The sequence below is a fragment of the Oncorhynchus tshawytscha genome, unplaced genomic scaffold (genome assembly GCF_018296145.1).
Source record: "Oncorhynchus tshawytscha isolate Ot180627B unplaced genomic scaffold, Otsh_v2.0 Un_contig_850_pilon_pilon, whole genome shotgun sequence".
NCBI classification, from domain to species: domain Eukaryota; kingdom Metazoa; phylum Chordata; class Actinopteri; order Salmoniformes; family Salmonidae; genus Oncorhynchus; species Oncorhynchus tshawytscha.
The window spans coordinates 1-60,742 of record NW_024608394.1 but is presented as its reverse complement, the minus strand read 5'-3'; the positions used below and the strand labels follow the sequence as shown (position 1 = coordinate 60,742).

The window sequence follows — 60,742 nt, the reverse complement described above, 5'->3', positions numbered from 1 at the left end:
TGAGTTTCTAGAAGGTTCTTCCTCCTGATTATATAGAATGGGACCAGTGAGTTTATAGAAGGTTCTACCTCCTGATTATATAGAATGGGACAAGTGAGTTTCTAGAAGGTTCTACCTCCTGATTATATAGAATGGGACCAGTGAGTTTCTAGATTATATAGAATGGGAAGGTTTCTAGAAGGTTCTACCTCCTGATTATATAGAATGGGACCAGTGAGTTTCTAGAAGGTTCTTCCTCCTGATTATATAGAATGGGACCAGTGAGTTTCTAGAAGGTTCTACCTCCTGATTATATAGAATGGGACAAGTGAGTTTCTAGAAGGTTCTACCTCCTGATTATATAGAATGGGACCAGTGAGTTTCTAGAAGGTTCTTCCTCCTGATTATATAGAATGGGACCAGTGAGTTTATAGAAGGTTCTACCTCCTGATTATATAGAATGGGACAAGTGAGTTTCTAGAAGGTTCTACCTCCTGATTATATAGAATGGGACCAGTGAGTTTATAGAAGGTGCTTCCTCCTGATTATATAGGATGGGACCAGAGAGTCTAAAAGGTTCTACGTCCTGATTATATAGGATGTGACCAGTGAGTCTAGAAGGTTCTACCTCCTGATTATATAGGATGGGACCAGAGAGTCTAAAAGGTTCTACGTCCTGATTATATAGGATGTGACCAGTGAGTCTAGAAGGTTCTACCTCCTGATTATATAGAATAAGACCAGTGAGTTTATAGAAGGTGCTTCCTCCTGATTATATAGAATGAGACCAGTGAGTCTAGAAGGTTCTACCTCCTGATTATATAGAATGAGACCAGTGAGTCTAGAAGGTTCTACCTCCTGATTATATAGAATGGGACCAGTGAGTCTAGAAGGTTCTACCTCCTGATTATATAGAATGGGACCAGTGAGTTTCTAGAAGGTTCTACCTCCTGATTATATAGAATAAGACCAGTGAGTCTAGAAGGTTCTACCTCCTGATTATATAGAATGGGACCAAGTGAGTTTCTAGAAGGTTCTTCCTCCTGATTATATAGAATGGGACCAGTCTAAAAAGGTTCTACCTCCTGTGAGTTTATAGAAGGTTCTACCTCCTGATTATATAGAATGGGACCAGTGAGTTTCTAGAAGGTTCTTCCTCCTGATTATATAGAATAAGACCAGTGAGTATATAGAAGGTTCTACCTCCTGATTATATAGAATGGGACCAGTGAGTTTCTAGAAGGTTCTACCTCCTGATTATATAGAATAAGACCAGTGAGTTTATAGAAGGTTCTTCCTCCTGATTATATAGAATGGGACCAGAGAGTCTAAAACCTCCTGGTTCTACGTCCTGATTATATAGGATGTGACCAGTGAGTCTAGAAGGTTCTACCTCCTGATTATATAGGATGGGACCAGAGAGTCTAAAAGGTTCTACCTCCTCCTGATTATATAGAATGTGACCAGTGAGTCTAGAAAGTTCTACCTCCTGATTATATAGAATAAGACCAGTGAGTTTATAGAAGGTGCTTCCTCCTGATTATATAGAATGGTGACCAGTGAGTTTCTAGAAGGTTCTACCTCCTGATTATATATAGAATAAGACCAGTGAGTCTAGAAGGTTCTACCTCCTGATTATATAGAATAAGACCAGTGAGTCTAGAAGGTTCTACCTCCTGATTATATAGAATAAGACCAGTGAGTCTAGAAGGTTCTACCTCCTGATTATATAGAATAAGACCAGTGAGTCTAGAAGGTTCTACCTCCTGATTATATAGAATAAGACCAGTGAGTCTAGAAGGTTCTACCTCCTGATTATATAGAATAAGACCAGTGAGTCTAGAAGGTTCTACCTCCTGATTATATAGAATAAGACCAGTGAGTCTAGAAGGTTCTACCTCCTGATTATATAGAATAAGACCAGTGAGTCTAGAAGGTTCTACCTCCTGATTATATAGAATAAGACCAGTGAGTCTAGAAGGTTCTACCTCCTGATTATATAGAATAAGACCAGTGAGTCTAGAAGGTTCTACCTCCTGATTATATAGAATAAGACCAGTGAGTCTAGAAGGTTCTACCTCCTGATTATATAGAATAACCTCCTGATATAGAATAAGACCAGTGAGTCTAGAAGGTTCTACCTCCTGATTATATAGAATGAGACCAGTGAGTCTAGAAGGTTCTACCTCCTGATTATATAGAATAAGACCAGTGAGTCTAGAAGGTTCTACCTCCTGATTATATAGAATGGAGACCAGTGAGTCTAGAAGGTTCTACCTCCTGATTATATAGAATGAGACCAGTGAGTCTAGAAGGTTCTACCTCCTGATTATATTTGATGTGACCAGTGAGTCTAGAAGGTTCTACCTCCTGATTATATAGAATGAGACCAGTGAGTCTAGAAGGTTCTACCTCCTGATTATATAGAATGAGACCAGTGAGTCTAGAAGGTTCTACCTCCTGATTATATAGAATAAGACCAGTGAGTCTAGAAGGTTCTACCTCCTGATTATATAGAATAAGACCAGTGAGTCTAGAAGGTTCTACCTCCTGATTATATAGAATAAGACCAGTGAGTCTAGAAGGTTCTACCTCCTGATTATATAGAATGAGACCAGTGAGTCTAGAAGGTTCTACCTCCTGATTATATAGAATAAGACCAGTGAGTCTAGAAGGTTCTACCTCCTGATTATATAGAATAAGACCAGTGAGTCTAGAAGGTTCTACCTCCTGATTATATAGAATAAGACCAGTGAGTCTAGAAGGTTCTACCTCCTGATTATATAGAATAAGACCAGTGAGTCTAGAAGGTTCTACCTCCTGATTATATAGAATAAGACCAGTGTAGTTTTCCTGATTATATAGAATAAGACCTGTAGTTGTTTCCTGCTGTGTAATTCGTGTATGGGATCCAGGAATCATGCCTAGACAATATTATCACTCTGTATTGCAGGTTTGATGTCGACAAGGAGCCTGATAAAAGACCATATTATCAATATTATCACTCTGTATTGCAGGTTTGATGTCGACAAGGAGTGTGATAAAATTGATGGAAATTTAACAAAAAAGGATCCCCCTGCAATTGTAAACTCTAGACATCCAAAAATCAGGAGCAAAATGGATACAACAGGTGAAAGATATATTTGTTTCTCATTCGACTGTGTCATTAGTGTCCCAGAGATGCTATTTAGTTTTAACAGTTACACAAAGTGTAAATAAATGAATTGTGTTGTTCGGTAGTTATATCGTGAATTCATGTACATTTTGAAGTAGGTCTTTATTTGACTATTCTTGCTCAGTCATCTTGATAGAATGTGTATGTTCTTGTAGCGTTGACTGAACAGGAGAAAGTCCTCGTTGCCAACCGTGAGAAGGATAAAGGCAACGAGGCCTTCAAGGCCAACGACTATGAGGAAGCTGTGGTGTATTATACAAGGTCAGACCCTATAACTTAACACTAATAGCTATCTCACTTTGAGGCTTTAGGGATGGTCATTACCGTCAAGCTAAGTTGATGCTAGTATCTTTTAGTGAATGCATATTCAATGGGTTTAATTCCTTTGTCTTGAGTTCAGCTTTAAACCATAGAGATACATTTATATTCATAGAGATACTAGTGGAGCTCTGTCATAATTCCTTATTCAATGTTTATATTACTCAAGCCCTTGGTGGGAAGGTCTCATCCAATAGCCAGTCTTCAGTACTGCTAAATGAGGTCCGTCTCTCTTCTCTCCATGTCTCGTTCTCACCAGGAGTCTGTCAGTGGTACCAACCGTAGCCGGCTACAACAACAGAGCCCAGTCAGAGATCAAACTGCAACACTGGCACAATGCCCTCAACGACTGTCAGAAGGTACTGGAAATGGAGCCAGACAATATGAAAGGTACTGACCCACTAGAGATAGAGCCAGACAATATGAAAGGTACTGACCCACTAGAGATAGAGCCAGACAATATGAAAGGTACTGTCCAGACAATATGAAAGGTACTGACCAGACAATATGAAAGGTACTGACCAGACAATATGAAAGGTACTGACCCACTAGAGATAGAGCCAGACAATATGAAAGGTACTGACCAGACAATATGAAAGGTACTGACCAGACAATATGAAAGGTACTGACCCACTAGAGATAGAGCCAGACAATATGAAAGGTACTGTCCCACTAGAGATAGAGCCAGACAATATGAAAGGTACTGTCCAGACAATATGAAAGGTACTGACCCACTAGAGATAGAGCCAGACAATATGAAAGGTACTGTCCAGACAATATGAAAGGTACTGTCCAGACAATATGAAAGGTACTGACCCACTAGAGATAGAGCCAGACAATATGAAAGGTACTGTCCCACTAGAGATAGAGCCAGACAATATGAAAGGTACTGACCCACTAGAGATAGAGCCAGACAATATGAAAGGTACTGTCCAGACAATATGAAAGGTACTGACCCACTAGAGATAGAGCCAGACAATATGAAAGGTACTGACCCACTAGAGATAGAGCCAGACAATATGAAAGGTACTGTCCAGACAATATGAAAGGTACTGTCCAGACAATATGAAAGGTACTGACCCACTAGAGATAGAGCCAGACAATATGAAAGGTACTGTCCCACTAGAGATAGAGCCAGACAATATGAAAGGTACTGTCCAGACAATATGAAAGGTACTGACCCACTAGAGATAGAGCCAGACAATATGAAAGGTACTGACCCACTAGATAGAGCCAGACAATATGAAAGGTACTGTCCCACTAGAGATAGAGACAGACAATATGAAAGGTACTGTCCAGACAATATGAAAGGTACTGACCCACTAGAGATAGAGCCAGACAATATGAAAAGTACTGACCCACTAGAGATAGAGCTAGACAATATGAAAGGTACTGTCCAGACAATATGAAAGGTACTGACCCACTAGAGATAGAGCCAGACAATATGAAAGGTACTGTCCCACTAGAGATAGAGCCAGTCAATATGAAAGGTACTGCCCCACTAGAGATAGAGCCAGACAATATGAAAGGTACTGCCCCACTAGAGATAGAGCCAGACAATATGAAAGGTACTGTCCAGACAATATGAAAGGTACTGACCCACTAGAGATAGAGCCAGACAATATGAAAGGTACTGTCCCACTAGAGATAGAGCCAGACAATATGAAAGGTACTGACCCACTAGAGATAGAGCCAGACAATATGAAAGGTATGACTGAAGCTCATGTCCCTGACTGACAGCGTTATGTTTTAAAGCTCATGTCCCTGACTGACAGTGTTGTGTTTTAAAGCTCATGTCCCTGACTGACAGTGTTGTGTTTTAAAGCTCATGTCCCTGACTGACAGCGTTGTGTTTTAAAGCTCATGTCCCTGACTGACAGCGTTGTGTTTTAAAGCCCATGTCATGTCCCTGACTGACAGTGTTGTGTTTTAAAGCTCATGTCCCTGACTGACAGCGTTGTGTTTTAAAGCCCATGTCATGTCCCTGACTGACAGTGTTGTGTTTTAAAGCTCATGTCCCTGACTGACAGCGTTGTGTTTTAAAGCCCATGTCATGTCCCTGACTGACAGTGTTGTGTTTTAAAGCTCATGTCCCTGACTGACAGCGTTGTGTTTTAAAGCCCATGTCATGTCCCTGACTGACAGCGTTGTGTTTTAAAGCTCATGTCCCTGACTGACAGCGTTGTGTTTTAAAGCTCATGTCCCTGACTGACAGCGTTGTGTTTTAAAGCTCATGTCCCTGACTGACAGCGTTGTGTTTTAAAGCTCATGTCCCTGACTGACAGCGTTGTGTTTTAAAGCTCTCCTCCGCAGGGCCACAGTGCTGAAACAACAGGGGAACTATCAGAGGGCGGCTGAAGACCTGAGGAACGTCCTGCAGACCGAACCACAGAACATCACTGCTACTGTTAGTGTCTCACACACACACCACACCAGACCACACACACACACAAACACACACACACACACACACCACACACACACATACACCACACACACACACGCGCACACACACACACGCACACACACATACACCACACACCACACACACACACCAGACCACACACCACACACACCACACCACACACACATACACACACACACCACACACACACACAACACAAGTTACTTTAACCATTCTGTTCCCTCCACAAAATGAATGACACCACCAGGACTCCTGTTTATTCAACAGACGTTACCGTAGTGACCATCAGACTGTACCGTAGTGACCATCAGACTGTACCGTAGTGACCATCAGACGGTACTGTAGTGACCGTCAGGACTCCTGTTTATTCAACAGACGTTACCGTAGTGACCGTCAGACGGTACCGTAGCGACCGTCAGACGGTACTGTAGCGACCGTCAGACGGTACTGTAGCGACCGTCAGACGGTACTGTAGCGACCGTCAGACGGTACCGTAGTGACCATCAGACTGTACCGTAGTGACCATCAGACTGTACCGTAGTGACCATCAGGACTCCTGTTTATTCAACAGACGTTACCGTAGTGACCATCAGACGTTACCGTAGTGACCGTCAGGACTCCTGTTTATCCAACAGACTGTACCGTAGTGACCGTAAGACGGTACAGTAGTGACCGTCAGACGGTACAGTAGTGACCGTCAGACGTTACCGTAGTGACAATCAGACGTTACCGTAGTGACAATCAGACTTTACCGTAGTGACCGTCAGACGTTACCGTAGTGACCGTCAGGACTCCTGTTTATTCAACAGACTGTACCGTAGTGACCGTAAGACGGTACAGTAGTGACCGTCAGACGTTACCGTAGTGACCGTCAGTACCGACCGTCAGACGTTGCCGTAGTGACCGTACCGCGACCATCAGACGTTACCGTAGTGACCGTCAGACGGTACCGTCAGCGACCATCAGACGTTACCGTAGTGACAATCAGACGTTACCGTAGCGACCGTCCAGACGGTACCGTAGCGACAATCAGACGTTACCGTAGCGACCATCAGACGTTACCGTAGTGACCGTCAGGCCTGGAATGAAGGATTTGGACTTAAGTCTTCAGTCGTGTCACATTTCAAAGGAACGTTACGTCCAGGAAGTCCTGAATCGACTGGTGCTCCTGTTGTATCAACCTGTCTTCATCTGCATAACATGTTGTTTGACTGTGTTTTCAATCTAATGGAACAATGGGATCAACTATTTCCCAAGTCTTCTTTTCTGCTTTTCCGTCACACATCCTGGCCCACAGAAACTTCTGGTTGAGGTGGATAAGAAACTAATCCAGTGTCAACCGGAGACGGCACGTAAAAGCAAGAAGATCCTGATTCAGGAAGTGGAGGAGGATGAGACACGGGAAGAGCAGAGAGGTGAGTGACCGATCACTTCACCTACTTAGTGAGATTGAACCATTATACCTCTCCGATGGAAGTGACTGACCTCCAGCCCAGTCCTGGAGACCACCAGTTAGAAGTGACTGACCTCCAGCCCAGTCCTGGAGACCACCAGTTAGAAGTGACTGACCTCCAGCCCAGTCCTGGAGACCACCAGTTAGAAGTGACTGACCTCCAGCCCAGTCCTGGAGACCACCAGTTAGAAGTGACTGACCTCCAGCCCAGTCCTGGAGACCACCAGTTAGAAGTGACTGACCTCCAGTCCAGTCCTGGAGACCACCAGTTAGAAGTGACTGACCTCCAGTCCAGTCCTGGAGACCACCAGTTAGAAGTGACTGACCTCCAGCCCAGTCCTGGAGACCACCAGTTAGAAGTGACTGACCTCCAGTCCAGTCCTGGAGACCACCAGTTAGAAGTGACTGACCTCCAGTCCAGTCCTGGAGACCACCAGTTAGAAGTGACTGACCTCCAGTCCAGTCCTGGAGACCACCAGTTAGAAGTGACTGACCTCCAGCCCAGTCCTGGAGACCACCAGTTAGAAGTGACTGACCTCCAGCCCAGTCCTGGAGACCACCAGTTAGAAGTGACTGACCTCCAGCCCAGTCCTGGAGATCACCAGTTGGTTTTTAATGATATGGTAGTTGACCTGGAGTAGCCTGCTTCACAGGCCCTGTACTGTGGTGTACAGTCTGTCAACAGTCAGTCAACATCAAACTGACTGTTCTATAAAACAACATTCAGATGGTTCACAATTCAACAGTCAGAAAAACAACTTCAACCCCTTTTTCTCATGTTTCTATAACAACAGAAACATGCAAATGAGAAAAACAACTCCACCCCAATTTTCTCATGTTTCTATAACAACAGAAACATGCAAATGAGAAAAACAACTCCACCCCAATTTTCTCATGTTTCTATAACAACAGAAACATGCAAATGAGAAAAACAACTCCACCCCTTTTCCTCATGTTTCTATAGCAACAGAAACATGCAAATGCAAGTCTAAGGCAATGAGTAGAGTTAGAGAGACATATTATTACCATGAGAAGGGGACATAGGTGTTGTAGTTTGTTCCTTAAACACCCAACAAGTGTTTAACCAGATCAGATGATGACTGATCCTAGACCTACTAAACAAAGAGGTTATTATATTACATTAAGGCTGGCTGGCTGGTCGGTTGCAAGGCTGGCTGACTGGCTGGCTGGCTGGCTGGTTGGTTGCCTGGCTGGCTGGCTGGCTGGCTGGCTGGTTGGTTGGTTGCCTGGCTGGCTGGCTGGTTGGTTGCCTGGCTGGCTGTCTGGCTGGTTGATTGGCTGGTGGTTGGCTGGTTGGTTGGTTGCCTGGCTGGCTGGCTGGTTGGTTGGTTGCCTGCCTGGTTGGTTGGTTGGTTGCCTGCCTGGCTGGTGGTTGGTTGCCTGGCTGGCTGGCTGGTTGGTTGGTTGGCTGGTTGGTTACCTGGTTGGTTGGCTGGCTGGCTGGTTCCCTAAGTGATCCAGAATCATTATCCTTAAGACCTAACAGACCTGACAGCCTGCTGCATTTTCCAAACACCACACCTGTCTGGGTTTACCCCAGAGAGCTACTGTGGGTCTGTGCTGTGGGTCTGTGCTGTGGGTCTGTGCTGTGTGTCTGTGCTGTGTGTCTGTGCTGTGTGTCTGTGCTATGGGTCAGTGTCTGGCTGTGTGTCTGTGCTGTGGGTCTGTGCTGTGGGTCTGTGCTGTGCGTCTGTGCTGTGGGTCTGTGCTGTGGGTCTGTGCTGTGGGTCAGTGTCTGGCTGTGTGTCTGTGCTGTGGGTCTGTGCTGTGGGTCAGTGCTGTGGGTCAGTGCTGTGGGTCTGTGCTGTGGGTCTGTGCTGTGGGTCAGTGTCTGGCTGTGTGTCTGTGCTGTGGGTCTGTGCTGTGTATCTGTGCTGTGAGTCAGTGCTGTGGGTCAGTGTCTGGCTGTGGGTCTGTGCTGTGGGTCTGTGCTGTGTGTCAGTGCTGTGTGTCTGTGCTGTGGGTCTGTGCTGTGGGTCTGTGCTGTGGGTCTGTGCTGTGGGTCAGTGGCTGGCTGTGTGTCTGTGCTGTGGGTCTGTGCTGTGTATCTGTGCTGTGAGTCAGTGCTGTGGGTCAGTGTCGGGCTGTGGGTCTGTGCTGTGGGTCTGTGCTGTGTGTCAGTGCTGTGTCTGTGCTGTGGGTCTGTGCTGTGTCTGTACTGTGTGTCTGTGCTGTGGGTCTGTGCTGTGTGTGTGCTGTGTGTCTGTGCTGTGGGTCAGTGTTTGGCTGTGTGTCTGTGCTGTGGGTCAGTGTTTGGCTGTGGGTCTGTGCTGTGGGTCAGTGTTGGGCTGTGTGTCTGTGCTCTGGGTCAGTGTTAGGTTGTGTGTCTGTGCTCTGGGTCAATGTGTGTCTGTGCTGTGTGTCTGTGCTGTGGGTTAGTGTTTGGCTGTGTGTCTGTGCTGTGGGTCAGTGTCTGGCTGTGTGTCAGTGTTTGGCTGTGTGTCTGTGCTGTGGGTCAGTGTTTGGCTGTGTGTCTGTGCTCTGGGTCAATGTTTGGCTGTGTGTCTGTGCTGTGGGTCAGTGTTGTGCTGTGTGTCTGTGCTCTGGGTCAATGTTTGGCTGTGTGTCTGTGCTGTGGGTCAGTTTCTGGCTGTGTGTCTGTGCTCTGGGTCAGTGTTTGGCTGTGTGTCTGTGCTGTGGGTCAATGTCTGTGCTGTGGGTCAGTGTTTGGCTGTGTGTCTGTGCTGTGGGTCAGTGTCTGGCTGTGTGTCTGTGCTGTGGGTCAGTGTCTGGCTGTGTGTCTGTGCTGTGGGTCAGTGTCTGGCTGTGTGTCTGTGCTGTGGGTCAGTGTTAGGCTGTGTGTCTGTGCTGTGGGTCAGTGTCTGGCTGTGTGTCTGTGCTGTGGGTCAGTGTCTGGCTGTGTGTCTGTGCTCTGGGTCAGTGTCTGGCTGTGTGTCTGTGCTGTGGGTCAGTGTCTGGCTGTGTGTCTGTGCTGTGGGTCAGTGTCTGGCTGTGTGTCTGTGCTGTGGGTCAGTGTTAGGCTGTGTGTCTGTGCTGTGGGTCAGTGTCTTGCTGTGTGTCTGTGCTGTGGGTCAGTGTCTGGCTGTGTGTCTGTGCTGTGGGTCAGTGTTAGGCTGTGTGTCTGTGCTGTGGGTCAGTGTCTTGCTGTGTGTCTGTGCTGTGGGTCAGTGTCTGGCTGTGTGTCTGTGCTGTGGGTCAGTGTTAGGCTGTGTGTCTGTGCTGTGGGTCAGTGTCTTGCTGTGTGTCTGTGCTGTGGGTCAGTGTTAGGCTGTGTGTCTGTGCTGTGGGTCAGTGTCTGGCTGTGTGTCTGTGCTGTGGGTCAGTGTTAGGCTGTGTGTCTGTGCTGTGGGTCAGTGTCTGGCTGTGTGTCTGTGCTGTGGGTCAGTGTCTGGCTGTGTGTCTGTGCTGTGGGTCAGTGCCTGGCTGTGTGTCTGTGCTGTGGGTCAGTGTTAGGCTGTGTGTCTGTGCTGTGGGTCAGTGTCTGGCTGTGTGTCTGTGCTGTGGGTCAGTGTTAGGCTGTGTGTCTGTGCTGTGGGTCAGTGTCTTGCTGTGTGTCTGTGCTGTGGGTCAGTGTTAGGCTGTGTGTCTGTGCTGTGGGTCAGTGTCTGGCTGTGTGTCTGTGCTGTGGGTCAGTGTTAGGCTGTGTGTCTGTGCTGTGGGTCAGTGTCTTGCTGTGTGTCTGTGCTGTGGGTCAGTGTTAGGCTGTGTGTCTGTGCTGTGGGTCAGTGTCTGGCTGTGGGTCAGTGTCTGGCTGTGTGTCTGTGCTGTGGGTCAGTGTTAGGCTGTGTGTCTGTGCTGTGGGTCAGTGTCTGGCTGTGTGTCTGTGCTGTGGGTCAGTGTCTGGCTGTGTGTCTGTGCTGTGGGTCAGTGTCTGGCTGTGTGTCTGTGCTGTGGGTCAGTGTTAGGCTGTGTGTCTGTGCTGTGGGTCAGTGTCTGGCTGTGTGTCTGTGCTGTGGGTCAGTGTTAGGCTGTGTGTCTGTGCTGTGGGTCAGTGTCTGGCTGTGTGTCTGTGCTGTGGGTCAGTGTCTGGCTGTGTGTCTGTGCTGTGGGTCAGTGTTAGGCTGTGTGTCTGTGCTGTGGGTCAGTGTTAGGCTGTGTGTCTGTGCTGTGGGTCAGTGTCTGGCTGTGTGTCTGTGCTGGGTCAGTGTCTGGCTGTGTGTCTGTGCTGTGGGTCAGTGTCTGGCTGTGTGTCTGTGCTGTGGGTCAGTGTTGGCTGTGTGTCTGTGCTGTGGGTCAGTGTCTGGCTGTGTGTCTGTGCTGTGGGTCAGTGTTAGGCTGTGTGTCTGTGCTGTGGGTCAGTGTTAGGCTGTGTGTCTGTGCTATGGGTCAGTGTCTGGCTGTGTGTCTGTGCTCTGGGTCAGTGTCTGGCTGTGTGTCTGTGCTGTGGGTCAGTGTCTGGCTGTGTGTCTGTGCTGTGGGTCAGTGTCTTGCTGTGTGTCTGTGCTGTGGGTCAGTGTCTGGCTGTGTGTCTGTGCTGTGGGTCAGTGTCTGGCTGTCTGTCTGTGCTGTGGGTCAGTGTTAGGCTGTGTGTCTGTGCTGTGGGTCAGTGTCTGGCTGTGTGTCTGTGCTCTGGGTCAGTGTCTGGCTGTGTGTCTGTGCTGTGGGTCAGTGTTAGGCTGTGTGTCTGTGCTGTGGGTCAGTGTCTGGCTGTGTGTCTGTGCTGTGGGTCAGTGTCTGGCTGTGTGTCTGTGCTGTGGGTCAGTGTCTGGCTGTGTGTCTGTGCTGTGGGTCAGTGTTAGGCTGTGTGTCTGTGCTGTGGGTCAGTGTTAGGCTGTGTGTCTGTGCTGTGGGTCAGTGTTAGGCTGTGTGTCTGTGCTGTGGGTCAGTGTCTGGCTGTGTGTCTGTGCTCTGGGTCAGTGTCTGGCTGTGTGTCAGTGCTATGGGTCAGTGTCTGGCTGTGTGTCTGTGCTGTGGGTCAGTGTCTGGCTGTGTGTCTGTGCTGTGGGTCAGTGTTAGGCTGTGTGTCTGTGCTGTGGGTCAGTGTCTGGCTGTGTGTCTGTGCTATGGGTCAGTGTCTGGCTGTGTGTCTGTGCTATGGGTCAGTGTCTGGCTGTGTGTCTGTGCTCTGGGTCAGTGTCTGGCTGTGTGTCTGTGCTGTGGGTCAGTGTCTGGCTGTGTGTCTGTGCTGTGGGTCAGTGTTAGGCTGTGTGTCTGTGCTGTGGGTCAGTGTCTGGCTGTGTGTCTGTGCTCTGGGTCAGTGTCTGGCTGTGTGTCTGTGCTGTGGGTCAGTGTTAGGCTGTGTGTCTGTGCTATGGGTCAGTGTCTGGCTGTGTGTCTGTGCTGTGGGTCAGTGTCTGGCTGTGTGTCTGTGCTGTGGGTCAGTGTCTGGCTGTGTGTCTGTGCTGTGGGTCAGTGTCTGGCTGTGTGTCTGTGCTATGGGTCAGTGTCTGGCTGTGTGTCTGTGCTGTGGGTCAGTGTCTGGCTGTGTGTCTGTGCTGTGGGTCAGTGTCTGGCTGTGTGTCTGTGCTGTGGTAGCTAACTCAACCCCCCCACTGTAAATCCCTGACTGGGGATTTGTTCTCTAATCCAACAGTCAAATCCCTCATGCTAATGGCTGCGTTGATCAGGATGCTATAAAGCCTCAATGAGCTGCTCTCTGCCATTCCCCCCTCTGTCTCAGTAATATAACATCCTACTGACTATCTGCCATTCCCCCCTCTGTCTCAGTAATATAACATCCTACTGACTATCTGCCATTCCCCCCTAGCCCCTGTCTCAGTAATATGACATCATACTGACTCTCTGCCATTCCCCCTCTGTCCCAGTAATATAACATCCTACTGACTATCTGCCATTCCCCCTAGCCCCTGTCTCAGTAATATGACATCATACTGACTATCTGCCATTTCCCCCTAGCCCCTGTCTCAGTAATATGACATCCTACTGACTATCTGCCATTCCCCCTCTGTCTCAGTAATATAACATCCGACTGACTATCTGCCATTCTCCCTCTGTCTCAGTAATATAACATCCTACTGACTATCTGCCATTCCCCCCCTAGCCCCTGTCTCAGTAATATGACATCCTACTGACTATCTGCCATTCCCCCTCTGTCTCAGTAATATAACATCCTACTGACTATCTGCCATTCCCCCTAGCCCCTGTCTCAGTAATATGACATCCTACTGACTATCTGCCATTCCCCCTCTGTCTCAGTAATATAACATCCTACTGACTATCTGCCATTCCCCCTCTGTCTCAGTAATATAACATCCTACTGACTATCTGCCATTCCCCCTAGCCCCTGTCTCAGTAATATGACATCATACTGACTATCTGCCATTTCCCCCTAGCCCTCTCAGTAATATGACATCATACTGACTATCTGCCATTTCCCCCTAGCCCCTGTCTCAGTAATATAACATCCTACTGACTATCTGCCATTCCCCCTCTGTCTCAGTAATATAACATCCTACTGACTATCTGCCATTCCCCCTCTGTCTCAGTAATATAACATCCTACTGACTATCTGCCATTCCCCCTAGCCCCTGTCTCAGTAATATGACATCATACTGACTATCTGCCATTTCCCCCTAGCCCCTGTCTCAGTAATATGACATCCTACTGACTATCTGCCATTCCCCCTCTGTCCCAGTAATATAACATCCTACTGACTATCTGCCATTCCCCCTAGCCCCTGTCTCAGTAATATGACCTCCTACTGACTATCTGCCATTCCCCCTCTGTCTCAGTAATATAACATCCGACTGACTATCTGCCATTCTCCCCTCTGTCTCAGTAATATAACATCCTACTGACTATCTGCCATTCCCCCTAGCCCCTGTCTCAGTAATATGACCTCCTACTGACTATCTGCCATTCTCCCCTCTGTCTCAGTAATATAACATCCTACTGACTATCTGCCATTCCCCCTAGCCCCTGTCTCAGTAATATGACCTCCTACTGACTATCTGCCATTCCCCCTCTGTCTCAGTAATATAACATCCGACTGACTATCTGCCATTCTCCCCTCTGTCTCAGTAATATAACATCCTACTGACTATCTGCCATTCCCCCTAGCCCCTGTCTCAGTAATATGACCTCCTACTGACTATCTGCCATTCTCCCTCTGTCTCAGTAATATAACATCCTACTGACTATCTGTCATTCCCCCTAGCCCGTCTCAGTAATATGACCTCCTACTGACTATCTGCCATTCCCCCTCTGTCTCAGTAATATAACATCCTACTGACTATCTGCCATTCCCCCCTCTGTCTCAGTAATATAACATCCTACTGACTATCTGCCATTCCCCCCTAGCCCCTGTCTCAGTAATATGACATCCTTCAGACCAGATAGTGTGTGTGTGTGTGTGTGTGTGTGTGTGTGGGGTTGTTCTCCACCCCTCCCCCTCTCTCTCTGCATCACCAACGGCTTGCTGGGCTGCCTGGTAGAGAGAGAGAGACTTCCTGAAACTCTATCAACCCCTCCCCCCACTGTGATGTAACCACTGACTGCTTCCTGTGGGTGTGTTCTGTGCTCGGCAGCTTGTCCGGTTGAGCCTAGCGAGGCAGTGGGAGGGGAGAGTGCTGCTCCTGCCGAGAGGGGAGACATGGGAAATGCTCAGAAGAAGCCCCACGGCAGAGGAGGGGAAGGGGGCCCCAGCCCGCATACAGACCACAATTCACACGGAAGCCACTGGAAAAACCGGGGAGGAATTGCAGAGAAGTACAAGGTGAACCAACAGGATTCGACGTCGGACAAGGGTCTGTGGAACGGAGCTCAGGGCTCTGGCAGGAGGGACTCTAAGGGAGCCAGGCCGGTCGGGGGAGACGGAAGCAACCTCGACGCCCCTTGTGGGGCCCTGCCCCCGCCGCTGGCCCGGCTCAAGAACGAGGGAAACCTGTTCTTTAAGAATGGACAGTTTGCTGATGCGCTGGACAAATATTCACAGGCCATCACGGGCTTCACAGACTCAGGTAGGTTTTCAGTATTGTGGTGTTGTGTCTGCGTGACAGAGCTTTTACTCATAACTCTCGTTCATCTAGAGTTGAGATTTATAATAACTTAGTGTGACGGGCTATTCAAATGACATGTTCGTTTTGTGTTGTTCCGGCATTTTCCACGGACATTCCCCCCAAAAACAACCGTATGTAGGTAATCTAGCAACTAATGCCACTGCTTTCGTGTTTCCATAAGGTTAAATCAGTGTGTTGTTCTGCCGCTATTGACAGCTGGTGCTTTCTGTGATTGGCCACAGCAAACCAAAGGTCAGCACATACCGCAGTAATAAAACTAACCTCTGTAGCAGCAATGTTATTCTCTTCACTGAATCACATCACATGACAGTGTAACGTGTCATTATAGCAGCATTTAGCCAGTCAGTGTGATGTGATTTGATTTCATAACGTGTCATTACAGCAGCATTTAGCTAGTCGGTGTGATGTGATTTCATAACGTCATTACAGCAGCATTTAGCCAGTCGGTGGGATGTGATGTCATTACAGCAGCATTTAGCCAGTCGGTGGGATGTGATGTCATTACAGCAGCATTTAGCCAGTCGGTGGGATGTGATGTCATTACAGCAGCATTTAGCCAGTCGGTGGGATGTGATGTCATTACAGCAGCATTTAGCCAGTCGGTGGGATGTGATGTCATTACAGCAGCATTTAGCCAGTCGGTGGGATGTGATGTCATTACAGCAGCATTTAGCCAGTCGGTGGGATGTGATGTCATTACAGCAGCATTTAGCCAGTCGGTGGGATGTGATGTCATTACAGCATCATTTAGCCAGTCGGTGGGATGTGATGTCATTACAGCAGCATTTAGCCAGTCGGTGGGATGTGATGTCATTACAGCAGCATTTAGCCAGTCGGTGGGATGTGATGTCATTACAGCAGCATTTAGCCAGTCGGTGGGATGTGATTACAGCAGCATTTAGCCAGTCGGTGGGATGTGATTACAGCAGCATTTAGCCAGTCGGTGGGATGTGATGTGATTACAGCAGCATTTAGCCAGTCGGTGGGATGTCATTTCAGTTCAGATGTACACTCCCGTTCAAAAGTTTGGGGTCACTTAGAAATGTCTTTGTTTAAAAAAAAAAAGCCAGACAGACGCCTCACAAGTCCTCAACTGGCAGCTTCATTAAATAGTACCCACAAAACACCAGTCTCAACGTCAACAGCGAAGAGGCGACTCCAAGATGCTGGCCTTCAGCTACATTAGTCATTTACAACATTAACAATGTCTACACTGTATTTCTGATCAAGTTGATGATATTTTAATGGACAAAAAAAGTGTTTTTCTTTAAAAAACAAACAAGCGACCCCAGATAAACTTTTGAACGGCAGTGTATCCTGATTCATCACAACATCCAGGTGTAGAGTAGCAGAGTGACTCATCACACTAGTGGTTGGTTGGTTACTAGCAGTGTATCCTGATTCATCACAACATCCAGGTGTAGAGTAGCAGAGTGACTCATCACACTAGTGGTTGGTTGGTTACTAGCAGTGTATCCTGATTCATCACAACATCCAGGTGTAGAGTAGCGGAGTGACTCATCACACTAGTGGTTGGTTGGTTACTAGCAGTGTATCCTGATTCATCACAACATCCAGGTGTAGAGTAGCAGAGTGACTCATCACACTAGTGGTTGGTTGGTTACTGGCAGTGTGGTGAGTCTGTTTTAGCTGTCTGGAGTTCAGCCATACCCTTGCCAGGCAGGAAGGCAGACAGGCTCAGTTCCTCTCAGGTCACGTGACTTCTGACCGTTCACTGTGAAATTGAACCAGGTGCTGGGTGGCGGCGACTGGCTGACTGACGGGCTGGCTGGCTGGCGGGCGGACTGGCTGACTGACTGGCTGGCTGGCCGACGGACTGATTGACTGACTGGCTGGCGGACGGACTGGCTGGCTGAATGACTGACTGGCTGGCTGGCTGGCTGGCTGACTGGCTGACTGGCTGACGAGACTGACTGGCTGCAGTAGTAAATCTCCTCTGACTGACTAAAGAAACTGCTGTGAGAACCGTGGCACTTTATCTCTCCTCTCCTTTTCATCACTTCCCTCTCCTTTTCATCAGTCTCTCCTCTCTCCTTCCCATTACTCTCTCCTCTCCATCACTCTCTCCTCTCTCCTCTCCTTCTCCTTCCCAGTACTCTCTCCTCTCCATCACTCTGTCCTCCTCCTCTCCATCAGTCTCTCCTTCCCCAGTACTCTCTCCTCTCCTTGATGATCCCATTACTCTCTCCTCTCCATCAGTCTCTCCTTCCCAGTACTCTCCTCTCTCCTCTCCTCCTTCCCATTACTCTCCCTCTCCTCCTTCCCATTACTCTCTCCTCTCCATCACTCTCTCCTTCCCAGTACTCTCTCCTCTCTGTAGAAGTTCCCATTACTCTCTCCTCTTCATCACTCTCTCCTCTCTTCTCCTTCCCATTACTCTCTCCTCTCCTTTTCATCACTCTCCTCCTCTCTTCTCCTACCATTACTTCTCCTCTCCATCACTCTCTCCTTCCCAGTACTCTCTCCTCTCTTCTCCTTCCCATTACTCTCTCCTCTTCATCACTCTCCCTCTCTTCTCCTTCCCATTACTCTCTCCTCTCCTTTTCATCACTCTCTCCTCTCTTCTCCTACCAGTACTCTCTCCTCTCCATCAGTCTCTCCTTCCCATCACTCAATCACATGTATTTATAAAGCCCTTCTTACATCAGCCGATGTCACAAAGTGCTGTACAGAAACCCAGCCTAAAACCCCAAACAGCAAGCAATGCAGGTGTAGAAGCACGGTGTCTAGGAAAAACTCCCTAGAAAGGCCAAAACCTAGGAAGAAACCTAGAGAGGAACCAGGCTTTGACACCTCGGGAATAAATGTCAGTTGACTTCATAGCCGAGCATTCAGAGTTAGAGACAGCAGGTGCGGGAGAGAGAGAGAGAGAGACAGAGACAAAAACAGCAGGTTTACCAAGGTAACACGTCCGGTGAACAGGTCAGGGTTCCATAACCGCAGGCAGAACAGTTGAAACTGGAGCAGCAGCACGACCAGGTGGACTGGGGACAGCAAGGAGTCATCAGGCCAGGTAGTGCTGAGGCATGGTCCTAGGGCTCAGGTCCTCTGAGAGAAGAGAGAGAAAGAGAGAATTAGAGAGAGCACACTTAAATTCACACAGGACACCGGATAAGACAGGAGAATTACTCCAGATATAACAAACTGACCCTAGCCCCCCGACACATAAACTACTGCAGCATAAATACTGGAGGCTGAGGCAGGAGGGGTCAGGAGACACTGTGGCCCGATCCGATGATACCTCCCTCAGGTCCAAACAGGCAGGATATAACCCCACCCACTCTGGAAAAGTACAGCCCCCTCCACCACTAGAGGGATATCTTCAACCACCAACTTACCATCCTGAGACAAGGCCTTTTATAGCCCAAAAATCTCCGCCACGGCAACAACCCAGGGGGGGGGCTGGGGGCGCCAGACAGGAAGATCACGTCACTGACTCAACCCACTCCAAGTGACACACCCCTCCTAGGGACGGCATGGAAGAGCACCAGTAAGCCAGTGACTCAGCCCCTGTAATAGGGTGAGAGGCAGAGAATCCCAGTGGAGAGAGGGGAACCGGCCAGGCAGACACAGCAAGGGCGGTTCGTTGCTCCAGAGCCTTTCCGTTCACCTTCCCACTCCTGGGCCCGACTACACTCAATCATATGACCCACTGAAGGGAAGAGTCTTCAGTAAAGACTTAAAGGTTGAGACCGAGTCTGCGTCTCTCACATGGGTAGGCAGACCATTCCATAAAAATGGAGCTCTATAGGAGAAAGCCCTGCCTCCAGCTGTTTGCTTAGAAATTCTAGGGACAATAAGGAGGCCTGCGTCTTGTGACCATAGCGTACCTGTACGTATGTACGGCAGGACCAAATCGGAAAGATAGGTAGGAGCAAGCCCATATAATGCTTTGTAGGTTAGCAGTAAAACCTTGAAATCAGCCCTTGCTTTAACAGGAAGCCAGTGTAGAGAGGCTAGCACTGGAGTAATATGATCACATTATTTACTCTCTCCTCTCCTTCCCATCAATCTCTCCTCTTCCCTCTCCTCTCCACTCTCTCTTCATCACTCTCTCCTCATCACACTCATCTCCTCATCACATTCCTCTCCTCATCACTCTCTCCTCATCACATTCTCCTTCCCTCATCACTCTCTTCATCACTCTCTCTTCTCCTCATCACATTCTCCTCTCCTCACCACTCTCTCCTCTCCTCATCACATACTCTCTCCTCATCACTCTCTTTCATCAGTCTCTCCTCTCTTCTCATCACTCTCTCCTCTCTCCTCTTCCTCACATCACATCTCCTTCTCATCACATTCTCCTCTCTCCTCATATTCTCCTCTCTCCTCATCATTCTCTCTTCACTCTCTCCTCTCCTCATCACATTCTCCTCTCTCCCTCAGGAATCTCTCTCTCCTGGCTTTTCATCATCATTCCCCTCTCTCCAGTCATCACTCTCTAGCTTCATCATTCTTCCATCTCCTCAGGCAGAACTTCTCCTCTCCTCACTCAGCTCATCTCTCACTCTCAGGAATTCTCCTCAGGTCCTCATCACATTCTCCTCATCACTCTCTCTTCATCAGACTTCTCCTCATCACCCCCTCCCCCTCATCACATTCTCCTCATCACTCTCTTCATCAGGGGGTCAGGAGACTCTTCTCCTCATCACATTCTCAGGCTCTCCCCACCGACTCTCTCTCCCTCACCACATTCTCCTCATCACTCTCATCTTCAGACACTCTCTCCTCAAAAAATCTCTCTCCTCATCACATTCTCCTCTCCTCATTACATTCTCCTCTCCTCATTACATTCTCCTCTCTCTCATCATTCTCTCCTCTCATCACTCTCTCCTCTCCTCATCATTCTCCTCTCTCCTCATCATTCTCCCTCTCCTCATCACATTCTCCTTTCACACATTCTCCTCTCCTTCCCACTCACTCAATCTCCCACTCTCTCCTTCAGTAAAGACTTCTCCTCTCTCTCATCACATCTCAGACCTATCCTCAAAATCACTCTCTCCTCATCAAGCCCTCCTCCTCTGTTTGCATCACATTCTCCTCAATAACCTGCTCTTCATCACCATCGTCCTCATCACTCCCTCCAAATCTCCTCACCCATCTCTGCTCTCCTCATCACATTCTCCTCTCTCTTCATCATTCTCTCCTCTCCTCATCACTCTCTCCTCTCCTCATCACTCTCTCTTCATCATTCTCTCTCTCCTCATCATTCATCTCCTCTCCTCATCACATTCTCCTCTCCTCATTACATTCTCCTCTCTCTTCATCATTCTCTCTCTCCTCATCACTCTCTCCTCATCACTCTCTCTTCATCATTCTCCTCTCTCCTCATCACTCTATCCTCTCCTCATCACATTCTCCTCTCCTCATCACATTCTCTCTCTCTCCTCATCACTCTCATTCATCACTCTCTCTTCTCCTCATCACATTCTCCTCTCCTCATCACATTCTCCTCTCTCCTCATCATTCTCTCCTCTCCTCATCACTCTCCTCTCCTCATCACTCTCTCCTCTCCTCATCACATTATCCTCTCATCACATTCTCCTCATCATCTCTCTTCATCACTCCTCTCCTCATCACTCTCTCCTCTCTCCTCATCCTCTCTCCTCTCCTCATCATCTCTCTTCATCATTCTCTCCTCTCCTCATCATTCTCTCTCTCCTCATCACATTCTCCTCTCCTCATCACATTCTCCTCTCTCTTCATCATTCTCTCCTCTCCTCATCACTCTCTCCTCATCACTCTCTCTTCATCATTCTCTCTCTCTCCTCATCACTCTATCCTCTCCTCATCACATTCTCCTCTCCTCATCACATTCTCCTCTCTCTCTCATCACTTCTCGCTCTTCATCACTCTCTCTTCTCCTCATCACATTCTCCTCTCCTCATCACATTCTCCTCTCTCCTCATCATTCTCTCTCTCCTCATCACTCTCCTCTCCTCATCACTCTCCTCTCCTCATCACATTATCCTCTCATCACATTCTCCTCATCACTCTCTCTTCATCACTCTCTCCTCATCACTCTCTCCTTTAATCACATTCTCCTCTTTCCTCATCACTCTCTCTTCATCACTCTCTCTTCATCACTCTCTCTTCATCACTCTCTCCTCTCCTCATCACATTCTCCTCTCCTCATTACATTCTCCTCTCTCTTCATAATTCTCTCCTCTCCTCATCACTCTCTCCTCTCCACTCTCTCTTCATCATTCTCTCCTCATCATTCTCCTCATCACATTCTCCCCTCTCCTCATCAGTCTCTCCTCTCCTCATCAGTCTCTCCTCTCATCAGTCTCTCCTCTCCTCATCACTCTCTCCTCTCCTCATCACTCTCTCTTCTCCTCATCACTCTCTCCTCATCACTCTCCTCATCACTCTCTCCTCTCTCCTCTCATCACTCTCTCCTCTCCTCATCACTCACTCTCTCCTCTCCACATTCTCATCACTCTCTCCTCATCACTCTCTCCTCTCTCCATCACTCTCTCCTCTCTCCTCTCCACTCTCTCTCTTCTCTCCTCATCACTCTCTTCTCTCCTTATCACTCTCTCCTCTCCTCATCACTCTCTCCTCATCACATTCTCTCTCCTCTCCTCATCACTCTCTCCTCTCCTCATCACTCTCTCCTCTCCTCATCACTCTCTCCTCTTCTCTCTCCTCTCCTTCCCATCAATCTCTCCTCTTCTCTCCTCATCTGTCTAGGTTTCTTCCTAGGTTCTGGCCTTTCTAGGGAGTTTTCCTAGCCACCGTGCTTCTACACCTGCATTGCTTGCTGTTTGGGGTTTTAGGCTGGGTTTCTGTACAGCACTTTGTGACATGGGCTGATGTAAGAAGGGCTTTATAAATAAATCTCTCCTCTCCATCAATCTGTTCTCTCCTCGTTCCTCTCCACCACTAGTCTGTGAAAGTGACTGAACATCATGTGATACACTGAGGCCTTTCACAGTTACTGCTGTCATACACAGTATAATGTATAGTTACTGCTGTCATACACAGTATAATGTATAGTTACTGCTGTCATACACAGTATAATGTATAGTTACTGCTGTCATACACAGTATAATGCATAGTTACTGCTGTCATACACAGTATAATGCAGGGTTATTAATGCTGTCATACACAGTATAATGCAGGGTTATTAATGCTGTCATACACAGTATAATGCATAGTTACTGCTGTCATACACAGTATAATGCAGGGTTATTAATGCTGTCATACACAGTATAATGCAGGGTTATTAATGCTGTCATACACAGTATAATGCAGGGTTATTAATGCTGTTTGGTGTCATGATGTGACCTGTCTGTCTGTCTGTCTGTGTCTGTCTGTCTGTCTGTCTGTCTGTCTGTCTGTCTGTCTGTCTGTCTGTCTGTCTGTCTGTCTGTCTGTCTGTCTGTCTGTCTGTGTCTGTCTGTCTGTCTGTCTGTCTGTCTGTCTGTCTGTCTGTCTGTCTGTCTGTCTGTCTGTCTGTCTGTCTGTCTGTCTACCAAGCCCCTCCTATGTGATGTCTATCGGTCTGTCTGTCTACCAAGCCCCTCCTATGTGATGTCTACCGGTCTGTCTGTCTACCAAGCCCCTCCTATGTGATGTCTACCGGTCTGTCTGTCTACCAAGCCCCTCCTATGTGATGTCTGTCTGTGTCTGTCTGCCAGTGATGCTGACTAAATGAAAGAGTGATGATGTCACTTGGAGTCACATGCCTTTACCTCCTACCACACACAGGAAGTTCCTTCTAGGAGGAGGGCGGCCCTGGATAACGCTCTGTAGGGAGACATGTCCCAGTGAGACACTCTGTAGGGAGACATGTCACAGTGAGACGCTCTGTAGGGAGACATGTTACAGTGAGACACTCTGTAGGGAGACATGTCACAGTGAGACGCTCTGTAGGGAGACATGTCACAGTGAGACGCTCTGTAGGGAGACATGTCCCAGTGAGACACTCTGTAGGGAGACATGTCACAGTGAGACGCTCTGTAGGGAGACATGTTACAGTGAGACACTCTGTAGGGAGACATGTCACAGTGAGACACTCTGTAGGGAGACATGTCACAGTGAGACACTCTGTAGGGAGACATGTCACAGTGAGACGCTCTGTAGGGAGACATGTCACAGTGAGACGCTCTGTAGGGAGACATGTCACAGTGAGAAGCTCTGTAGGGAGACATGTGTCACAGTGAGACACTGTAGGGAGACATGTCACAGTGAGACGCTCTGTAGGGAGACATGTGTCACAGTGAGACACTGTAGGGAGACATGTGTCACAGTGAGACACTCTTTAGGGAGACATGTGTCACAGTGAGACACTCTGTGGGGAGAAATGTCCCAGAGCGAAACGCTGTGTCTTCGTTGAGAAATGTCTCCCAGGCAGTGAAACTGAAGCGTCTCCCGATGTGTCCAGACTGGCTTTTCCACCAGCCGTAGTAGCAGCAGGCCAGAGACTAGAGACCTGCCATAGTTATTAAGATAGTTGAACAGATAACAGGAAGTGGAATGTGGTAAGCATTTGGTCCAACCAGGTTAGGAATGTTCTGTATGTAAGGAAGTCAGCTGGGAATGAGTCAGATCTGGTGAGACCACAGTGTTTAAACATACAGAGGAGACTATGTCATTGTGACATTATAACAGTGTATTCCTAACATCTGATCCCAGTACAGGCCTCTGGAAGTCACATTATACCAGTGTATTCCTAACATCTGATCCCAGTACAGGCCTCGAAGTCACATTATAACAGTGTATTCCTAACGTCTGATCCCAGTACAGGCCTCTGGAAGTCACATTATAACAGTGTATTCCTAACATCTGATCCCAGTACAGGCCTCTGGAAGTCACATTAAAACAGTGTATTCCTAACGTCTGATCCCAGTACAGGCCTCTGGAAGTCACATTATAACAGTGTATTCCTAACGTCTGATCCCAGTACAGGCCTCTGAGTCAAACAGAACGACAACATACTGATCTCCTTATTTAACATCCTGGATGTGTTTCATTAGAATCCCCTCCCGTGTTTCAACATGCCCAGACCGTCTCACACCCAGAACCCAGGGGCACATTCAACTACTACTTTCATACTGTGGTACAATTCAAAACAAAAAGCCTTCCTCATTATCCTCACCTCAGACCTTTATCAATGATTCATACTAGCAGGTAACAGCACGCTCCGTATCGACAGCCCACTCAGACTGACCACTACAGCCCCATGATGGAGGTTACAACTTGACTGTCTGTGGAGTAATGTCTCTGTGTCTGGTTGATAGGATTGGACAGTCCTGAGGACCTGTGTAATAATGTCTGTCTCTGTGTCTGGTTGGTAGGATTGGACAGCCCTGAGGACCTGTGTAGTAATGTCTCTGTGTCTGGTTGATAGGATTGGACAGTCCTGAGGACCTGTGTGATAATGTCTCTGTGTCTGGTTGGTAGGATTGGACAGCCCTGAGGACCTGTGTAATAATGTCTCTGTGTCTGGTTGATAGGATTGGACAGTCCTGAGGACCTGTGTGATAATGTCTCTGTGTCTGGTTGATAGGATTGGACAGTCTGAGGACCTGTGTAGTAATGTCTCTGTGTCTGGTTGATAGGATTGGACAGTCCTGAGGACCTGTGTGATAATGTCTCTGTGTCTGGTTGATAGGATTGGACAGTCCTGAGGACCTGTGTAATAATGTCTCTGTGTCTGGTTGGTAGGATTGGACAGTCCTGAGGACCTGTGTAATAATGTCTCTGTGTCTGGTTGATGTCTCTGTGTCTGGTTGGTAGGATTGGACAGTCCTGAGGACCTGTGTAATAATGTCTCTGTGTCTGGTTGACAGGATTGGACAGTCCTGAGGACCTGTGTAATAATGTCTCTGTGTCTGGTTGACAGGATTGGACAGTCCTGAGGACCTGTGTAATAATGTCTCTGTGTCTGGTTGACAGGATTGGACAGTCCTGAGGACCTGTGTAATAATGTCTCTGTGTCTGGTTGACAGGATTGGACAGTCCTGAGGACCTGTGTAATAATGTCTCTGTGTCTGGTTGGTAGGATTGGACAGTCCTGAGGACCTGTGTAATAATGTCTCTGTGTCTGGTTGACAGGATTGGACAGTCCTGAGGACCTGTGTAATAATGTCTCTGTGTCTGGTTGGTAGGATTGGACAGTCCTGAGGACCTGTGTAATAATGTCTCTGTGTCTGGTTGACAGGATTGGACAGTCCTGAGGACCTGTGTAATAATGTCTCTGTGTCTGGTTGACAGGATTGGACAGTCCTGAGGACCTGTGTAATAATGTCTCTGTGTCTGGTTGGTAGGATTGGACAGCCCTGAGGACCTGTGTAATAATGTCTCTGTGTCTGGTTGACAGGATTGGACAGCCCTGAGGACCTGTGTAATAATGTCTCTGTGTCTGGTTGACAGGATTGGACAGTCCTGAGGACCTGTGTAATAATGTCTCTGTGTCTGGTTGACAGGATTGGACAGCCCTGAGGACCTGTGTAATAATGTCTCTGTGTCTGGTTGATAGGATTGGACAGTCCTGAGGACCTGTGTAATAATGTCTCTGTGTCTGGTTGACAGGATTGGACAGCCCTGAGGACCTGTGTAATAATGTCTCTGTGTCTGGTTGATAGGATTGGACAGCCCTGAGGACCTGTGTAATAATGTCTCTGTGTCTGGTTGATAGGATTGGACAGTCCTGAGGACCTGTGTAATAATGTCTCTGTGTCTGGTTGATAGGATTGGACAGTCCTGAGGACCTGTGTAATAATGTCTCTGTGTCTGGTTGGTAGGATTGGACAGCCCTGAGGACCTGTGTAATAATGTCTCTGTGTCTGGTTGACAGGATTGGACAGTCCTGAGGACCTGTGTAATAATGTCTCTGTGTCTGGTTGACAGGATTGGACAGTCCTGAGGACCTGTGTAATAATGTCTCTGTGTCTGGTTGACAGGATTGGACAGTCCTGAGGACCTGTGTAATAATGTCTCTGTGTCTGGTTGATAGGATTGGACAGTCCTGAGGACCTTTGTAATAATGTTTCTGTGTCTGGTTGATAGGATTGGACAGCCCTGAGGACCTGTGTAATAATGTCTCTGTGTCTGGTTGACAGGATTGGACAGTCCTGAGGACCTGTGTAATAATGTCTCTGTGTCTGGTTGACAGGATTGGACAGTCCTGAGGACCTGTGTGTGCTCTACTCTAACAGAGCAGCCTGCTACCTGAAAGATGGAAACAGCTCTGAGTGTATACAGGACTGCACCAGGTGAGACCCTCCCTCAACAACTATACATTATTATAGACATTATAGACATATACATTATCAGACATTATTATAGACATTATCATAGACATTATAGACATTATAGACATTATTATAGACATTATAGACATTATTATAGACGTTACAGACATTATTATAGACATTATAGACATTATTATAGACATTATAGACATTATTATAGACATTACAGACATTATTATAGACGTTACAGACATTATTATAGACGTTACAGACATTATTATAGACATTATAGACATTATTATAGACATTATAGACATTATCATAGACATCATAGACATCATAGACATCATAGACATCATAGACATCATAGACATCATAGACATCATAGACATCATAGACATCATAGACATCATAGACATCATAGACATCATAGACATCATAGACATCATAGACATCATAGACATTATAGACATTATAGACATTATAGACATTATTATAGACATTATAGACATTATCATAGACATTATTATAGACGTTACAGACATTATTATATATGTTTTTATAGACATTATTATCGACATGATTATAGACATGATTATATACATTATTATATACATTATTATAGACATAAACATTATCATAGACATTTTTTTTTAACCTTTATTTAACTAGGCAAGTCAGTTAAGAACAAATTCTTATTTTCAATGACGGCCTAGGAACAGTGGGTTAAACTGCCTGTTCAGGGGCAGAACGACAGATTTGTACCTTGTCAGCTCGGGGGTTTGAACTTGCAACCTTTCGGTTACTAGTCCAACGCTGTAACCACTAGGCTGCCCTACTGCAGACCACAGGGACCAGTCTATTCCTATATAGTGCCCTACTGCAGACCACAGGGACCAGTCTATTCCTATATAGTGCCCTACTGCAGACCACAGGGACCAGTCTATTCCCTATATAGTGCCCTACTGCAGACCACAGGGACCAGTCTATTCCTATATAGTGCCCTACTGCAGACCACAGGGACCAGTCTATTCCTATATAGTGCCCTACTGCAGACCACAGGGACCAGTCTATTCCTATATAGTGCCCTACTGCAGACCACAGGGACCAGTCTATTCCCTATATAGTGCCCTGGTCCTTAGTGAAAAGGAACAGAGAGAGTTACAGCAGAGGTTAAACGGTATACCCCCCATGTCACATCTGGATCCAGCCAATCTGTAGTGACAGCAGAGGTTAAACAGTATACCCCCCCCTGTCATATTTGGATCCAGCCAATCTGTAGTGACAGCAGAGGTTAAACAGTATACCCCCCTGTCATATTTGGATCCAGCCAATCTGTAGTGACAGCAGAGGTTAAACAGTATACCCGCCCCTGTCACATCTGGATCCAGCCAATCAGTAGTGACAGCAGAGGTTAAACGGTATACCCCCCCCCGTCACATCTGGATCCAGCCAATCAGTAGTGACAGCAGAGGTTAAACGGTATACCCCCCCCTGTCACATCTGGATCCAGCCAATCAGTAGTGACAGCAGAGGTTAAACTGTATACCCCCCCCTATCACATCTGGATCAAGCCAATCAGTAGTGACAGCAGAGGTTAAACTGTATACCCCCCTGTCACATCTGGATCCAGCCAATCAGTAGTGACAGCAGAGGTTAAACAGTTAAACTGGAGGAGACAACACCATAGAGGAGGCTTGGTTGGTCTGGTTGAAACCATAGAGGAGGCTTGGTTGGTCTGGTTGAAACCATAGAGGAGGCTTGGTTGGTCTGGTTGAAACCATAGAGGAGGCTTGGCTGGTCTGGTTGAAACCATAGAGGAGGCTTGGCTGGTCTGGTTGAAACCATAGTGGAGGCTTGGTTGGTCTGGTTGGTCTGGTTGAAACCATAGAGGAGGCTTGGCTGGTCTGGTTGGTCTGGTTGAAACCATAGTGGAGGCTTGGCTGGTCTGGTTGGTCTGGTTGAAACCATAGAGGAGGCTTGGCTGGTCTGGTTGTAACCATAGAGGAGGCTTGGCTGGTCTGGTTGAAACCATAGAGGAGGCTTGGCTGGTCTGGTTGAAACCATAGAGGAGGCTTGGCTGGTCTGGTTGGTCTGGTTGAAACCATAGTGGAGGCTTGGTTGGTCTGGTTGGTCTGGTTGAAACCATAGAGGAGGCTTGGCTGGTCTGGTTGGTCTGGTTGAAACCATAGTGGAGGCTTGGCTGGTCTGGTTGGTCTGGTTGAAACCATAGAGGAGGCTTGGCTGGTCTGGTTGTAACCATAGAGGAGGCTTGGCTGGTCTGGTTGAAACCATAGAGGAGGCTTGGCTGGTCTGGTTGAAACCATAGAGGAGGCTTGGCTGGTCTGGTTGAAACCATAGAGGACGCTTGGTTGGTCTGGTTGGTCTGGTTGAAACCATAGTGGAGGCTTGGTTGGTCTGGTTGAAACCATAGAGGACGCTTGGTTGGTCTGGTTGAAACCATAGAGGAGGCTTGGTTGGTCTGGTTGAAACCATAGAGGAGGCTTGGTTGGTCTGGTTGAAACCATAGTGGAGGCGTGGCTGGTCTGGTTGGTCTGGTTGAACCATAGAGGAGGCTTGGCTGGTCTGGTTGAAACCATAGAGGAGGCTTGGTTGGCCTGGTTGAACCATAGAGGAGGCTTGGCTGGTCTGGTTGAAACCATAGAGGAGGCTTGGCTGGTCTGGTTGAAACCATAGAGGAGGCTTGGCTGGTCTGGTTGAAACCATAGAGCAGGCTGGTCTGGTTGGTCTGGCTGAAACCATAGAGGAGGCTGGGCTGGTTGAGGTTCTGGTGCGTGGGTAAAATCACTGGGGAAGCCAAGCCAGAAAATATTCCACATTACAAGCTGTGCGCTGTGATACTTGCATTGTTTGCTCTATAACCTGTTAGTTCATAGGCCTTGACATCGTGATAAATAGGCCTAAGGCCTTGACATCGTGATAAATAGGCCTAAGGCCTTGACATCGTGATAAATAGGCCTAAGGCCTTGACATCGTGATAAATAGGCCTAAGGCCTTGACATCGTGATAAATAGGCCTAAGGCCTTGACATCGTGATAAATAGGCCTAAGGCCTTGACGTCGTGATAAATAGGCCTAAGGCCTTGACGTCGTGATAAATAGGCCTAAGGCCTTGACATCGTGATAAATAGGCCTAAGGCCTTGACGTCGTGATAAATAGGCCTAAGGCCTTGACATCGTGATAAATAGGCCTAAGGCCTTGACATCGTGATAAATAGGCCCAAGGCCTTGACATCGTGATAAATAGGCCTAAGGCCTTGACGTCGTGATAAATAGGCCTAAGGCCTTGACATCGTGATAAATAGGCCTAAGGCCTTGACATCGTGATAAATAGGCCTAAGGCCTTGACATCGTGATAAATAGGCCTAAGGCCTTGACATCGTGATAAATAGGCCTAGGGCCTTGACATCGTGATAAATAGGCCTAGGGCCTTGACATCGTGATAAATAGGCCTAAGGCCTTGACATCGTGATAAATAGGCCTAAGGCCTTGACATCGTGATAAATAGGCCTAAGGCCTTGACATCGTGATAAATAGGCCTAAGGCCTTGACATCGTGATAAATAGGCCTAAGGCCTTGACATTGTGATAAATAGGCCTAAGGCCTTGACATCGTGATAAATAGGCCTAAGGCCTTGACATCGTGATAAATAGGCCTAAGGCCTTGACATCATGATAAATAGGCCTAAGGCCTTGACATCATGATAAATAGGCCTAAGGCCTTGACATCGTGATAAATAGGCCTAAGGCCTTGACATCGTGATAAATAGGCCTAAGGCCTTGACATCATGATAAATAGGCCTAAGGCCTTGACATCATGATAAATAGGCCTAAGGCCTTGACATTGTGATAAATAGGCCTAAGGCCTGAGACAATAAGAATAAATTCAACCACACCTTTGTTTCATCACAAAACCTGAGTCTGATACAGTGACATCTGATTTGTGTGTGTGTTTGTTCGTGCAAGTAGAAAAGCCATGTTGACTCACCCTACTGGTAGAGAAACACCATCCTCCTCTCTTCATGTTGACTCACCCTACTGGTAGAGAAACACCAATGCATCCTCCCATTGTGATGTTGACTCACCCTACTGGTAGAGAAACACCAATGCATCCTCCTCTCTTCATGTTGACTCACCCTACTGGTAGAGAAACACCATCCTCCCATTGTCATGTTGACTCACCCTACTGGTAGAGAAACACCAATGCATCCTCCCATTGTCATGTTGACTCACCCTACTGGTAGAGAAACACCAATGCCATCCTCCTCTCTTCATGTTGACTCACCCTACTGGTAGAGAAACACCAATGCCATCCTCCTCTCTTCATGTTGACTCACCCTACTGGTAGAGAAACACCAATGCCATCCTCCCATTGTCATGTTGACTCACCCTACTGGTAGAGAAACACCACCCTCCTCTCTTCATGTTGACTCACCCTACTGGTAGAGAAACACCAATGCATCCTCCCATTGTCATGTTGACTCACCCTACTGGTAGAGAAACACCATCCTCCTCTCTTCATGTTGACTCACCCTACTGGTAGAGAAACACCATCCTCCCATTGTGATGTTGACTCACCCTACTGGTAGAGAAACACCAATGCATCCTCCCATTGTCATGTTGACTCACCCTACTGGTAGAGAAACACCAATGCATCCTCCTCTCTTCATGATGACTCACCCTACTGGTAGAGAAACACCAATGCATCCTCCCATTGTCATGTTGACTCACCCTACTGGTAGAGAAACACCAATGCATCCTCCCATTGTCATGTTGACTCACCCTACTGGTAGAGAAACACCAATGCATCCTCCTCTCTTCATGATGACTCACCCTACTGGTAGAGAAACACCAATGCATCCTCCCATTGTCATGTTGACTCACCCTACTGGTAGAGAAACACCAATGCATCCTCCTCTCTTCATGATGACTCACCCTACTGGTAGAGAAACACCAATGCATCCTCCTCTCTTCATGTTGACTCACCCTACTGGTAGAGAAACACCAATGCATCCTCCTCTCTTCATGTTGACTCACCCTACTGGTAGAGAAACACCAATGCATCCTCCTCTCTTCATGTTGACTCACCCTACTGGTATAGAAACACCAATGCATCCTCCTCTCTTCATGATGACTCACCCTACTGGTAGAGAAACACCAATGCATCCTCCTCTCTTCATGATGACTCACCCTACTGGTAGAGAAACACCAATGCCATCCTCCCATTGTCATGTTGACTCACCCTACTGGTAGAGAAACACCAATGCATCCTCCCATTGTCATGTTGACTCACCCTACTGGTAGAGAAACACCAATGCATCCTCCCATTGTCATGTTGACTCACCCTACTGGTAGAGAAACACCAATGCATCCTCCTCTCTTCATGATGACTCACCCTACTGGTAGAGAAACACCAATGCATCCTCCTCTCTTCATGTTGACTCACCCTACTGGTAGAGAAACACCAATGCATCCTCCTCTCTTCATGTTGACTCACCCTACTGGTAGAGAAACACCAATGCATCCTCCTCTCTTCATGTTGACTCACCCTACTGGTAGAGAAACACCAATGCCATCCTCCCATTGTCATGTTGACTCACCCTACTGGTAGAGAAACACCACCCTCCTCTCTTCATGTTGACTCACCCTACTGGTAGAGAAACACCAATGCCATCCTCCCATTGTGATGTTGACTCACCCTACTGGTAGAGAAACACCATCCTCCCATTGTCATGTTGACTCACCCTACTGGTAGAGAAACACCATCCTCCCATTGTGATGTTGACTCACCCTACTGGTAGAGAAACACCAATGCATCCTCCCATTGTCATGTTGACTCACCCTACTGGTAGAGAAACACCATCCTCCTCTCTTCATGTTGACTCACCCTACTGGTAGAGAAACACCATCCTCCCATTGTGATGTTGACTCACCCTACTGGTAGAGAAACACCATCCTCCCATTGTGATGTTGACTCACCCTACTGGTAGAGAAACACCATCCTCCCATTGTCATGTTGACTCACCCTACTGGTAGAGAAACACCATCCTCCCATTGTGATGTTGACTCACCCTACTGGTAGAGAAACACCATCCTCCCATTGTGATGTTGACTCACCCTACTGGTAGAGAAACACCATCCTCCCATTGTCATGTTGACTCACCCTACTGGTAGAGAAACACCATCCTCCCATTGTGATGTTGACTCACCCTACTGGTAGAGAAACACCATCCTCCCATTGTCATGTTGACTCACCCTACTGGTAGAGAAACACCAATGCATCCTCCCATTGTCATGTTGACTCACCCTACTGGTAGAGAAACACCAATGCCATCCTCCTCTCTTCATGTTGACTCACCCTACTGGTAGAGAAACACCATCCTCCCATTGTGATGTTGACTCACCCTACTGGTATAAACGTCTATGACTCTGTCATACAGTATTCACTTGTATTTTGTATTGTCCTAGGCTACCTGGATAAAATGATTACTCGCTAGCATAAGTTCCATTCATGGGCATCGTTAGCTAGTTAACATTAGCCTTCTACATCTAGCTACATATTGAACTCCTCATCCTCTCAGGCCAGGGGTAAAACAATGTATGAATTAATGGTTGGATCAGAATGCCCGTTATAATCATTGGCCAGTATGGAGAATTAAGTAAATCCACAAGTCCAAATCCCTGTCTTCATCCATGACTAATATAGGAAATGGACAATTTTAGCTAGCTAGCCACCAGAGGACAACAACACAACGATATGCAACAATTCAAGTTTTTTAAACAGTTTTAACCTTTATTTATTTGTCTCGTGGTTTCGATCCAGTAACCTTTCCCAAAGCTCTAACCACGAGGCTACCTGCCGCCCCAAATCGACAACGTATTTCTCTGTGATTGGTCTGAAGCCAAATCTAAACTGGCTTCTCTTGACTCTTTTTTTTGTTGGGCTGCGCCAGGACCAATCACAGTTGAGCTCACTCAGTTTAGCTCAACGCTGATTGGCTATTATTTTATATATATATATATATATATATATATATATATATATATATATATATATATATATATATATATATATATATATATATATATATATATATATATATATATTTTTTTTTTTTTTACAAGGGGGTGAAATGCTCGCTGGCTTCACTTGTATTCAATGCTGCGGGCGGCAGCAATGTCATACTCTTTATGACCAGACTGCATCAGATAGATGGGCTACACGTCCAGAGGGGCGCGGTTTCGCTCGGATGCTTTCTGTGGTGAGATACATTCAGCCTCTTGTGAATTGAAGGAACGTTATGTAAACACAGAGAGAAGAAAAATACTGTACTGTAGGTGTATACAGGGCCAGACCTGATCCTGTCCTCAGTCTCATGCTGCATGCGCTAGGTAGCTAGGTACTGTACTTATGGCTCTAATCTGATAGTGGTAGTGGGGTGGTAGATATCAAATCAAATCAAATTTTATTTGTCACATACACATGGTTAGCAGATGTTAATGCGAGTGTAGCGAAATGCTTGTGCTTCTAGTTCCGACAATGCAGTAATAACGAGCAAGTAATCTAACTAACAATTCCAAAAAAACTACTGTCTTATACACAGTGTAAGGGGATAAAGAATATGTACATAAGGATATATGAATGAGTGATGGTACAGAGCAGCATAGGCAAGATACAGTAGATGATATCGAGTACAGTATATACATATGAGATAAGTATGTAAACCAAGTGGCATAGTTAAAGTGGCTAGTGATACATGTATTACATAAGGATGCAGTCGATGATATAGAGTACAGTATCAACGTATGCATATGAGATGAACAATGTAGGGTAAGTAACATTATATAAGGTAGCATTGTTTAAAGTGGCTAGTGATATATTTACATCATTTCCCATCAATTCCCATTATTAAAGTGGCTGGAGTTGAGTCAGTGTCAGTGTCAGTGTGTTGGCAGCAGCCACTCAATGTTAGTGGTGGCTGTTTAACAGTCTGATGGCCTTGAGATAGAAGCTGTTTTTCAGTCTCTCGGTCCCAGCTTTGATGCACCTGTACTGACCTCGCCTTCTGGATGACAGCGGGGTGAACAGGCAGTGGCTCGGGTGGTTGATGTCCTTGATGATCTTTATGGCCTTCCTGTAGCATCGGGTGGTGTAGGTGTCCTGGAGGGCAGGTAGTTTGCCCCCGGTGATGCGTTGTGCAGACCTCACTACCCTCTGGAGAGCCTTACGGTTGAGGGCGGTGCAGTTGCCATACCAGGCGGTGATACAGATCCTGTCCTCAGTCTCATGCTGCATGCGCTAGGTAGCTAGGTACTATAGTGTAGGTGTATACAGGGCCAGACCTGATCCCTTCCTATCCTCAGTCTCATGCTGCATGCGCTAGGTAGCTAGGTACTATAGTGTAGGTGTATACAGGGCCAGACCTGATCCTGTCCTCAGTCTCATGCTGCATGCGCTAGGTAGCTAGGTACTATAGTGTAGGTGTATACAGGGCCAGACCTGATCCCTTCCTATCCTCAGTCTCATGCTGCATGCGCTAGGTAGCTAGGTACTGTACTGTAGGTGTATACAGGGCCAGACCTGATCCCTTCCTATCCTCAGTCTCATGCTATTTAAACCTGCAGGTCCTTGGAGCTGCAGCCCTTCTCCCTCAAGCCCCTCCTACGCAGAGCCATGGCTTATGAGACTATGGAGCGGTACCGACAGGCCTACGTGGATTACAAGACCGTGCTGCAGATAGATATCAGCGTGCAGGCTGCACATGACAGTGTTAACAGGTAAACTACTCCACCCTCACCTTTACCCTCATTAGACAGTGTTAACAGGTAAACTACTCCCCTCACCTTTACCCTCATTAGACAGTGTTAACAGGTAAACTACTCCACCCTCACCGTTACCCTCATTAGGGTTGCAAAGTTCCGTTAACTTCCCTGTTGGTGGATTCCTGGAATCAGGAGACTGTGAGCAGGCCATCTGGAATCAGAAGACCAATGAGACCATGAGCAGGCCATCTGGAATCAGGAGACCGTGAGCAGGCCATCTGAAATCAGGAGACTATGAGCAGGCCATCTGGAATCCACCGAGCAGGCCATCTGGAATCAGGAGACTATGAGCAGGCCATCTGGAATCAGGAGACCACCGAGCAGGCCATCTGGAATCAGGAGACCATGAGCAGGCCATCTGGAATCAGGAGACCACCGAGCAGGCCATCTGGAATCAGGAGACTGTGAGCAGGTCATCTGGAATCAAGAGACCATGAGCAGGCCTTCTGGAATCAGGAGACCATGAGCAGGCCATCTGGAATCAGGAGACCATGAGCAGGCCATCTGGAATCAGGAGACCGTGAGCAGGCCATCTGGAATCCACCGAGAAGGCCACCTGGAATCAGGAGACCATGAGCAGGCCATCTGGAATCAAGAGACTGTGAGCAGGCCATCTGGAATCAGGAGACCGTGAGCAGGCCATCTGGAATCAGGAGACCATGAGCAGGCCATATGGAATCAGGAGACCATGAGCAGGCCATCTGGAATCAGGAGACCATGAGCAGGCCTTCTGGAATCAGTAGACCATGAGCAGGCCATCTGGAATCAGGAGACCGTGAGCAGGCCTTCTGGAATCAGGAGACTGTCAGCAGGCCATCTGGAATCAGGAGACTGTGAGCAGGCCATCTGGAATCAGGGGACTGTGAGCAGGCCATCTGGAATCAGGAGACCGTGAGCATGCCATCTGGAATCAGGAGACCGTGAGCAGGCCATCTGGAATCAGGAGACCGTGAGCAGGCCATCTGGAATCAGGAGACCGTGAGCAGGCCATCTGGAATCCACCGAGAAGGACATCTGGAATCAGGAGACCATGAGCAGGCCATCTGGAATCAGGAGACCATGAGCAGGCCATCTGGAATCAGGAGACCATGAGCAGGCCATCTGGAATCAGGAGACCATGAGCAGGCCATCTGGAATCAGGAGACCGTGAGCAGGCCATCTGAAATCAGGAGACTATGAGCAGGCCATCTGGAATCCACCGAGCAGGCCATCTGGAATCAGGAGACCGTGAGCAGGCCATCTGGAATCAGGAGACCATGAGCAGGCCATCTGGAATCAGGAGACCGTGAGCAGGCCATCTGGAATCAGGAGACCGTGAGCAGGCCATATGGAATCAGGAGACCATGAGCAGGCCATCTGGAATCAGGAGACCATGAGCAGGCCTTCTGGAATCAGTAGACCATGAGCAGGCCATCTGGAATCAGGAGACCGTGAGCAGGCCTTCTGGAATCAGGAGACTGTCAGCAGGCCATCTGGAATCAGGAGACTGTGAGCAGGCCATCTGGAATAAGGGGACTGTGAGCAGGCCATCTGGAATCAGGAGACCGTGAGCATGCCATCTGGAATCAGGAGACCGTGAGCAGGCCATCTGGAATCAGGAGACCGTGAGCAGGCCATCTGGAATCAGGAGACCGTGAGCAGGCCATCTGGAATCAGGAGACCGTGAGCAGGCCATCTGGAATCCACCGAGAAGGCCATCTGGAATCAGGAGACCATGAGCAGGCCATCTGGAATCAGGAGACCATGAGCAGGCCATCTGGAATCAGGAGACCATGAGCAGGCCATCTGGAATCAGGAGACCATGAGCAGGCCATCTGGAATCAGGAGACCATGAGCAGGCCATCTGGAATCAGGAGACCGTGAGCAGGCCATCTGAAATCAGGAGACTATGAGCAGGCCATCTGGAATCCACCGAGCAGGCCATCTGGAATCAGGAGACCATGAGCAGGCCATCTGGAATCACGAGACCATGAGCAGGCCATCTGGAATCAGGAGACTATGAGCAGGCCATCTGGAATCAGGAGACCATGAGCAGGCCATCTGGAATCAGGAGACCATGAGCAGGCCATCTGGAATCAGGAGACTATGAGCAGGCCTTCTGGAATCAGGAGACCATGAGCAGGCCTTCTGGAATCAGGAGACCATGAGCAGGCCTTCTGGAATCAGGAGACCATGAGCAGGCCTTCTGGAATCAGGAGACCATGAGCAGGCCATCTGGAATCAGGAGACCGTGAGCAGGCCATCTGGAATCAGGAGACCATGAGCAGGCCTTCTGGAATCAGGAGACCACCGAGCAGGCCTTCTGTAATCAGGAGACCACCGAGCAGGCCATCTGGAATCAGGAGACTATGAGCAGGCCATCTGGAATCAGGAGACTATGAGCAGGCCATCTGGAATCAGGAGACTATGGGCAGGCCATCTGGAATCAGGAGACCGTGAGCAGGCCATCTGGAATCAGGAGACCATGAGCAGGCCATCTGGAATCAGGAGACCGTGGGCAGGCCATCTGGAATCAGGAGACCATGGGCAGGCCATCTGGAATCAGGAGACTATGAGCAGGCCATCTGGAATCAGGAGACCGTGAGCAGGCCATCTGAAATCAGGAGACTATGAGCAGGCCATCTGGAATCCACCGAGCAGGCCATCTGGAATCAGGAGACCATGAGCAGGCCATCTGGAATCAAGAGACTGTGAGCAGGCCATCTGGAATCAGGAGACCGTGAGCAGGCCATCTGGAATCAGGAGACCATGAGCAGGCCATCTGGAATCAGGAGACCGTGAGCAGGCCATCTGGAATCAGGAGACCATGAGCAGGCCATCTGGAATCAGGAGACCATGAGCAGGCCATCTGGAATCAGGAGACTGTGAGCAGGCCATCTGGAATCAGGAGACCGTGAGCAGGCCATCTGGAATCAGGAGACCATGAGCAGGCCATCTGGAATCAGGAGACCATGAGCAGGCCATCTGGAATCAGGAGACCGTGAGCCGGCCATCTGGAAACCACCGAGCAGGATATCTAGAAAACCTGGACATTTTGGGAAAGTTAACAGAATTGATCCACCCTACAGTCACAACCATGTGAAGTGATTGAGAGTTGTTTGAAAGGCCCAAGTCAGACCGCCTTAACTATAGACTCTTAATTATCCAGCTCGGACGTCAATCTGCTTCAAGCAAACGCTGTGGTGTGAATTACCTGCTGTCCCTCCCAGTCCTCTAGCTACTGCAGCTACACACTATTTATACACTGTCCCTGCACTTACATAATAGAGGATAGCTGGGAGGATAACTGTGTGTGTGTGTGTGTGTGTGTGTGTGTGTGTGTGTGTGTGTGTGTGTGTGTGTGTGTGTGTGTGTGTGTGTGTGTGTGTGTGTGTGTGTGTGGTTCCTCCAGGATCACGCGGTTACTGATAGAGCAGGACGGAGAACAGTGGAGAGAGAAACTACCTGAGATCCCTCTGGTCCCACTATCAGCTCAGCAGCACCGCAGGGAGGAACCACCCAGCGCTGAGGTCCTACAGGCCAGAGCAGAGAAGGCCAAGCAGCACGCAGGTAGGGCTCTCACTCAGCCGAGTCCACAGTTTTAGAACAAAAGGGTTCCAAGGGTTCTTTGGCTGTCCCCATAGGAGAAAACTTTTTTGGTTCCAGGTAGAACTCTGTTGGGTTCCATGTAGAACCCTTTTTGGTTCCAGGTAGAACTCTTTAGGGTTCCATGTAGAACTCTCTGGGGAAAGGGTTCTACCTGGAACCAAAAAGTGTTCGTCAAAGGGTTCTCCTATGGGGACCGCTGAAGAACTCTTTTAGGTTCTAGATAGCACCTATTTTTCTAAGCGTGTAGTCACCCAGAAGCTAATCAGTGTCCGCTGACCAGCCGTTTCCTCTGTCACAAGAGACTACATTCAGACTGACTCACAGCATGAGTCCAGAATGACCCCCTACTCCCTATGTTGTTCACTAATTCTGACCAGAGCCCATAGCACCCTATTCCCTACATAGTGCACTACCTTTGGCCAGAGCCCAGGGTTAAACGCAGTGCAATAGGGTGGCATTTTCTGTTCAGCAAGCATCATTCCTCATCCTCTTTCTGCTGTGAGCTGGAACCTTCAAAGGTCTTATAGACTACTGCAGCAGTAGAGACTGGAGACACTGTCTGCTAGAGGACTGAAGGGGGAGACACTGTCTGTTAGAGGACTGGAGGGGGACATACTGTCTGTTAGAGGACTGGAGGGGGACATACTGTCAGAGGACTGGAGGGGGACTAGTGGAACAGAGAGAGGAGACATACTGTCTGCTAGAGGACTGAAGGGGGACAACTGTTTGCTGCTGGAGCCCCTTCCCCCTAGCCTTATACCCTAGCCCCTCCTCCCTCGCCCCTCCCCCCTAACCCTATACCCTTACCCCTAGCCTTATACCCTAGCCCCTCCTCCCTCGCCCCTCCCCCTAACCCTATACCCTTCCCCTTACCCCTAGCCTTATACCCTAGCCCCTCCTCCCTCGCCCTATACCCTAGCCCCTCCTCCCTCGCCCTATACCCTAGCCCCTCCAACCTAGCCCCTCCCCTAACCCTATACCCTAGCCCTCTTTCCTTAGCCTTATACCCTAGCCCCTCCTCCCTCGCCCCTCCCCCTAACCCTATAACCTTCCCCTTCCCCCTAGCCTTATACCCTAGCCCCTCCTCCCTCGCCCTATACCCTAGCCCCTACAACCTAGCCCCTCCCCTAACCCTATACCCTAGCCCTCTTTCCCTAGCCCTATACCCTAGCCCCTCCCCCTAGCCCTATACCCTAGCCCCTCCCCCCCAGCCCTACTCTCCCTAGCTCTTCCCCCTAGCCTTATCCCCTCTCCCCTAGCCCTTCCCCCTAGCCTTATCCCTAGCTCTTCCCCTAGCCTTATCCCCTAGCCCCTCTTCCCTAGCCCTTCCCCCTAGCCCCTCTCCCCTAGCCCTACTCTCCTTAGCCCTTCCCCTCTAGCCATAGCCCCTCCCCTAGCCTTATCCCCTAGACCCTCTCCCTAGCCTTATCCCCTAGCCCCTCTCCCCTAGCCCCAGTCCCAGTCCTAGCCTCAGTCTTATCCTCAGCACCAGTCCTAGCCTCAGCCATATACCCTAGCCCCAGCCTCAGCCCTATACCCTAGCCCCAGCCCTATACCCTAGCCCCAGCCCTATACCCCAGCCTCAGCCCTATACCCAAACCCTAGCTCCAGTCTCAGCCCTATACCCAAGCCCTATACCCAAGCCCCAGCCTCAGCCCTATACCCTAGCCCCAGCCCTATACCCTAGCCCTATACCCTAGCCCCAGCCTCAGCCTTATACCCCAGCCCCAGCCCTATACCCTAGCCCCAACCCTAGCCCCAGCCCCAGCCCTATACCCAAACCCTAGCTCCAGCCCTATACCCAAGCCCTATACCCAAGCCCCAGCCTCAGCCCTATACCCTAGCCCCAGCCCTATACCCTAGCCCTATACCCAGCCCTATACCCAATCCCTAGCCCCAGCCCTATACCCAGCCTCAGCCCTAGCCCTGTACCCAAGCCCTAGCCCCAGCCTCAGCCCTATCCATACCCTAGCCTCAGCCCTATACCCTATCCCCAGTCCCAGCCCTAGCCTCAGCCCTATACCCTATAACCAAGCCCCAGCCCTATACCCTAGCCCCTTCCCCAGCTCTATACCCTAGCCCCAGCCTCAGCCCTATACCCTAGCCCCAGCCTCAGCCCTATACCCTAGCCTCAGCCCTATACCCTAGCCTCAGCCCTATACCCTATACCATAGCCTCAGCCCGGACTGGAGGGGGACATACTGTCAGAGGACTGGAGGGGGACTAGTGGAACAGAGAGAGGAGACATACTGTCTGCTAGAGGACTGAAGGGGGACAACTGTTTGCTGCTGGAGCCCCTTCCCCTAGCCTTATACCCTAGCCCCTCCTCCCTCGCCCCTCCCCCTAACCCTATACCCTTACCCCTAGCCTTATACCCTAGCCCCTCCTCCCTCGCCCCTCCCCCTAACCCTATACCCTTCCCCTTACCCCTAGCCTTATACCCTAGCCCCTCCTCCCTCGCCCTATACCCTAGCCCCTCCAACCTAGCCCCTCCCCTAACCCTATACCCTAGCCCTCTTTCCTTAGCCTTATACCCTAGCCCCTCCTCCCTCGCCCCTCCCCCTAACCCTATAACCTTCCCCTTCCCCCTAGCCTTATACCCTAGCCCCTCCTCCCTCGCCCTATACCCTAGCCCCTACAACCTAGCCCCTCCCCTAACCCTATACCCTAGCCCTCTTTCCCTAGCCTTATACCCTAGCCCTATACCCTAGCCCCTCCCCCTAGCCCTATACCCTAGCCCCTCCCCCAGCCCTACTCTCCCTAGCTCTTCCCCTAGCCTTATCCCCTCTCCCCTAGCCCTTCCCCTAGCCTTATCCCCTAGCTCTTCCCCCTAGCCTTATCCCCTAGCCCCTCTTCCCTAGCCCTTCCCCCTAGCCCCTCTCCCCTAGCCCTACTCTCCCTAGCCCTTCCCCTCTAGCCATAGCCCCTCCCCTAGCCTTATCCCCTAGACCCTCTCCCCTAGCCTTATCCCTAGCCCCTCTCCCCTAGCCCCAGTCCCAGTCCTAGCCTCAGTCTTATCCTCAGCACCAGTCCTAGCCTCAGCCATATACCCTAGCCCCAGCCTCAGCCCTATACCCTAGCCCCAGCCCTATACCCTAGCCTCAGCCCTATACCCTAGCCCCAGCCTCAGCCCTATACCCTAGCCCTATACCCTAGCCCCAGCCTCAGCCCCATACCCTAGCCCCAGCCTCAGCCCTATACCCTAGCCCCAGCCCTATATCCTAGCCTCAGCCCTATATCCTAGCCCCAGCCTCAGCCCTATGCCCTATCTATACTCTAGCCCCAGCCTCAGCCCCATACCCCCAGCCTCAGCCCTATACCCTAGCCCCAGCCCTATACCCTAGCCCCAGCCCTATACCCCAGCCTCAGCCCTATACCCTAGCCCCAGTCTCAGCCCTATACCCAAACCCTAGCTCCAGTCTCAGCCCTATACCCAAGCCCTATACCCAAGCCCCAGCCTCAGCCCTATACCCTAGCCCTATACCCTAGCCCTATACCCTAGCCCCAGCCTCAGCCTTATACCCCAGCCCCAGCCCTATACCCTAGCCCCAACCCTAGCCCCAGCCTCAGCCCTATACCCAAACCCTAGCTCCAGCCTCAGCCCTATACCCAAGCCCCAGCCTCAGCCCTATACCCTAGCCCCAGCCCTATACCCTAGCCCTATACCCAGCCCTATACCCAAGCCCTAGCCCCAGCCCTATACCCAGCCTCAGCCCTAGCCCTGTACCCAAGCCCTAGCCCCAGCCTCAGCCCTATCCATACCCTAGCCTCAGCCCTATACCCTATCCCCAGTCCCAGCCCTAGCCTCAGCCCTATACCCTATAACCAAGCCCTATACCCTAGCCCCTTCCCCAGCTCTATACCCTAGCCCCAGCCTCAGCCCTATACCCTAGCCCCAGCCTCAGCCCTATACCCTAGCCTCAGCCCTATACCCTAGCCTCAGCCCTATACCCTAGCCTCAGCCCTATACCCTATACCATAGCCTCAGCCCTATAACCTAGCCCTATACCCCAGCCCCAGTCCTATACCCTAGCCCCAGTCCTATACCCTAGCCCCAGTCAGTCCCAGTCACAGCCCCAGTCCTAGCCCCAGTCCTGTCCTAGCCCCAGTCCTAGCCCGTCTCAGCCCTATACCCTAGCCCCAGTCCTAGCCCCAGTCTCAGCCCTATACCCTAGCCCCAGTCCTAGCCCCAGTCTCAGCCCTATACCCTAGCCCCAGTCTCAGCCCTATACCCTAGCCCTAGCCCCAGTCTCAGCCCTATACCCTTGCCCCAGTTCTAGCCCCAGTTCTAGCCCCAGTTCTAGCCCCAGTCCTATACCCTAGCCCCAGTCCTATACCCTAGCCCCAGTCTCAGGGCCGTGCTGCAGCCAACCATAATTTATGTTTTAACTGTGATGAATGGAAGAAGGGAGCGGGCAGCTTTTTCCCAGAACACCCCAGTGGTCTAATTGATTAGCTGTCCGTTATCACATGAATGACTGCTGATTAGACCTGTTTTCACCCTGGATTTTAAAAGGACAAAATTACCACTCACTTATTTTTGTGAAATACGATTCTTACAACAACAAAAAAAAAAAAAACATTTTTGTCAAGTTACTCAGTATGATGTCACACATTTACTCACCAACAGCGTATCTTCCTTTGCCTGCAGCTCAAAAAACAGAAGTCTGTTTCAATTCGCTGAAACAAGAAGGAAATGAGTTTGTGAAGAAAGGTCTGTTCCAGGAGGCTCTGAGGACGTACAGCGAATGCCTTAAGCTGAAGCCAGAGGAATGTCCCATTTACACCAACCGGTAAGGACCTGACCGTGTCTCCTTCATCCTAACAGGTACAGTAATGTACAGTGCATTCGGAAAGTATTCAAACACCTTGACGGTTTCCACATTTTGTTACGTTACAGCATTATTCTGAAATGGATTAACTTGGCCCCCCCCCCCCTTCAATCTGCACACAATACCCCATAATGACATCACAATACCCCATAATGACAGCACAATACCCCATAATGACATCACAATACCCCATAATCACATCACAATACCCCATAATGACATCACAATACCCCATAATCACATCACAATACCCCATAATGACATCACAATACCCCATAATGACAAAGCAAAATAATAAGACAAAATAAAATATCACATTTACTTAAGTATTCAGACCCTTTACTCAGTACTTTGTTGAAGCACCTTTGGCAGTGATTACAGCCTCCAGTCTTCTTGGGTATGATGCTACAAGCTTGGCACGCATTTTTCACTGCAGATCCTCTCAAGTTCTGTCAGGTTGGATGGGGAGCGTCGCTGCACAGCTATTTTCAGGTCTCTCCAGAGATGTTAGATTGGGTTCAAGTCTGGGCTCTGATGCTGCCACCACCATGCTTCACCGTAGGGATGGTGCCAGGTTTCCTCCAGATGTGACACTTGGCATTCAGGCCAAAGAGTTCAATCTTGGTTTCATCAGCCCAGAGAATCTTGTTCCTCATGGTCTGAGAGTCCTTTAGGTGCCTTTTGGCAAACTCCAAGCAGGCTGTCATGTGCCTTTTACTGAGGAGTGGCTTCCTTCTGGTCACTCTACCGTAAAGACCTGATTGGCGGAGTGATGTAGAGATGGTTGTCCTTCTGGAAGATTCTCCCATCTCCACAGAAGAACTCTGGAGCTCTGTCAGAGCGACCATCGGGTTCTTGGTCACCTGACCAAGGCCCTTCTCCCTGATTGCTCAGTTTGGCCGTGCGGCCAGCTCTAGGAAGAGTCTTGGTGGTTCCAAACGTCTTCCATTTAAGAATAATGGAGGCCATTTTGTTCTTGGGGACCTTCAATGCTGCAGAAATGTTTTGGTACCCTTCCCCAGATCTGTGCCTCGACACAATCCTGTCTCGGAGCTCTACGGACAATTCCTTGGACCTCATGGCTTGGTTTTTACTCTTGACATGCACTGTCAACTGTGGGACCTTATATAGACAGGTGTGTGCCTTTCCAAATCATGTCCTATCAATTGAATTTACCACAGGTGGACTCCAATCAAGTTGTAGAAACATCTCAAGGATGATCAATGGAAACAGGATGCACCTGAGCTCAATTGAGTCTCATAGCAAAGGGTCTGAATACTGAAGTAAATAAGGTATTTCTGTTCATCTATGTTTCATAACCTGTTTTCGCTTTGTCATTAAGGGGTATTGTGATGTCATTATGGGGTGATGTGATTATGGGGTATTGTGATGTCATTATGGGGTATTGTGATGTCATTATGGGGTGATGTCATTATGGGGTGATGTCATTATGGGGTATTGTGATGTCATTATGGGGTATTGTGATGTCATTATGGGGTGATGTGATTATGGGGTATTGTGATGTGATTATGGGGTATTGTGATGTAATTATGGGGTATTGTGATGTCATTATGGGGTATTGTGATGTCATTATGGGGTGATGTCATTATGGGGTGATGTCATTATGGGGTGATGTCATTATGGGGTGATGTCATTATGGGGTGATGTCATTATGGGGTGATGTCATTATGGGGTATTGTGATGTCATTATGGGGTATTGTGATGTCATTATGGGGTGATGTCATTATGGGGTATTGTGATGTCATTATGGGGTATTGTCTGTAGATTGATGAGGAATTGTTTTTATTTGGTCAATTTTAGAATAAGGCTGCAATGTAACAACATGTGGGAAAAGGGGAACAGAACCCCGGTCTGTGTAACCAGTGGGAACAGAACCCCGGTCTGTGTAACCAGTGGGAACAGAACCCCGGTCTGTGTAACCAGTGGGAACAGAACCCCGGTCTGTGTAACCAGTGGAAACAGATCCCCGGTCTGTGTAACCAGTGGGAACAGAACCCCGGTCTGTGTAACCAGTGGGAACAGAACCCCGGTCTGTGTAACCAGTGGGAACAGAACCCCGGTCTGTGTAACCAGTGGGAACAGAACCCCGGTCTGTGTAACCAGTGGGAACAGAACCCCGGTCTGTGTAACCAGTGGGAACAGAACCCCGGCCTGTGTAACCAGTGGGAACAGAACCCCGGCCTGTGTAACCAGTGGGAACAGAACCCCGGCCTGTGTAACCAGTGGGAACAGAACCCCGGCCTGTGTAACCAGTGGGAACAGAACCCCGGCCTGTGTAACCAGTGGGAACAGAACCCCGGTCTGTGTAACCAGTGGGAACAGAACCCCGGTCTGTGTAACCAGTGGGAACAGAACCCTGGTCTGTGTAACCAGTGGGAACAGAACCCCGGTCTGTGTAACCAGTGGGAACAGAACCCTGGTCTGTGTAACCAGTGGGAACAGAACCCTGGTCTGTGTAACCAGTGGGAACAGAACCCCGGTCTGTGTAACCAGTGGGTACAGAACCCTGGTCTGTCTGCTCTAACCCCAGCCAGTCTGCTCTAACCCCAGCCAGCCTGCTCTAATCCCAGCCAGTCTGCTCTAATCCCAGCCAGTCTGCTCTAATCCCAGCCAGTCTGCTCTAATCCCAGCCAGTCTGCTCTAATCAAAGCCAGTCTGCTCTAACCCCAGTCAGTCTGCTCTAACCCCAGCCAGTCTGCTCTAATCCCAGCCAGTCTGCTCTAATCCCAGCCAGTCTGCTCTAATCAAAGCCAGTCTGCTCTAATCAAAGCCAGTCTGCTCTAATCAAAGCCAGTCTGCTCTAACTCCAGTTTGCTCTAATCCCAGCCAGTCGGCTCTAGCCCCAGTCAGTCGGCTCTAGCCCCAGCCATTCTGCTCTAACGCCAGTCTGCTCTAAACCCAGTCTGCTCTAACCCCAGTCGGCTCTTATCCCAGTCGGCTCTTATCCCAGTCTGCTCTAGCCCCAGCCAGTCGGCTCTAACCCCAGTCGGCTCTAGCCCCATCCAGTCTGCTCTAACCCCAGTCGGCTCTAGCCCCAGCCAGTCTGCTCTAACCCCAGTCGGCTCTAGCCCCAGCCAGTCTGCTCTAACCCCAGTCTGCTCTAACCCCAGTCGGCTCTAGCCCCAGCCAGTCGGCTCTAGCCCCAGCCGGCTCTAGCCCCAGCCAGTCGGCTCTAGCCCCAGCCAGTCTGCTCTAACCTCAGTCGGCTCTAGCCCCAGTCAGTCGGCTCTGGCCCCAGCCAGTCTGCTCTAACTCCAGTCTGCTATAATGCCAGTCTGCTCTAACCCCAGCCAGTCGGCTCTAAACCCAGTCTGCTCTAACCCCAGTCGGCTCTAGCCCCAGCCAGTTGGCTCTAACCCCAGTCGGCTCTAGCCCCATCCAGTCTGCTCTAACCCCAGTCGGCTCTAGCCCCATCCAGTCTGCTCTAACCCCAGTCGGCTTCTTCCCCAGCCAGTCTGCTCTAACCCCAGTCGGCTCTAACCCCAGCCAGTCGGCTCTAGCCCCAGCCAGTCGGCTCTAACCTCAGTCGGCTCTAACCCCAGTCAGTCTGCTCTAACCCCGCCAGTCTGCTCCAACCCCAGCCAGTCTGCTCCAACCCCAGCCAGTCGGCTCCAGCCCCAGCCAGTCGGCTCTAGCCCCAGCCAGTCGGCTCTAGCCCCAGCCAGTCGGCTCTAGCCCCAGCCAGTCGGCTCTAGCCCCAGCCAGTCGGCTCTAGCCCCAGCCAGTCGGCTCTAGCCCCAGTCAGTCTGCTCTAACCCCAGTCAGTCTGCTCTAACCCCAGTCAGTCTGCTCTAACCCCAGTCAGCCTGCTTTAACCCCAGCCAGCCTGCTCTAACCCCAGTCTGCTCTAACCCAGTCAGCCTGCTCTAACCCCAGTCAGCCTGCTCTAACCCCAGTCAGCCTGCTCTAACCCCAGTCAGCCTGCTCTAACCCCAGTCCAGTCTGCTCTAACCCCAGTCAGACTGCTCTAACCCCAGTCAGCCTGCTCTAACCCCAGTCAGTCTGCTCTAACCCCAGCCAGTCTGCTCTAACCCCAGCCAGCCTGCTCTAACCCCAGTCAGCCTGCTCTAACCCCAGCCAGCCTGCTCTAACCCCAGCCAGCCTGCTCTAACCCCAGCCAGCCTGCTCTAACCCCAGCCAGCCTGCTCTAACCCCAGCCAGCCTGCTCTAACCCCAGCCAGCCTGCTCTAACCCCAGCCAGCCTGCTCTAACCCCAGCCAGCCTGCTCTAACCCCAGTCAGCCTGCTCTAACCCCAGCCAGCCTGCTCTAACCCCAGTCAGCCTGCTCTAACCCCAGCCAGCCTGCTCTAACCCCAGCCAGCCTGCTCTAACCCCAGCCAGCCTGCTCTAACCCCAGCCAGCCTGCTCTAACCCCAGCCAGCCTGCTCTAACCCCAGCCAGCCTGCTCTAACCCCAGCCAGCCTGCTCTAACCCCAGCCAGCCTGCTCTAACCCCAGCCAGCCTGCTCTAACCCCAGCCAGCCTGCTCTAACCCCAGCCAGCCTGCTCTAACCCCAGCCAGCCTGCTCTAACCCCAGCCAGCCTGCTCTAACCCCAGCCAGCCTGCTCTAACCCCAGCCAGCCTGCTCTAACCCCAGCCAGCCTGCTCTAACCCCAGCCAGCCTGCTCTAACCCCAGCCAGCCTGCTCTAACCCCAGCCAGCCTGCTCTAACCCCAGCCAGCCTGCTCTAACCCCAGCCAGCCTGCTGCTAACCCCAGCCAGCCTGCTCTAACCCCAGCCAGCCTGCTCTAACCCCAGCCAGCCTGCTCTAACCCCAGCCAGCCTGCTCTAACCCCAGCCAGCCTGCTCTAACCCCAGCCAGCCTGCTCTAACCCCAGCCAGCCTGCTCTAACCCCAGCCAGCCTGCTCTAACCCCAGCCAGCCTGCTCTAACCCCAGCCAGCCTGCTCTAACCCCAGCCAGCCTGCTCTAACCCCAGCCAGCCTGCTCTAACCCCAGCCAGCCTGCTCTAACCCCAGCCAGCCTGCTCTAACCCCAGCCAGCCTGCTCTAACCCCAGCCAGCCTGCTCTAACCCCAGCCAGCCTGCTCTAACCCCAGCCAGCCTGCTCTAACCCCAGCCAGCCTGCTCTAACCCCAGCCAGCCTGCTCTAACCCCAGCCAGCCTGCTCTAACCCCAGCCAGCCTGCTCTAACCCCAGCCAGCCTGCTCTAACCCCAGCCAGCCTGCTCTAACCCCAGCCAGCCTGCTCTAACCCCAGCCAGCCTGCTCTAACCCCAGCAGCCTGCTCTAACCCCAGCCAGCCTGCTCTAACCCCAGCCAGCCTGCTCTAACCCCAGCCAGCCTGCTCTAACCCCAGCCAGCCTGCTCTAACCCCAGCCAGCCTGCTCTAACCCCAGCTCAGCCTGCCAGCCTAACCCCAGCCAGCCTGCTCTAACCCCAGCCAGCCTGCTCTAACCCCAGCCAGCCTGCTCTAACCCCAGCCAGCCTGCTCTAACCCCAGCCAGCCTGCTCTAACCCCAGCCAGCCTGCTCTAACCCCAGCCAGCCTGCTCTAACCCCAGCCAGCCTGCTCTAACCCCAGCCAGCCTGCTCTAACCCCAGCCAGCCTGCTCTAACCCCAGCCTGCTCTAACCCCAGCCAGCCTGCTCTAACCCCAGCCAGCCTGCTCTAACCCCAGCCTGCTCTAACCCCAGCCAGCCTGCTCTAACCCCAGCCAGCCTGCTCTAACCCCAGCCAGCCTGCTCTAACCCCAGCCAGCCTGCTCTAACCCCAGCCAGCCTGCTCTAACCCCAGTCCTGCTCTAACCCCAGCCCTGCTCTAACCCCAGCCAGCCTGCTCTAACCCCAGCCAGCCTGCTCTAACCCCAGCCAGCCTGCTCTAACCCCAAGCCCTAACCCCAGCCAGCCTGCTCTAACCCCAGCCAGCCTGCTCTAACCCCAGCCAGCCTGCTCTAACCCCAGCCAGCCTGCTCTAACCCCAGCCAGCCTGCTCTAACCCCAGCCAGCCTGCTCTAACCCCAGCCAGCCTGCTCTAACCCCAGCCAGCCTGCTCTAACCCCAGCCAGCCTGCTCTAACCCCAGCCAGCCTGCCTAACCCCAGCCAGCCTGCTCTAACCCCAGCCAGCCTGCTCTAACCCCAGCCAGCCTGCTCTAACCCCAGCCAGCAGCCAGCCTGCTCTAACCCCAGCCAGCCTGCTCTAACCCCAGCCAGCCTGCTCTAACCCCAGCCTGCTCTAACCCCAGCCAGCCTGCTCTAACCCCAGCCAGCCTGCTCTAACCCCAGCCAGCCTGCTCTAACCCCAGCCAGCCTGCTCTAACCCCAGCCAGCCTGCTCTAACCCCAGCCAGCCTGCTCTAACCCCAGCCAGCCTGCTCTACCCCAGCCAGCCTGCTCTAACCCCAGCCAGCCTGCTCTAACCCCAGCCAGCCTGCTCTAACCCCAGCCAGCCTGCTCTAACCCCAGCCAGCCTGCTCTAACCCCAGCCAGCCTGCTCTAACCCCAGCAGCCTGCTCTAACCCCAGCCAGCCTGCTCTAACCCCAGCCAGCCTGCCTGCTAACCCCAGCCAGCCTGCTCTAACCCCAGCCAGCCTGCTCTAACCCCAGCCAACCCCAGCCTGCTCTAACCCCAGCCAGCCTGCTCTAACCCCAGCCAGCCTGCTCTAACCCCAGCCAGCCTGCTCTAACCCCAGCCAGCCTGCTCTAACCCCAGCCAGCCTGCTCTAACCCCAGCCAGCCTGCTCTAACCCCAGCCAGCCTGCTCTAACCCCAGCCAGCCTGCTCTAACCCCAGCCAGCCTGCTCTAACCCCAGCCAGCCTGCTCTAACCCCAGCAGCCTGCTCTAACCCCAGCCAGCCCCAGCCAGCCTAACCCCAGCCAGCCTGCTCTAACCCCAGCCAGCCTGCTCTAACCCCAGCCAGCCTGCTCTAACCCCAGCCAGCCTGCTCTAACCCCAGCCAGCCTGCTCTAACCCCAGCCAGCCTAACCCCAGCCAGCCTGCTCTAACCCCAGCCAGCCTGCTCTAACCCCAGCCAGCCTGCTCTAACCCCAGCCAGCCTGCTCTAACCCCAGCCAGCCTGCTCTAACCCCAGCCAGCCTGCTCTAACCCCAGCCAGCCTGCTCTAACCCCAGCCAGCCTGCTCTAACCCCAGCCCCCAGCCTGCTCTAACCCCAGCCAGCCTGCTCTAACCCCAGCCAGCCAGCCTGCTCTAACCCCAGCCAGCCTGCTCCCCAGCAGCCTGCTAACCCCAGCCAGCCTGCTCTAACCCCAGCCAGCCTGCTCTAACCCCAGCCAGCCTGCTCTAACCCCAGCCAGCCTGCTCTAACCCCAGCCAGCCTGCTCTAACCCCAGCCAGCCTGCTCTAACCCCAGCCAGCCTGCTGCTAACCCCAGCCAGCCTGCTCTAACCCCAGCCAGCCTGCTCAACCCCAGCCAGCCTGCTCTAACCCCAGCCAGCCTGCTCTAACCCCAGCCAGCCTGCTCTAACCCCAGCCAGCCTGCTCTAACCCCAGCCAGCCTGCTCTAACCCCAGCCAGCCTGCTCTAACCCCAGCCAGCCTGCCAGCCTGCTAACCCCAGCCAGCCTGCTCTAACCCCAGCCAGCCTGCTCTAACCCCAGCCAGCCTGCTCTAACCCCAGCCAGCCTGCTCTAACCCCAGCCAGCCTGCTCTAACCCCAGCCAGCCTGCTCTAACCCCAGCCAGCCTGCTCTAACCCCAGCCAGCCTGCTCTAACCCCAGCCAGCCTGCTCTAACCCCAGCCAGCCTGCTCTAACCCCAGTCAGCCTGCTCAGCCTAACCCCAGCCAGCCTGCTCTAACCCCAGCCAGCCTGCTCTAACCCCAGCCAGCCTGCTCTAACCCCAGCCAGCCTGCTCTAACCCCAGCCAGCCTGCTCTAACCCCAGTCAGCCTGCTCTAACCCCAGCCAGCCTGCTCTAACCCCAGCCAGCCTGCTCTAACCCCAGCCAGCCTGCTCTAACCCCAGTCAGCCTGCTCTAACCCCAGCCAGCCTGCTCTAACCCCAGTCAGCCTGCTCTAACCCCAGCCAGCCTGCTCTAACCCCAGTCAGCCTGCTCTAACCCCAGTCAGCCTGCTGCTCTAACCCCAGCCAGCCTGCTCTAACCCCAGCCAGCCTGCCCCCAGCCAGCCTGCTCTAACCCCAGCCAGCCTGCTCTAACCCCAGCCAGCCTGCTCTAACCCCAGCCAGCCTGCTCTAACCCCAGCCAGCCTGCTCTAACCCCAGTCAGCCTGCTCTAACCCCAGCCAGCCTGCTCTAACCCCAGCCTGCTCCCCCAGCCAGCCTGCTCTAACCCCAGCCAGCCTGCTCTAACCCCAGCCAGCCTGCTCTAACCCCAGCCAGCCTGCTCTAACCCCAGCCAGCCTGCTCTAACCCCAGTCAGCCTGCTCTAACCCCAGTCAGCCTGCTCTAACCCCAGCCAGCCTGCTCTAACCCCAGCCAGCCTGCCAGCCTGCTCTAACCCCAGCCAGCCTGCTCTAACCCCAGCCAGCCTGCTCTAACCCCAGTCAGCCTGCTCTAACCCCAGTCAGCCTGCTCTAACCCCAGCCAGCCTGCTCTAACCCCAGCCAGCCTGCTCTAACCCCAGCCAGCCTGCTCTAACCCCAGCCAGCCTGCTCTAACCCCAGCCAGCCTGCCTAACCCCAGCCTGCTCTAACCCCAGCCAGCCTGCTCTAACCCCAGCCAGCCTGCTCTAACCCCAGCCAGCCTGCTCTAACCCCAGCCAGCCTGCTCTAACCCCAGCCAGCCTGCTCTAACCCCAGCCCTGCTCTAGCCTGCTCTAACCCCAGCCAGCCTGCTCTAACCCCAGCCAGCCTGCTCTAACCCCAGCCAGCCTGCTCTAACCCCAGCCAGCCTGCTCTAACCCCAGCCAGCCTGCTCTAACCCCAGCCAGCCTGCTCTAACCCCAGCCAGCCTGCTCTAACCCCAGCCAGCCTGCTCTAACCCCAGCCAGCCTGCTCTAACCCAGCAGCCAGCCTGCTCTAACCCCAGCCAGCCTGCTCTAACCCCAGCCAGCCTGCTCTAACCCCAGCCAGCCTGCTCTAACCCCAGCCAGCCTGCTCTAACCCCAGCCAGCCCCCAGCAGCCTGCTAACCCCAGCCAGCCTGCTCTAACCCCAGCCAGCCTGCTCTAACCCCAGCCAGCCTGCTCTAACCCCAGCCAGCCTGCTCTAACCCCAGCCAGCCTGCTCTAACCCCAGCCAGCCTGCTCTAACCCCAGCCAGCCTGCTCTAACCCCAGCCAGCCTGCTCTAACCCCAGCCAGCCTGCTCTAACCCCAGCCAGCCTGCTCTAACCCCAGCCAGCCTGCTCTAACCCCAGCCAGCCTGCTCTAACCCCAGCCTGCTCTAACCCCAGCCAGCCTGCTCTAACCCCAGCCAGCCTGCTCTAACCCCAGCCAGCCTGCTCTAACCCCAGCCAGCCTGCTCTAACCCCAGCCAGCCTGCTCTAACCCCAGCCAGCCTGCTCTAACCCCAGTCAGCCTGCTCTAACCCCAGTCAGCCTGCTCTAACCCCAGCCAGCCTGCTCTAACCCCAGCCAGCCTGCTCTAACCCCAGCCAGCCTGCTCTAACCCCACCAGCCTGCTCTAACCCCAGCCAGCCTGCTCTAACCCCAGCCAGCCTGCTCTAACCCCAGCCAGCCTGCTCTAACCCCAGCCAGCCTGCTCTAACCCCAGCCAGCCTGCTCTAACCCCAGCCAGCCTGCTCTAACCCCAGCCAGCCTGCTCTAACCCCAGCCAGCCTGCTCTAACCCCAGCCAGCCTGCTCTAACCCCAGCCAGCCTGCTCTAACCCCAGCCAGCCTGCTCTAACCCCAGCCAGCCTGCTCTAACCCCAGCCAGCCTGCTCTAACCCCAGCCAGCCTGCTCTAACCCCAGCCAGCCTGCTCTAACCCCAGCCAGCCTGCTCTAACCCCAGCCAGCCTGCTCTAACCCCAGCCAGCCTAACCCCAGCCAGCCTGCTCTAACCCCAGCCAGCCTGCTCTAACCCCAGCCAGCCTGCTCTAACCCCAGCCAGCCTGCTCTAACCCCAGCCAGCCTCAGCCTGCTCTAACCCCAGCCAGCCTGCTCTAACCCCAGCCAGCCTGCTCTAACCCCAGCCAGCCTGCTCTAACCCCAGCCAGCCTGCTCTAACCCCAGCCAGCCTGCTCTAACCCCAGCCCTGCTCTAACCCCAGCCAGCCTGCTCTAACCCCAGCCAGCCTGCTCTAACCCCAGCCAGCCTGCCTAACCCCAGCCAGCCTGCTAACCCCAGCCAGCCTGCTCTAACCCCAGCCAGCCTGCTCTAACCCCAGCCAGCCTGCTCTAACCCCAGTCAGCCTGCTCTAACCCCAGCAGCCTGCTCTAACCCCAGCCAGCCTGCTCTAACCCCAGCCAGCCTGCTCTAACCCCAGCCAGCCTGCTCTAACCCCAGCCAGCCTGCTCTAACCCCAGCCAGCCTGCTCTAACCCCAGCCAGCCTGCTCTAACCCCAGCCAGCCTGCTCTAACCCCAGCCAGCCTGCTCTAACCCCAGCCAGCCTGCTCTAACCCCAGCCAGCCTGCTCTAACCCCAGCCAGCCTGCTCTAACCCCAGCCAGCCTGCTCTAACCCCAGCCAGCCTGCTCTAACCCCAGCCAGCCTGCTCTAACCCCAGCCAGCCTGCTCTAACCCCAGCCAGCCTGCTCTAACCCCAGCCAGCCTGCTCTAACCCCAGCCAGCCTGCTCTAACCCCAGCCAGCCTGCTCTAACCCCAGCCAGCCTGCTCTAACCCCAGCCAGCCTGCTCTTAACCCCAACCCCAGCCAGCCTGCTCTAACCCCAGCCAGCCTGCTCTAACCCCAGCCAGCCTGCTCTAACCCCAGCCAGCCTGCTCTAACCCCAGCCAGCCTGCTCTAACCCCAGCCAGCCTGCTCTAACCCCAGCCAGCCTGCTCTAACCCCAGCCAGCCTGCTCTAACCCCAGCCAGCCTGCTCTAACCCCAGCCAGCCTGCTCTAACCCCAGCCAGCCTGCTCTAACCCCAGCCAGCCTGCTCTAACCCCAGCCAGCCTGCTCTAACCCCAGCCAGCCTGCTCTAACCCCAGCCAGCCTGCTCTAACCCCAGCCAGCCTGCTCCCCAGCCAGCCTGCTCTAACCCCAGCCAGCCTGCTCTAACCCCAGCCAGCCTGCTCTAACCCCAGCCAGCCTGCTCTAACCCCAGCCAGCCTGCTCTAACCCCAGCCAGCCTGCTCTAACCCCAGCCAGCCTGCTCTAACCCCAGCCAGCCTGCTCTAACCCCAGCCAGCCTGCTCTAACCCCAGCCAGCCTGCTCTAACCCCAGTCAGCCTGCTCTAACCCCAGCCAGCCTGCTCTAACCCCAGCCACCCCAGCCAGCCTGCTCTAACCCCAGTCAGCCTGCTCTAACCCCAGCCAGCCTGCTCTAACCCCAGCCAGCCTGCTCTAACCCCAGCCAGCCTGCTCTAACCCCAGTCAGCCTGCTCTAACCCCAGCCAGCCAGCCTGCTCTAACCCCAGCCAGCCTGCTCTAACCCCAGCCAGCCTGCTCTAACCCCAGCCAGCCTGCCAGCCTGCTCTAACCCCAGCCAGCCTGCTCTAACCCCAGCCAGCCTGCTCTAACCCCAGCCAGCCTGCTCTAACCCCAGCCAGCCTGCTCTAACCCCAGCCAGCCTGCTCTAACCCCAGCCAGCCTGCTCTAACCCCAGCCAGCCTGCTCTAACCCCAGCCAGCCTGCTCTAACCCCAGCCAGCCTGCTCTAACCCCAGCCAGCCTGCCTGCTAACCCCAGCCAGCCTGCTCTAACCCCAGCCAGCCTGCTCTAACCCCAGCCAGCCTGCTCTAACCCCAGCCAGCCTGCTCTAACCCCAGCCAGCCTGCTCTAACCCCAGCCAGCCTGCTCTAACCCCAGCCAGCCTGCTCTAACCCCAGCCAGCCTGCTCTAACCCCAGCCAGCCTGCTCTAACCCCAGCCAGCCTGCTCTAACCCCAGCCAGCCTGCTCTAACCCCAGCCAGCCTGCTCTAACCCCAGCCAGCCTGCTCTAGCCAGCCCCTAACCCCAGCCAGCCTGCTCCTAACCCCAGCCTGCCTCTAACCCCAGCCAGCCTGCTCTAACCCCAGTCAGCCTGCTCTAACCCCAGCCAGCCTGCTCTAACCCCAGCCAGCCTGCTCTAACCCCAGCCAGCCTGCTCTAACCCCAGCCAGCCTGCTCTAACCCCAGCCAGCCTGCTCTAACCCCAGCCAGCCTGCTCTAACCCCAGCCAGCCTGCTCTAACCCCAGCCAGCCTGCTCTAACCCCAGCCAGCCTGCTCTAACCCCAGCCAGCCTGCTCTAACCCCAGCCAGCCTGCTCTAACCCCAGCAGCCTGCTCTAACCCCAGCCAGCCTGCTCTAACCCCAGCCAGCCTGCTCTAACCCCAGTCAGCCTGCTCTAACCCCAGCCTGCTCTAACCCCAGCCAGCCTGCCTCTAACCCCAGCCAGCCTGCTCTAACCCCAGCCAGCCTGCTCTAACCCCAGCCAGCCTGCTCTAACCCCAGCCAGCCTGCTCTAACCCCAGTCAACCCCAGCCAGCCTGCTCTAACCCCAGCCTGCTCTAACCCCAGCCAGCCTGCTCTAACCCCAGCCAGCCTGCTCTAACCCCAGCCAGCCTGCTCTAACCCCAGCCAGCCTGCTCTAACCCCAGCCAGCCTGCTCTAACCCCAGCCAGCCTGCTCTAACCCCAGCCAGCCTGCTCTAACCCCAGCCAGCCTGCTCTAACCCCAGCCAGCCTGCTCTAACCCCAGCCAGCCTGCTGCTAACCCCAGCCAGCCTGCTCTAACCCCAGCCAGCCTGCTCTAACCCCAGCCTGCTCTAACCCCAGCCTGCTCTAACCCCAACCTGCTCTAACAGTCAGCCTGCTCTAACCCCAGCCTGCTCTAACCCCAGCCAGCCTGCTCTAACCCCAGTCAGCCTGCTTTAACCCCAGCCAGCCTGCTCTAACCCCAGCCAGCCTGCTCTAACCCCAGCCTGCTCTAACCCCAGCCTGCCTGCTCTAACCCCAGCCAGCCTGCTCTAACCCCAGCCTGCTCTAACCCCAGCCAGCCTGCTCTAACCCCAGCCTGCTCTAACCCCAGCCTGCTCTAACCCCAGCCTGCCTGCTCTAACCCCAGCCTGCTCTAACCCCAGCCAGCCTGCTCTAACCCCAGCCTGCTCTAACCCCAGCCTGCCTAACCCCAGCCTGCTCTAACCCCAGCCTGCTCTAACCCCAGCCTGCTCTAACCCCAGCCTGCTCTAACCCCAGCCAGCCTGCTCTAACCCCAGCCAGCCTGCTCTAACCCCAGCCAGCCTGCTGCCAGCCTGCTCTAACCCCAGCCAGCCTGCTCTAACCCCAGTCAGCCTGCTCTAACCCCAGCCAGCCTGCTCTAACCCCAGTCAGCCTGCTCTAACCCCAGCCTGCCATGATGTCAGTAAATCCAGTCAGACTAATCAGGTGTATTGTTGCTGTAGTGTGGAAATACAAACAGGAACAGCAGAGGACAGCAGGGTGTCTGCTCCTCTCTCTCTCATAGCCTAATTATAGACACAGTGTGTAACACAGAACAGGGTAGCGGACCGTAAATTGTGTCCTAGAAAGACATGCAACACGGGCTCTCCTGGGATGGGAAACCTGGGTCCTATTCATTAGGCACCTCTCCCCTCCTCTCCTCTCTTGTATCTCCTCTCCTCTCTTCCCCTCCTCCTCTCCTCTCTTCCCCTCCTCCTCTCCTCTCTTCCCCTCCTCCTCTCCTCCTCTCCTCTCTTGTATCTCCTCTCCTCTCCTCCTCAATAGCCAGTAGAGTAGTGTTGTCAGCGTTGACAGAGTGTTCTGTACCATAGAGTTGAAAGGGGCTGGCCACCCTGACATGACTCACCACACCGTACCTTTGTGTTCATGTCCTGTTCTGCGTAAAGCCCTGTGTGTACAGACAGTCACAGTACACACTCCACAGCCACATGAGAGCGTAGCTAAAAAGGACAGCTTTTCAACACACACATGGCCTTAGGGGAAGTGTTGAGTACGCCAGAGTAACGGCAGGCTTATCAACATTAAAACACTGTCTTGGTGCGAGGATGTCTGTCTGTGGGGTCAGAAAATACAAGAGAGGCTGATTGTATGAGCTGTGTTTGGCTGCTATGTTGAACAACAGTGTTGTGTTCTCCTCCAGAGCCATAGAGACACTATAATACTGTTGTATTACATTCTGCCTCCATAGAGACACTATAATACTGTATTACATTCTGCCTCCATAGACACACTATAATACTGTTGTGTTCTCCTCCAGAGCCATAGAGACACACTATAATACTGTTGTATTACATTCTGCCTCCATAGAGACACACTATAATACTGTTGTATTACATTCTGCCTCCATAGAGACACTATAATACTGTATTACATTCTGCCTCCATAGAAACACTATAATACTTTTGTATTACATTCTGCCTCCATAGAGACACACTATAATACTGTTGTATTACATTCTGCCTCCATAGAGACACTATAATACTGTTGTATTACATTCTGCCTCCATAGAGACACTATAATACTGTTGTATTACATTCTGCCTCCATAGATACACTATAATACTGTTGTATTACATTCTGCCTCCATAGAGACACTATAATACTGTTGTATTACATTCTGCCTCCATAGAGACACTATAATACTGTTGTATTACATTCTGCCTCCATAGATACACTATAATACTGTTGTGTTCTCCTCCAGAGCCATAGAGATACACTATAATACTGTTGTATTACATTCTGCCTCCATAGATACACTATAATACTGTTGTATTACATTCTGCCTCCATAGATACACTATAATACTGTTGTATTACATTCTGCCTCCATAGAGACACTATAATACTGTTGTATTACATTCTGCCTCCATAGAGACACACTATAATACTGTTGTATTACATTCTGCCTCCATAGAGACACCCTATAATACTGTTGTATTACATTCTGCCTCCATAGATACACTATAATACTGTTGTATTACATTCTGCCTCCATAGAGACACTATAATACTGTTGTATTACATTCTGCCTCCATAGAGACACTATAATGCTGTTGTATTACATTCTGCCTCCATAGAGATACCATAATACTGTTGTATTACATTCTGCCTCCATAGATACACTATAATACTGTTGTATTACATTCTGCCTCCATAGATACACTATAATACTGTTGTATTACATTCTGCCTCCATAGACACACTATAATACTGTTGTATTACATTCTGCCTCCATAGAGACACTATAATACTGTTGTATTACATTCTGCCTCCATAGAGACACTATAATACTGTTGTATTACATTCTGCCTCCATAGAGACACTATAATACTGTATTACATTCTGCCTCCATAGAGACACTATAATACTGTATTACATTCTGTCCTTAGAGCGCTGTGCTTCCTGAAGCTAGATATGTTTGCTGAAGCCAAGCAGGACTGTGACTCTGCCCTGAGGCTGGAGCCAGCCAATAAGAAGGCCTTCTACAGACGGGCCATGGCCAATAAAGGCCTCAAGGTAAAGGGACAGGTTTTAGGAGTTCACATGACTAGTTTGCGGGTTTGGCCCAATCTGGGTTGACTACTTTTGTAGACGGGTATTGAAATGACTACCTGGTCTCTTCCTCATCCTCCACATATGTGTGTGTGTGTGTGTGTGTGTGTGTGCCCCCATCCCCAGGACTACCTGGCGTGCAGCTCTGACCTACAGGAGGTGCTACAGCAGGATCCCAATGTAGCGGAGGCTGAGAAGGAGCTGGAGGAGGTCACTCTGCTGCTCAGACAGAGTCTGGCCCGGGGATCACCTAGCAACCCCAGGAGGACTGTACCCATCACTGAGGTAGAATATACCACACATGAATATATACACTATACTACACATGAATATATACACTATACTACCATACCCATCACTGAGGAAGAATATACTACACATTAATACATACACTATACTACACTATATACACTATACTACACATTAATATATACACTATACTACACATTAATATATACACTATACACATTAATATATACACTATACTACACATTAATAGATACACTATACTACATATGAATATATACACTATATTACACATTAATATACACTATATGACACATGAATATATACACTATACTACACATTAATATATACACTATACTACCATACCCATCACTGAGGTAGAATATACTACACATTAATACATACACTATACTACACATGAATATGTACACTATACTACACATGAATATATACACACTATACTACATATGAATATATACACTATACTACACATGAATATATACACACTATACTACACATGAATATATACACTATACTACATATGAATATATACACTATATTACACATTAATATACACTATATGACACATGAATATATACACTATACTACACATTAATATATACACTATACTACCATACCCATCACTGAGGTAGAATATACTACACATTAATATATACACTATACTACACATTAATATATACACTATACTACACATGAATATATACACACTATACATGAATATATACACACTATACTACACATGAATATATACACTATATTACACATTAATATACACTATATTACACATTAATATACACTATATGACACATGAATATATACACTATACTACACATTAATATATACACTATACTACCATACCCATCACTGAGGTAGAATATACTACACATTAATACATACACTATACTACACATGAATATATACACTATACTACACATGAATATATACACACTATACTACATATGAATATATACACTATACTACACATGAATATATACACACTATACTACACATGAATATATACACTATACTACATATGAATATATACACTATATTACACATTAATATACACTATATGACACATGAATATATACACTATACTACACATTAATATATACACTATACTACCATACCC

At 50.9% G+C, this 60,742-nt stretch overlaps 1 protein-coding gene across 1 annotated transcript; it reads left to right on the top strand.

Annotated features, from left to right (window-relative positions):
- Positions 1 to 2,914: 2,914 nt before the first annotated feature.
- LOC112218030 (sperm associated antigen 1b) lies at positions 2,915 to 59,628 on the top strand (the record flags this gene model as incomplete). Its single annotated transcript, XM_042313110.1, is given in 12 exon segments — positions 2,915 to 3,109; positions 3,310 to 3,415; positions 3,732 to 3,862; positions 5,773 to 5,879; positions 7,195 to 7,312; positions 14,820 to 15,251; positions 26,458 to 26,557; positions 35,181 to 35,333; positions 38,770 to 38,927; positions 43,618 to 43,759; positions 59,181 to 59,307; positions 59,470 to 59,628. Coding segments are annotated over 12 exon segments (1,905 nt in total), but the record flags the coding sequence as incomplete, so codon positions are not given.
- Between the last annotated feature and the right edge of the window lie 1,114 nt (positions 59,629 to 60,742).